The sequence below is a fragment of the Elaeis guineensis genome, chromosome 10 (assembly GCF_000442705.2).
Source record: "Elaeis guineensis isolate ETL-2024a chromosome 10, EG11, whole genome shotgun sequence".
In the NCBI taxonomy this organism is placed as follows: domain Eukaryota; kingdom Viridiplantae; phylum Streptophyta; class Magnoliopsida; order Arecales; family Arecaceae; genus Elaeis; species Elaeis guineensis.
Genome location: NC_026002.2, coordinates 36,098,735 through 36,170,823, shown reverse-complemented (window position 1 = coordinate 36,170,823; position 72,089 = coordinate 36,098,735). Strand labels below are relative to the sequence as shown.

At 37.5% G+C, this 72,089-nt stretch overlaps 5 protein-coding genes and 1 long non-coding RNA gene across 9 annotated transcripts; 1 reads left to right on the top strand and 5 right to left on the bottom strand.

The window, feature by feature from the left end:
* Positions 1-528: 528 nt before the first annotated feature.
* Positions 529-2,790, bottom strand: LOC105032088 (F-box protein At4g18380). Of its 2 annotated transcripts, XM_073244688.1 has the most exons (3): positions 2,423-2,790; positions 1,947-2,090; positions 529-1,871 (listed from the first exon to the last, which is right to left on the bottom strand). In XM_073244688.1, exon 3 carries the CDS (start codon positions 1,833-1,835, stop codon positions 771-773), a length of 1,065 nt encoding a protein of 354 aa, XP_073100789.1. In that variant the 5' UTR covers positions 1,836-1,871; positions 1,947-2,090; positions 2,423-2,790; the 3' UTR covers positions 529-770. The 2 variants fall into 2 exon arrangements, with proteins under 2 accessions (XP_073100789.1, XP_073100790.1); XM_073244689.1 differs by lacking the exon at positions 1,947-2,090.
* Positions 2,791-26,340: 23,550 nt separating this feature from the next.
* Positions 26,341-29,268, top strand: LOC105032084 (uncharacterized). The gene is made up of 2 exons (XR_829728.4): positions 26,341-26,511; positions 28,827-29,268. It is a non-coding gene; the product is annotated as an uncharacterized lncRNA (long non-coding RNA).
* Positions 29,269-31,950: 2,682 nt separating this feature from the next.
* On the bottom strand, positions 31,951-33,763 carry LOC105032085 (NDR1/HIN1-like protein 13). The gene is made up of 2 exons (XM_010906437.4): positions 33,415-33,763; positions 31,951-33,024 (listed from the first exon to the last, which is right to left on the bottom strand). The coding sequence occupies exon 2, from the start codon at positions 32,990-32,992 to the stop codon at positions 32,153-32,155; it is 840 nt and encodes a 279-aa protein (XP_010904739.1). The 5' UTR covers positions 32,993-33,024; positions 33,415-33,763; the 3' UTR covers positions 31,951-32,152.
* Positions 33,764-37,748: 3,985 nt separating this feature from the next.
* Positions 37,749-43,964, bottom strand: LOC105032086 (uncharacterized). 2 transcript variants are annotated; one of them, XM_010906438.4, is made up of 3 exons: positions 43,709-43,964; positions 40,205-42,413; positions 37,749-40,119 (listed from the first exon to the last, which is right to left on the bottom strand). In XM_010906438.4, the coding sequence occupies exons 2-3, from the start codon at positions 42,378-42,380 to the stop codon at positions 38,051-38,053; spliced, it is 4,245 nt and encodes a 1,414-aa protein (XP_010904740.1). In that variant the 5' UTR covers positions 42,381-42,413; positions 43,709-43,964; the 3' UTR covers positions 37,749-38,050. The 2 variants fall into 2 exon arrangements, with proteins under 2 accessions (XP_010904740.1, XP_010904741.1); XM_010906439.4 differs by having other exon boundaries at positions 43,774-43,964.
* A 7,011-nt stretch (positions 43,965-50,975) lies between these two features.
* On the bottom strand, positions 50,976-54,723 carry LOC105032096 (uncharacterized). The gene is made up of 3 exons (XM_029260886.2): positions 54,396-54,723; positions 51,554-53,666; positions 50,976-51,463 (listed from the first exon to the last, which is right to left on the bottom strand). The coding sequence occupies exons 2-3, from the start codon at positions 53,625-53,627 to the stop codon at positions 51,072-51,074; spliced, it is 2,466 nt and encodes an 821-aa protein (XP_029116719.2). The 5' UTR covers positions 53,628-53,666; positions 54,396-54,723; the 3' UTR covers positions 50,976-51,071.
* A 1,527-nt stretch (positions 54,724-56,250) lies between these two features.
* On the bottom strand, positions 56,251-66,934 carry LOC105032083 (SUN domain-containing protein 2). Of its 2 annotated transcripts, none has more exons than XM_010906436.4 (3): positions 66,641-66,934; positions 64,803-65,957; positions 56,251-57,108 (listed from the first exon to the last, which is right to left on the bottom strand). In XM_010906436.4, the coding sequence occupies exons 2-3, from the start codon at positions 65,907-65,909 to the stop codon at positions 56,818-56,820; spliced, it is 1,398 nt and encodes a 465-aa protein (XP_010904738.1). In that variant the 5' UTR covers positions 65,910-65,957; positions 66,641-66,934; the 3' UTR covers positions 56,251-56,817. The 2 variants fall into 2 exon arrangements, with proteins under 2 accessions (XP_010904738.1, XP_010904737.1); XM_010906435.4 differs by having other exon boundaries at positions 64,803-65,982; positions 66,641-66,933.
* Between the last annotated feature and the right edge of the window lie 5,155 nt (positions 66,935-72,089).

The window sequence follows — 72,089 nt, the reverse complement described above, 5'->3', positions numbered from 1 at the left end:
TTAATGTTACCATACCATCCTAAAATAAAACATACTGTCCAGAGTGTGACAGGTAAAAACATTAACCTTATGACAAATCATTGACATAAAACTGAACATCAGCTTCCAGACATCTTTCCTGAGGAGTGAAGACTAAAACAAAAAGCTTCACCTATTGACACAAGTCATCAATAGAAAATTGAGCATCTTGGACCACCAGACACATCTTTCTTGAAGACAAATAGAGTCGTGTAAAACTGTAGCCACAGTTTTCTGCATGTCCAGTGGGACAAGAATTTGACTGTGTCATGACACTAACTTGGACATAACCAATAATGTGTATCTAGATAAATCTGTTGTCAATGCTTCACTACCATGTAGCTGCCCCATCATGGTGATGTGTTCCCTCAGATATTTCTACTTCCACAAGGGAAAGCAGGAAATGAAAACTAATCAGTTAAGAATGAAGTAGTGAACAAACTGCGAGATGCCAAAATCAAACCTAACAAATAGCAGAAGTTGACAGAGCGAAGCCAACAACATTGCTCATCCAAAAGGAACAGGAACTTACAGAGATAAAATTACATTCATAAATCGTGACATAAATATAACCAGCTGATATTCCTGTACAGATACAAGAAGAAATGAAACCAAACAACAGATAGCTACTACAATCAACCAAGCAGAGATGGAAGCTTTCACCTTTAATAGAAAGTAAAAGCCCTCTCAGTTCCGGGAAAGCAGAAAAATTGAACCATGGTAAGCAGCAAAAAGAAAGCAAATCCACTAATCTAGAAACCATTCATTTCCAAAAGGTAAGTCCGACGCTTCATCAATGCCTTCGCAGCAGCCTTGAATGGCCCGTCAAATGCTCCACAACTGAAGGCATCAGTTTCCTTCCTAAAGCTGTTGCTACCACAGCTTCCCTCGGAAGTGGGCTTGATTGTAACCAACGTGGCTCCTTGCAATCCCATTCCACTGGGAAGCTCCAAGTATGGAGCATATCTCAACTTCATGTTGGATGCCGGGACCTGTGTCCTATTTGAAGATGCTGAGGCTGCCAGTGGCTTCTCTCTGAACTCCTTCAGCTGCTCTACCCCCATACTCAATGTCCCCTGTCCATCAGCATCAGTCAAGACCAAGCTCTTCAGTGTCGGGTGGTCCTTGATAATTGGCCGCAGGAGATAATGTCTTGTTGAAGCAGCGATCAAGGAACTGATTGTCCAGACCACACGAAGTTTCAGCCCTCCATTTGTGTAGAAAGATTCGGGTATGCTGCCATTGTCTTCCAATGCTGTTTCCTGCTCAGCAGAAGCGGGCTTTCGGTCCACCCGGGTACCTCCCAAAATCATGCAATTCTGGAGGGTACTCCCAAACTCTGCCCTCCACCTCAAAAGAACCCCTTCTTCTGTTCCGACATCTCCAGCAGGGAGTTCAATCCTGAGGTTACGGATGTGGGTGAAATTCTTCAAGACTTGTGCAGGCGAGTGATGAGAGAGCTGAGGGAAGAGGGGTTTGTTCCCACCATTGGTGTTGTGAAGGTGGTGGAAGGGTTTGAGAATGGTGAACATCATGAGCTTTAGAAAGTGAGAGAAAAAGTTTCGAGGTTTCAGCGAAGATGGGTTTAAGGCATCATCAGAATCACCATCAACCGTGACGACACGGTCGATCTTAACATAGACATCATGAACCAGAGGAACCAGGAAATTGAATCGCTTCGACACCGCAGAGCAGCGGCCAAGGGACCGGACATCAGCAATCTTGTTGAGGATGAGGAGGACCAGGGAGTCTGGTATGCGGTCAAACTGATCTTGGTCAAGAGATGGGTCAGCATGGATTCTAGTTTTGTTCTGCATTTTCCCAGACACTGAAAGTTTCTCTTCTCTAATTAGCTGTAAAGAAGTAACAATTATGTCTTTTTCTTGCAGTTATGAAATTTTGAACTTAAAAAAAGCCCAGTTTTGAGCCTTGGAGTTCCTGAATCATACGCCCAGTAATAAAAAGACACGAGCTTTCAGTCTAAGATATGAAATGGTAACTCTAGTTAGCTTATGGGGACTCTGCCACTAAGAAATGAGAAGCCGCAAGCCAAACTGAATCATCTGAATAACCTAATGAAAAAGAAACAGTGATAATTAGAACAAATTTTACATCTATAAAGCTCAAAACACAGTTTAATTACTGGCGACTTTCAGAATTCCAAGCTTTAAGCAAACAAAAATGGCCTTTTTCTCGAATAAGAAGAGTAAGAAAAGTGCAGAGATCTGGGATTTGGATCCATGCATTAATAGAACGCAAAAATAGAACGCTGAAAGCCACAACTCTTCCAAAATGACGCATTTCATAATAAATACTACCATACACAATCAAAGGAACGACCTTTTTTTTTCATCAACGACCCATGACATGACAAGATGAAGGCGCTAAGGGAACAGAAAAATACCTAGGGGTCTGCTGTTCCGGTACAAGACTCCAGGACCCCCGGATAGCCCATTTCCAGTCAGAACCCGACCAGCCACTTCAAAATCGAACCTTTCTCCGGCGTTCCCACCGATCGGAGGACCTTGAGCTCCAATTCAAAAAAGAAAACCCAGGAATTAGGGATTCTGGAGGTACACAATATGATTTTTCCACTCGAATCCCACCCGATGCGAAGCCAGCAATAGATCGCGGCGCACAGGGAGATCTACCAGGAGAAAGACACCGAGTCCTGGAGGAGAATTACGGATGCCGAGAAGAAATTCTGCAGAAAATTAGTGTTTTGAAAAGGTTCGAGCGCTCTCTCTCTCTCTCTCTCTCTCTCTCGGGAGAAATGGTGCGGAGCTCTCTCTCTGATATACTCCTCTCTCTAACGTGAGCGAAAAGGCGGAGTCAACGGCGCCGTTAACTAGACGTCAAATGATGTCGATGAAGGGAAATGGTGGAGCGGTGCGTAACGGCGTCGGTTTGTAAAAGACGGCGACGCTCGACAAGTGGCTAATTCGGGGTGAAGCGAGCGTGAGAAAGTAAAATTCGATATTTCCATTCCTGATTCTTGTAATTATACGTCATAGCGTCATCCGACAACGAAAAAAAAATCAAATCCATAAGATTTTTGAATTTGTGGAGGAAAAAGATGGGTGATAATTAGGAACATGGGGTGAAGATATCGGCTCTTGGAAAATGTCAGGTTTTGAGATGTCATGTGAGTCGGTTACATGAATGAATTTTGTATGAATAATCCATCAAGTATTGATGATGCTATGGGCAAAAAAGTATCAAATTACGCAACTTGTTCATTATCAAATTAAAAAAGAGTATTTATAAGATAGATTGATGCTTTGTTTATCTATAAGTTTCATTATTGCTTTCATGCAGACGTAATAAGGTTAGGGGCATGTTCATGAATTTGAGTTTTAAGGCAGCCTATGGATTCTATAGGCTCTATAAGAGCCTATGAGAAAAAAAAAGTGAAGAAGAGGCTCTTCTTCAGTTTTAATAACAACAATTTGCACTGTATTAAAGGTTGTTTTTGTTTCTTTTTAATTTTTTAATTTAGTCTTTGTGTTCTCTCTCTTAAACTTTTTTTTTTGTTTTAGCCAAAGGAGATGTACTTATAATAAAAGAAATATATATTCATTAATCTATTGGCAAAATCATAAACATCCTAATGGATGGGCTGCAACTGGAAGGGGGAAGATGGTGGAAGCCTTTTTTAATGATATATGATCCTGCGTTTGGGTCTTTGTGTCCATCTTCATCTAGTCATTGACATGGTGTATAAACAAAGATTGCATTTGTCAAAATTAGAAATTTTCAAAAATAACATTAGAAATCGTCCATACCAAGATAGCAATCATGGATCTATCAATGGCGTGACCTAGCAATGACATTATGTTGTACAATGGTCTTGTCCCTTGATAATTAGAGCTGTTACAATCTTAAAATTATTTTCTCATTCAATACAATAGTCCTTGTTATTTGCTATAGTGACATGTTGTGGATTGTACTAATGAAAGCAAAATAACAACATTATGAAAATTATATATTTAAATAATTCTATTTTATTTATATAAATATTAATGATGTATAAAATAATAAACATATAAATGGTCACATTGGATGGTTGGATGAGAATAGAATGCACAAAAATACATGAGGCAAAAAGAGAATTTTTTTTTATATAAAAAAAGCATCAAGAGAATACAAACCAAGAATGATTTTTTTTATTATGTTTTTTTGTAAAAAAAATTATTAGATGGACCAGATCCATCATAAACCTCCGATGAAATCATTTCGATGCTTGTTACCATTACACATAAAAAATAAGGAGGACAGAAAAAGAATTCATTCTATGTTAGGTCCACAATAGATTTGATCCACCTAATAATTTCTCATCTTGCGCTGTTGTTTTATCTTAAGACATTCTTATTACAATAATGCTTTGACATAGGTTTAGAAACATGACTAACTGAAGTTTGAGATTGTTATAACTTGATCAGCAAATGATCGTTAAATGATTGTACCATCTTGTCTCCTTAGGAGGGCCATAAGAAACCACACAGACCACATCTTTCACATGCTCATTTAAGTTGGGCATTAAAAGCTTATTTGATCGGTGTTTAAAGAACTATTAGCGGTGAAATGGATGAAGAGGCATTAAATTTATGAATTTGCTTCTAATAATGACCATTGTATAGCCGGTCATTAATTTCATGTAGTTGGTAATAATTTATTTATACATTATTGTCGAACAACTTTGTACAAGTTGAATTGCTAATAATGTCTACATTTTTATTTTTCATATAGTATGCTCATGACATATCTAAATAAATAATTTATATATGTTTTGTGCTGAGATTATGATCTTGATACAAAAAAAAAAAAAAAAAAATCCTCAACCCATTTCAGCCCAACTTGCTTGCAACCTTACATGTTGAATCAGTGGATTATTACAGTGAGTGGAGAGGCATGTCTAAAATAAGGTCTGTTGATGTCTCAAAAGTCTTTATACTGCCATAGAAGTTACTTGGTAATGACTAATTATAAATATACGGGTACCTACTCTTAGATGCCCGTATTGAATAGCCCACACCAGGTTTAATTTGGGGACCCTAAACAACAGGAGGTCCACGTTTGGTGGACGTACGTGTCTAGATGAAATATTCTCTGTTACTTAGAAGCCCGTGATCTTTTGCAACAACCAAACCTACCGAGTTTTGATCTGATGGTGATGATCTGAAAACAAACATGATAAATGCCATCAAGAAAAGATTAAACATAGAGCTATGTGGGTGTGTTTGGGGTCCAAAAGTCTGACCTTATTAAACTTATAGATCAGGCGACCAATATTTATTGCTTCAAAATTCTTTCAAAAACCTTGCCTTAGCATTATGCGTTCAGAATAATTAGAGCCTGAGTGAGAAGAAGATTCTTTTCTTGTCAGGCATGATATTTGTTGCGGCCAATCCCCTCGTTGTATGAGAGCCTCAATCTCGTCTTTGAGCTGGATGCACTGCTCCGTATTGTGGCCGTGGCCCCGATGAAATCGACAGTACTTTCGTCGGTCGAGGCCCTTTGCCTTCAAAGACAGAGGCCGCCGCAGATATTCTTCTCTTTCGATCTCCATCAAGATCTGCGCGCGAGGAGCAGAAAGAGGAGTATAGGAGTCATATCTGCGATGCATCGGTCTCGGACTCCGCCGTCGGGGGGATCTCGGGCTCCGCCGTCGGGACGAGGCCCGTTTGTCGGTCGGAGGCCCGCTAGGCTTGGCAGGGGCCCGGCCTTTCCCTTGCTTCTCCTACGGGCCTTTAGTCTCGGTCAGGCGCCGGTCGGAAGCTCCTTCGTCTGCGCACATGTATTTGTACACGCGCTCCAGCAGTTCGGCATATGTCCGGAGGAGGATCTTGTCCAAAGAGTATGTGAATCGGGATGCCCTCAACCCCCGCTTCATGGCCGAGATGGCCATGTCTTCATTGAGGTCCCGGACCTCAAGCATGGCCGCGTTAAATCGCGCCATGAAGTGTCGGAGCGTCTCGTTTTCTCCCTGTTTGAGGAAGAAAAGGCTGTCCGAGGTTCGTGGTGGCTTCCGGCTGGTGCTGAAGTGGGCCACGAAAGAGTACTCGAGCTGCCCAAAGGAGTGGATACTTCCTGATCGAAGATTGGAGTACCAGGCCCTGGCAGCTTTGCGAAGCATGGCGGGGAACCCGATGCAAAGAAGAGCATCGGTCGCCCCTTGAATCGTCATGAGAGCCTTGTAGCTCTCCAAGTGGTCGACTGGGTCGGTGGAGCCGTCGTAAGGCTCCACATGTGGCATCTTGAACCGACTGGGGATCGGTTCGTCGAGGATGAGTCGGGAGAGAGGTTGGGCGGTCTGGAAGTCAATGTCGTTCGAGGACTTCTGTCCGTCCACCTGCAGCTGGGCAAGCCGACAGTCGATTTTTTTGAACCTGCGTTCGTAGTCGTCGACCCGTCGGTGCTGAGAGACCCCGGGGGTGGAGTCTCCTGATGAATCCGAGAGGGAGGCGGACGGTGTTCGCGGTCGCTTCTCCTTCCTTGCTCGTTCCAGCTGGGAAGGAGATGGTCATCAGGACTGGCGGGCATCATGCCGTGGCCGCTTCTCCTCCTCTCGGTGGGAGCGCTGTGACAGGTGCTCCCGAGGAGGCGACGGAGACCGACGCGGGCGCCGGTGGCTGCTTCTGGAGGGCATCGGGTGTACCGCCGGTTGCCCCACCGGCGAGGGCGGCAATCGGATCGGTTGTTGTTGAAGGCCCTTGACCGCGTCTGTCAACACGGTCATCTGCCGCACGATCGCCGCGATCTGTGCCTCCGTGGTCACCGCGGGATGTGGAGAGCTAGGTTCTGCCATGGAGAGTGGAGGAGAGGCCTCTTCCCGGCGGGAAGAGCGCCTCGCTGATCCGGTGGCTCTCGACCGCTGAGCCCTGGTTCTTGTCATCTCGGAGAGATTCTTCAAATTCTGTGGAGGTTGCGTGCCCCCCTACCTAGCACGCCAAACCTGTTGCGGCCAATCCCCTCGTCGCCTGGTCGTCGGGAACTAGCACCTGCAAAGAAAAGTCCACACTGACTGGAGGTGACTCCGGCGGGGACCCTCCGACGGTCAAGTCAGAGAGGAGACTAGGCAACAGTAGAAAAGAATCAAGGAGACTCAGCGATGGAGAGAGGAAGAGAAGTTTTTCCCGTCCTTACCGTAAGCTGTTGCCTTACCTCATTTTATAGTAGGAGGCGGTATGGTCCCGCCGTTGGTGATGTAGATAACTGAGGAGTTGTCAGATCGCCGGAGATTGTCATGTCGTTGACGGGCTGACAGGTCCTTGAAGTTAATTCATGTCCTTGGCAGGACAATGCCCCATGCCCTTGGCAGATCAGCGCCCCCCTGGCGGTCGTACAGTACGTCCTTGGCAGGTCAACTGCTCACTCGGCTGTACGTCTTTTGGACGAGTTAGCCGACTATGTGTCGGTACTCGATCGTCGAGGCGTTGGGCGATGATCCGGAAGCACCGTCAGCTGATCGGGTGCCTTACGGAAGTCGGGCGTCGGCTGCCACCCTCGTCATAGAATCAGTAGTATAGGTACAGCCGTTCGGTCGGTCGGGAATAGTGTTGGACTGTTCGGTCGACATAGCTTCGACCAAGCATTGTCGGTAATTATCGTCGGGGTCGTCTGTCCATCGGTCGGGTCGGTCGTCGTTGGTCAGACCGTCCCGAGGATGAGTCGGCGTCGGTGGTTAGTCGGTGAGTCGGTGTCGGTCGGATCGGTCGGTATATCCCAACAATATTAATAATGCTCACGGGAGTTTATCTAACGAGGATAGGGTGTCCAAAAATTATATCCTGCACCATATAAATTAAATTATTTTATTTCTATAGGCTCCGTTCATCGTATGTTTATTTCGATTATCGATCATAGGAACGAGACGATTTGATCAGCATGGTCGTGTTGGTACATGCGTTGCAAGATATAATTTATCTAAGATGCCCTTAGATTCCAAATATTGGTGTTCAAGAATTGCTTCATTCAAATTATTTAATCATCAGCTCAATTCCGAGCACACCAACACCATGCCGACATGGATCCAACTAGGTCAGCATCAGCCAGGATAGGACCAATCAATTTGTTCACACAACATCAATCAGCATCATTCAAACATCTAGCTTTCATACCAGAAACACACACATATCTTTACATTTTCTTTTTTACTTTTTGTTTTCTTAGTATGATTTTAATAATCGCATCAAATATTACTTCTAGAGCTAGAGCTAGTCACAATGTTCGAATTAATTATGTAATTCGGCTGGTTCATATGGATAGAAGGGAAAGAGAATGTGGATGATTCTATCAAGCAAATCTCAATGTCCATTTGATGATTTCTTAGGCATTCTAGCTTTATCTTATTGGAGTACTAACTGATGTATTCATCTCACTTGTATCCATCACATTATTCTGGGTTGGCCATGGACCACTGGCACCACCATCCATCCAGTATACTTTATCGAACCTGTTAACTTCCAAGAGTGGCAGTCCTTTTCCAAAAAACCTTTCTTCTTTTTTCTGAGCCTTTTCACATGAGAGCTGTCACCAAAGAGAGCTCTTTTCTGAGAAGCTACATATGAGGTCCTCATGCTTCAAAGCATAGGTCCATTCACTAAATGATAGCAATGGTACAGTTGGTGAAAGGGAATTTGTTCATGTTCTTATCAGCATCCTTACATTCCCTGTGCATCTAGAAGAGCAATTCCTTGGTTATCCTAACTTTCGGTGCTCTGATTGCTAGGAAACAAGAATTCCGTATCTAACAATTGATATCTTATCAATGTTTTCTTGCTTAACAATGCCAGCCTGTTTAGATGCCTAAGTAGATGGATATTAATGGGATTAGTCCATCATAGCTGGAGGTATGAAGGGAGAAATGATCTTGTGAATGAGAAGTTTTGATGTTCACCGAAAAAAGAAGAAAGAAGTTTTGATGGGTCAAAAGAAAATGTCATTTAATTTTCATCATCTTGAAAAATTGATATAATGGAATGGATAAATTTTTCATCTTCGAATTTTTATCATTATAATTTGTTTTTTGCAAATAATTTTTCGGTGGATGGTGTTCATGTATTAGTTTTTTGGGCATCAGAATAACCTTAATGCACGGTCGATAGCATAAAAATCAATGTTATGTTGCTTCCTACAAGAAGTAAGGGAAACAATCCCTCCTTGTTCTTATGTTAAATTCTAACTCTCATGTAAATTAAACTAACAATTGTTCACCCACAAGTTACATTTATCTGTAAAATTTCCTTCCCTTTTTTTTTTTTTTCTGTCCTTTCCTTAACCTCACTTGCATATATGGCTGCACCCTTTAGTGCCATTCTTCCTCCTCCATGAGATAAGATCTTTATGGTTTACATGTTAGGGCTCCATTGGCTTGTCAGGTTTATAGGTTATGTTAGTTAGATGTGTTGTAAAAAAAAAAAAAAATAGAAATCCAATAGAAATCCAAAACAATAGAAATCCAAAACATCATCATCTTGAGTCTTGCAAAACATACGGCATGAGGTGTGACCCGAGTCTTGCAACCAATAGAAATCCAAAACATCAGCTAAGTCACTGAGTTTAGTGCCCTTGTTATTCCAATCTCTTTTTTCACAACCTCTCCACCATCATCTTCCATTCTGATGCCGTTAGTTGTTCCTTTTTCTTGAGCCTGCAAACAAGAAATTTAGTAGTTAAACCAATGGCATCCAACTGTATTTGGTGGGTCAGACTTTGATAATCAAATTATTCGATGGTTATGATTGCACTTAACAACTTTTTCACTACTCAAAATTCAAAAAACAACAAAAAAAAAAAAAGGGAAGAAAAACTGAGTTCTCTTTCCACCCTAATTGCGTGAATCTCAGCATGTGAGCATGTTCCTTGCAGCACAACCATCATCCCTACTTCTCCAATTCATAAGGAAAGCAGGCAGGGTTTGTTAAGAGAAATGAACTTGCCCGTTGTGCTAGCATTGGGCAAAGAACTCGTGGAACTTCTCACCAAAACCAATTACCAAGCTCATCAAGTCTGATTCCAGCGCAAATTACTGCAGTGCTCTTGTGATAGTGCCTAGTTTCAGCTCAGGCTACATATTTGAGAAAAACTTTATGACTAATAAACTAATAATTGTTGGCTCCATCAGGCTTTGGTGGATGCCAATCACCGTTTCTTTTTTTTCCTTCTATTCTTCACTTTTCAGAGTATGTTAACTTTGTTGAAATCTAAATAATTATGCAAAAATGTCTACCTAACATATAAATCGATAAGAATCGCCAATTTGGCTGTGGAAGGAGCCATCCTAGATTCGACAATAATCATAAGATGCAAACTTGGGGACCCAAGTGGTTGATTGGCTTCTTGTATGCTACAACGTAGTTTCAAAAGGAGCCTCCACTATAAATTGCAAGTTGCAAAGGAGGGATCAAAGGTTTTGGTGGCAAATTTGGATCTTCCCACCCATTCCAAAATCTTTTCTTTTTCTTTGGAGGTTCAACTACGTGGGCCAAGAGGCCACCAAACCATGCAAACCTCAACCAAGGCCTTCAAAAGCGGACACCATTAGCATTTGGACTTATGTGTAGGCTAGAGAAACATGAGCTCCAATGAATCATGGCCACTTTTGAATTATTTCCACTTTCTAGGTCATCACCTTTTGGGTCAAGTGATGTGCCATTCATGGGAAGAAGAAGCTGTAATGGATGATGAGGTGGTGTACATGGCTTATAGTTGGAGAAAGTGTCAATTGGACTTTGGATGGAACAAAGATGCTGAATAGGGGTGTGGTTAGAACAGAATGACCCAATAGTTTCAAATGATCCAATAGAGCAGCAGTTTCGAAACTTTCTGTGGGGCACTCATTAGGGGGGTTGTGGGCTTTACTTGCTTTCTTGAGAGGTGATATGCCAGTTGGTGCGTGAGGGCCATAGGATCCAATCTTTGCTGGTCAGGAGGGAGGCAATGATAGCTAGACATGCAGCTAGATTCCTCACCCAGCCTAATTGTTTGTGGAACATGGTGATGAGGGTCTGTTATGGAGCTTGGAGTTAGAGACCTCATGCTCTGACTGTTTGCAGCTGCTCTTTCATTTGGAGGGAGATCTATGGCTGTGTCTCTAAAGTGGTGGTCCAAATTAGATGGCTAATTGGAGATGGGACTTCAGTTGATATGAGCTAGGATACTTGAATTTTCAGCTTGTCCCTCTCTCGTTGGCCAACCTACGTCAGCATTGATGGGTTTGTGACTTAGATCACTGCTGACGGTAGGGGTTGGAGGGCCTAAGAGGTCACCCGCCTATTTGGTAGGCAGCTTGCTGACAAGATTCTTGCCATCCTGATTCCTATCCATCAGAACCAGGATTTGAGGGGTAGGGGCGGTCTTACTATCCTAAGGCTCTGGCCAGGGACCTTATTGATATGAGCAAACCTGTGCCAGACAGAAGGATCGATGCAGCATGGATTTGGTGAGTTGCTACCCATCTCAGAATTTGGCTCTTCTTCTAAAAGGTTGCTTGGGACCAACTCCTGACTCGGATACTTCTCAAAGATAGAGGTATGAAGATTCCAACTTCTTGCCCAGTCTACAGGCTAGGGGAGGAGTCAACGGAGCATGTTCTCCTTCGCTGTCTGAGGGCGAGTCTAATTTGGAGGATGGTGGGTGGCCAGTAGTGGAAGGCACCCAGTGGCCCTTAGCTTCCTTCATTCCTGGATGCAATCCACCATAGTATGATCAAGGATTTGATCAAAGGCAGTAGGATGGCGTATGTTATCTATCAGATTTGGCAGTTTAGGAATAGCCTTACACTACAAGAAAATAAAATTTTAACAAAATTTTTTACGACGTAAATATTTTCATCATAAATAACTCTATTTACGATGTAAAAATATTTTTATCATAAATAATATATTATTTACAATGAAAAAAAATTTTCATCGTAAATAAAAAGTATTTACAATACAACATTGACTTTGCATTGCAAATATTAATTATTTATGATAGAAAATTTGTATCACAAATAACCAACGAAAATAATTTTTTTTTTAAAAAAATAGTAGATCATTTACGACGTACACATTTTGCATCATAAATAATAATTATTTGTAATGAAAAATTAATTTTTTCATAAATATTTGATTATTTATTATGCAAAAATTTCATTGCAAATAACCAATAAAAATAAAATTTTTTTAAAAATAAATAGTAGATCATTTGCAATGAATTATTTTGTGTCGTAAATAATTATTATTTATGACGCACAATTGATTTTGCATTGCAAATATTCTGTTATTTACGATGCAAAGTTCCATCATAAATAACCAATGAAAATAAAAAATTTAAAAAAATAAATAGTAGATTATTTATGATGAAAATATTGTATCATAAATAATTTAATATTTATGATACAAAATAAATTTTTTGATGCAAATATTTGGTTATTTGCAATACAAATTTTCATCATAAATAATCATTAAAAAATTAAAATTTTAAAAAATAAATAGTAAAAGATTTATGATGAAAATATTTTATAAATTAAAAAAGTAATTTAAATATTTTATAATTGAAAAATCAGTCACAAATATATTTTGCAATCGAATACATTTTTTTTTCTCTGAATATAGTATAATTTTAAAATTTAAAGCTCATCTTCACTATTTATTATCTAAATAATTATCATTGAAGTATCATCATAAAAGACTGCCTCGATGCAGTAGCCTTAGCTATATCCATCAATAAAATTTGATTTCGATGATCATGAATGATCGTACGATGATCTGATCAATAGAAACTATCAATAGATCTGAAAATTTACAACGATAATTTTGATGATATTTATAGCATACGATCAAAATTTTACTTCAATTGGACATCATTATCATAGTCAATTTAATATAAAATGATTTGAATCGTTAAATAAAAAATGAGTGATCAAAAAATCAAATGATGTCTGATTATAAGATGATTTTTTAGATAAATGATCTTTACTACTACTTTAATCATTTATATGATAGTGATCATAAAATTCAAACAGCGCATATATGAACCATCCATATTAAGTAAATTTTAGAAAAGCAGAAGTATAATTATTTAAAGACTTTAAGAATGAGTATCAAGAGACATATAGTTTTGAATGATTTATATACATATGGTTTAAATTTTATGATCACCACCATACGGATGATCAAAATAGTAGCAAAGATCATTTATGTAAAAAAATCACCTTATAATCGAACGCCATTTAGCCTTTTGATTATTCATTTTTTATTTAACGGCTTAAATCATTCCATGCTAAATTGATCATGATAATGATATCTGATTGAAGTAAAATTTTGATCATATACTATAAATATCATTGAGATCATCGTTGTAAATTTTTAAACTCAATCAGTGGTCTCTATCTATCAGATCATCGTACGATTGTTCGTGACCGTTGAAATCAAATTTTATTGATTGATATAGCTAGGGCTATCAGATTGAGACAATCTTTTGTGACGATATTCTAATGATAATTATTTAGATAATGAATGATAAAAATAAATTTTAAATTTTAAAATTATATCATATTCAAAAAAAATAAAAAAAATATTATATGTGATTGTAAAATATATTTATGATTGATTTTTTGGTTGTAAAATATTAAAAAATTATGATTGAAAAATTAATTATAAAATATTTAAATTATTTATTTAATTTATAAAATATTTTCATTGCATATCTTCTGTTATTTATTTTTTTTAGATTTTAGATTTTTTAATAATTATTTACGATGGAAATTTACATCGTAAATAATCGAATATTTATGATAAAAAATTTATTGTGCATCATAAATATTGAATTATTTACAATATAAATTATTTTCATTATAAATAATCTACTATTTATTTTTTAAAAATTTTTTATTTTATCGATTATTTGCAATAAAAATTTTGTGTCACAGATAATTAATTATTTATGATGTAAATTCAATTTTCATCACAAATAATATTATTTATAACATAAAATATTTACATCATAAATAATCTACTATTTATTTTTTTAAAAAAAATTAATTTTTCATCGATTATTTACGATAAAAATTTTGCATCGCAAATAGTTTTTTAATAAATTTTTTTTGGTTAAATTCTTTTAGAGAAAAAAATTTTTAGAGAAAAAATTTGATGAAAATTATTTATGATGAAAATGTAAGTTCTATCGCAAATAATTGGTATTTGTGATGTAAATTTCATTTCCATCGCCAATACCTTTTTTATGAATATTTTTTGGTTAAATTTTTTTAAATGGAGAAATTTTTTAAAGAGAAAAATTATTTTTGGCAGGAAGTTTTAGTGATGGAAATAGGTTTTGCATCGCTAATAATATTATTAGCAATTGAAAATTTGCATCGTTAAAAGTACATTAAAATAAATATCGTCAGTCACTTTCGTTTGCCACTCACTCTCCCGTGAAATGTCAAAACCCTCTCCCTCTCACAAAACCCTCTTCCTCTCCTGTGAAACCCTCTCCATCGGTGAGCGACCCCCCCTCTGCTGCCGCCGATGATGCCGACACTGCCACCGCTGCTGCTGCCACCATCGGAAATGCCGCCGACTTTTAAGGTAAACCTTTTTTTTTGTTGGCTCCATCAGGAAGGGAGGGGCGGGGTGTGGGTGGGGGGGGAGTGGTTATGCCGGGGCCAGAGAGGGAGGAAGGATTTTTAGTAGGGGTGGGTCATGTCGGGGCCGGAGGGGGTGTTTCGTGAGGGCAGGGGGTCAGAGAGGGAGGGAGTTTTTGGCGGGGGCGGGTCATGCCGGGGCCGGAGGAGGGTGTTTGGTGGGGGTGGGTCACGTCGGGGCCAGAGGATGGGGGTTTCGTGAGGGCAAGGGGCTAGAGAGGGAGGGGGTTTTTGGCGAGAGTGGGTCATGCTTGGGCTGGAAGAGGGGGGGTTTCGTGAGGGCAGGGGGCCGGAGAGGGAGGGGGGTTTTTGGTGGGGATAGGTCACGTCGGGGCTGGAGGAGGGGGGTTTGGTGGGGTGGGTCACGCTGGGGCCGAAGGGGTGTTTGGCAGGGGTGGGTCATGCCGGGACATGGGTTGGGGAGGGAGGAGCCAGGGGGATGGGGGTTTTGGGCGAGGCTACAGTGGGTTGGGTGGGGCTGCAGGGTTTTTTTTTTTGTACTTAGGGCGGAGGTGGGCCAAGGGGCAGAGTGGACGGGGGCTGGTCGTGCGAAGGTGAGCCGAAGGCAGGGCGGAGGTGGGCCAAGGTTGGGGGTGACGTGGGGTAGGGTGAAGGACCGGGGAGGTGGGGGCCGCGGGGGGTGGGGGCGGTGGTGACAGGCCGAGGGGAGTAAAAATAATAATAATAATAATTTAATAATAATAATAATAATAATAACTATTAAAAAATAGTAATGATAAATCAAATCAAATAAAATATTATAAAATATTTAAAAATAAATTATTTTTTATAATAAAAATAGTTAGTTTTTTAAAATAATGATAAAATATTATTTTTAAAAAAATAATTTAATACTTTTGCTTGTTATAATTTAATATTTTTACTTATTTAGTCCCTGTATTTTATTGTTATCATAATTTAATGCTTCTACCTTTGCTTGTTTTGCTTTTGCTTGTTTAACTAGGATCCGATCTGGGATCCGATCTGAATCGACCTGGATCCGATCCGAGATTCGAGTCAGGATCTTAGTTGGGATCCAATCCGGATCTGGGTCAGATCTGATCAAGATCCAGATTGGGATCCAGTCAGGATCCGGATTGGGATCCGATCCAGATCCGGATCGAGTTTGGCTACATCTCTCTATTTCTATAGAGAGATGCATGGTAGTAATTTAATGTATGCATTGATGTAATCTTATACTTCCATTCAAGAGTCGGTCACAGGATCTCTAAAATGAACTCTATAAATGACTCTTGAATGCCCCGTTTGGACAGTTCAAAAATATATTAATTTTTTATTATTGTCATGATGTTCTTTATTCTATTATAAAAAATTTTATCATAGTTATCTTATTTGTTCTTCGGATATATATTAGATATAGTTAAAATATGATCTATCTATATTGTATACTTGGAGAACTGTAGGAAGATGCTACCAGATTTTCTCCGAATATGGAATAAAAAACAAAGCTGTGGCAATAATAAAAGTGATCCATTTTTGAAAGGGATAGGACCACTCCTATTAGGAAAGAGTTGGTGGAGTTAGGACTCATTAAGTATTATTCTTTGTTGTCAAATGGATATCGATAAAAGTTGGATGAATTATGTACATTGGTCAATTGATCATTTGGATTGAAAATCAAGTTGGGATCTGGTTCGAGATTCGGATCGAGATCCGGGTTGGGATCCGATTTGAGATCCGATTCGAGATCCTATCTGGGATCTGATAGGGATCCGATTCAAATGAACGTCTAGGGTATTTTCTTGCCTGAAAACTAAGTGGATGTTTAAAATTTTATTAAGTTTGCATGACGTAAGGCTGACAGTACCAGTAGGATAAAGTATCCATGCAAGAGATATATCAATATGATATATCATCATATATCATTTGTTGAGGAGTGTCTGCTACGTTATGGTATGGACAAGAAGTATACTCGCTAAATATGATGGAGAAGGTGATCCGAATAAAATTATGCATGATGATGACAATATTGAAAATGATAGTGATACTGCTGAATCTGTCGAACATGATGGTATAGGTTCACTATTGGATGATTTACATCATGATGTTCGCTCAAATGTACCCATGAATACTAGTACATCTGAAGGCAGTTCTAATCATGAACATGATATTAATGAGATAGAAGGGACTTTTGAATAATTTGCAAAGCTTGTAAGGGATGCACGAGAGCCACTCTATCTAAATTCTGTAAAATTTTTCAAGTTAGAGTTTTTGATCAAATTACTTCATCTTAAAATCGTGAACCGATGGAGTCAGAAGTCATTTGATCAAAATTTGATATTGATTAAAGCAGCTCTTCCTGATGGAGAGAGACTTCCGAAATCATATTTTGAAGCAAAAATATATATGCAAAAATTGAGACTTGACTATATTTCTATACATGCCTGCAAAAATGACTATATATTATTTTATAAGGAGAACGAACAAGTAAGTGAATATCCGAAGTGCGGTGAGCCTAGATACAAAATTGATAATAAGAAAGAAAAAAAGATACCTCACAAGCTTTTAAGATATTTTCTATTGATTTTAAGACTTCAAAGATTGTATATATCCACAAAGACAGTTGAAGAAATGAGATGGTATCATGAGCAGCGGGTTTCGAAGAAAAAATACTTAGCCATCTAGTTGACTCTATAGTGTAAAAAGATTTCAATGCAAAGCATCCATACTTTGCCAGTGACTCGCACAATATCCAACTTGGTCTAGCAATAGATAGATTTAATCTCTTTAATAATTTGAGTACTTTTTATAGCATATGACCTGTGATGCTGATATCATATAATGTGTCACTTTAAAAGTTCATGAAAGAACCATTTATTGTTGATTCTGGATCTGAAAGCACCACGTAATGAAATTGATGTATATCTACGATCCTTAATCGATGATCTGAATGAGCTATGAAAAAATAAAGTACAGACATATGATTCTGTCAGTCGAAAGAATTTTAAGTTGTATACTTTGATTTTATGGATCATTAATGATTTTTCTGTATATGAAAACTTATCTGAATGGAGTACCAAAGGATATTTGGCATGTCCAATGTGTAACAAGGATACATCCTCCTTATATTTAAAGCATGAAAGAACAATCTACTTTATAGATTATCAGTGGTTTCTATATGCTAATCACTCTTGGAGGATCTGTTATAACCAATACTTTAATAATAAGTCCGACTGATGTCTGCGACCTAAGGAGCTAAGTAGGTGGCAGTTTTAGAATAACTTAAAGTCATTGAAAATGTAAAATTTGAAAAAATATCAAGTACTCATAAGCAAAAGTATACTGAAGTAGAGCTGAATTGGACAAAACGAAGCATATTCTTTGAATTACCATATTGAAAGCAGCTACTACTTCGTCATAACCTAGATGTAATGTACATTAAGAAGAATATTTGTTATAATATCATCGATATAGTATTAAACATCGTAAAAAAAATAAAAGATAATTCGAAAGCTCGTCTTGATTTGCAAGAAATAAAAATCTAACTGGAGTTGCATTTAGTTTACTGAGGTGATAAATTTTTTATGCCACCTACATGTTATTCATTATTTAGTAAGGAGAAGAAGAGTTTATATGAATGGTTCAAAGCCGTAAAGTTTTCTGATGCTTATACTTCAAATATGTCATGGTGTGTTGGCAACAACGATGACAATATCTCTGATATGAAAAGTCATGACTCCCATATGATGATGCAATGCTTGCTTCCTGTGGTCATGTGTGGCTACCTAATTGATGATGTTCAAGCTGCATTGATTGAGTTGGGAGTATTCTTTTGAGAACTGTGTTGTCAAAAATTAAAAATTAACTTACTTGAGAAGTTTGAGAAAGATATTGTACTCCTTCTTTGTAAGTTAAAAAAAAAATTTTCATCATTATTTTTTGATGTTATGGTGCATCTGGCTGTTCATCTCTCAAATGAAGCTCTTTTGGCCGAATCGATATATTATCAATGCATGTATCCTATTGAAAGGTAAAAAAATCATAATCTATTTGTCATATCAGTTATAAGATATCAATGTATTAGTTAAATTTAAATTTATTTTTATTTGTAGAATCTTGTGTATCCTAAAAAAGTATGTGTGCAATCAAGCATGATCTGAAAGATCTATAGCAGAAGCATACATAGCTATGGAGTATGTCACATTCTGCTCGATGTATTTTAATGATATCGAAATAAGATTCAATCATACAGATCGTAATGCAGATCGTGAATGGGATGATGATGAGCTGACACTGTCCATATTCAAATAAATAGTTTGACCCATCGGTGGAAGGAGATATGAGTTTATGGACATGAATGAGCTATCCAAGGTATACTTCTATGTACTAAATAATTGTGAAGAAATTGAAAATTTCATTGAGTAAGTACTATCTTAGCATATTTTTTAGTATTCTAACTAATTTTTTTATATCGATGTAAAAATCATGACTTATTGCAGTGAGCACAAGAGGATACTATCCAGGGAGAATAATATAGATGATGATAGATATAGAAAAAAATTTACAAAATGATTTGGAGACCATATAAGTTCCACTAGTATTACGTTATATTTTAATAATTATAAAATTAATTATTTGAACCAACATAATTTTTTATGTTATGTTGTAGATGAAATCTAAGCATTTCAATAAAGAAGAGGGTGCGATCGATGAGTTGTATGATTTAGCATGTAGTCCCAATCGAAGGATTAACCATTACATATGTTGTATCATTGGAGGAATGAGATTTCATATAAGAGAGCTTGAGATGTAAAGATGGATCCAAAATAGTGAGATTGCTACGATAGGATATGAAAGAGAAGAGGAGATTGAATATCTTGGTGTATTGATAGATATCATAGAACTGAAGTATGGATCTAATAATTCGGTATTCTTATTTCAGTATCAATAGTGAGATATTAGCAATAAGAAGATCGGTATTCATATCGATTCATACTTTGTCAGTATAAATTTTGCATGAACAAGGTACCAAAATGAGCCGTATATATTAGCAACTCAAACGAAACAAATAATATATTTGAAAGATCCGAAGTATCGAGGTGATTGGCATGTCACACAAAGAATAATACCTAGAAGCATATATGATATTGTTGGGAATAGTGTCCCAAAGCCAATCGTCAGCTTGTTGATGGTTGTGCTCCTTTTGTATTAGTACATAAATTATAAATAAATAAAAGTTATTTTAATATTTTTTCATCACAAATATTTCATCTTCTAATGAACTCCTGTATTGTGGTGAAGTCCTTAGGACTATTTAGACTCGACAAAGGAGGATTTGTCACTTAGTCCTTAAACATGTTCGCGACCAAATGATACGTTGCTACCAAGGACGACAACATTTATCGAGCATAGGTCGTTGTGTGCCATATGGGTTGGTTGTCTTCATAACCAAAGAGTGTGGAGACACTGGTATGGCATATAGGTGAGATGTAATGGTACATCTGCACTGAACGTGACCAACTCCGGAGCTATTTCTGCTGTCAAGATTTGCTCCGATGGGATATGGGTATAAATGTCCCTCCGACCTGAGACCGCCACGGTGACTTGCAAGCAACTCACTGCACTTAGGCACTGGACTACCTGAATTTCTAATTCAATGACGGAAGGCTGCTGGGTGTAGTCAAGTACTTGACTTGTCGGTGCGTGTGTCAAGATGGGATTGACCACTCCAATTTAAGAGCTGTGTACAGTCGTGTTTCAATTTAGCAAAACCTTGGCCAGGGTAGTCCTAGTGAGGAGTCACAGGACTAATTGAGTTGAGCACGATTCGGATGATATCATCAGGGTTGACAGTTTAACCCTGAGTCGTCCTAAACACAGGGGTTAAAAGGGATGAATTATATGGTAACCATATTCACGTAGGTTCTGAATGTTGCGATTGCGATTATTCGACCTATCCGGTCGTCGGGTACCATTGCTAGATGGTCACTTCGATTAGTACAGGAATTGATTCCTGTGCTACCGGCTTAGGTTCGAACCTGCGGGGTCACACACATTAGTGGTTCCTTTCTGATCAGATGGCTGATTATGAGTCTTATATGTCTGAGACTCTATGATTGAGAATTAATATTCTCTGATCATGAGTTCCACATATTTTGGGTACCGGGGTCAAAATTTTGTATTTTAAATTTTGAATTTGAAATTTGAACTCTTTGATCAGGGTTTCATATAGATGGTCTCTGATGCCTGATTGCCCATCGGATTTGGACTCAATATTTATAAGAGGTTTAATTAGTGATTTGATCGCTAATTAACTCAATTTGATTGAGTAATTATTTTTGGATCAAATCCAATTGAATTGGATTCAGTTTGGATTGATCCGATTAGGTTAAATGTTGACCTAATCGCTAAGGTGGTTTAGTCCCTGATTTGATCAAGGGTTAGGTTTAGTTAATTCCTGATTTGATTAGAATTTTATTGAGCCTAATTAAGCCTAATTAAGTTAGATTTAATTTATTCTAATTGTGCTTAACCTATTTAGATTAGGTTGGCTCAATTAGGTTCAAACCACCTTGACTTTTCTCCCTGCGCCACCTCACTTCTTCTGTGCATATTTAAATTCACGAGAAGCAACTTCTCATGAATTTTCTCCACGCAGAAGCCATCCCACGTCCACCCTTGTGTGCCAAATATCTGGATAAAAATAAGTTGGTTGGCCATTCAAATTCAAAAGAAAGTTTGAATTTGAATGAGCAACCAACTAATCCATGCGCCATGGTCTTATCTTGTGCGCCCCATATTTTACACGAGAAAATATTTTTTGTGTAAACTCTCTACACACAAATCAACTCACGCCCCTTCTCTTCTCAGCACAAGTGGATAGGGATGAGTTGGTTTTGCATTTGAATTCAAATTTGATTTGAATTCAAATGTGCAACCACTTATCTTTATCCTCTCATGCGGATAAGACACGTTCGACGTTGTTTTAAAAAGAGGATAAAAGTGGGACGTGCGTAGAAATTTTAGGAGAGAAATTTTGGGGCGTGAGGAAAGTTTGTGCGCAAGGTGAAGGTCCAAAACCTTTCGAGAGAAAAAGAAAGAAAAGAAAGAAAATTGAGCGCAGGGTTTCTAGTGTGTACCCTAGGGTTTCTACCTAGGGTTTGGGAAGTGAGATTGGTGTGCCACGAGTGTCGTAAGTCCATCAAATTTCAGGAAGAGATCCATCAACCTCTCAAGCAATCATACAAATGATCCAGAGCATCCGAGGAGTCGGCACACATTGATCGAAGGAGTTCGATCAACATCTGCCATCAAAAGGGTGAAATCACGAACTAGCATTCGTGAGGAGCTGATCAGATGGGAGCTTCGTGTGGATGATCCGCAGAGGCTAGATATTTGTGTGACTGCGATGTGATGATCAGAGTCCCCCGACGGTGATCAGATTGCGGTGATCGACTACCCGCAAAAGGTGATGTGTTCTGAACACAGTACTGTAAAAGGTTTACTGATTCAAATTTGAATTTCAAATTTAAATGCATGCTGTTGTATCATATTTAGATCCTAGTGTAGGATTAATTAGTATTAATTAATGAGATTAATTAATAATTTCACTGTAAAATAGTAATTTTGAAAAAAATTTAAAATTACCATTTTGCCCCTGCACTAAATTTTCGCTACAGATATACCAACCCGACTAGAGATGGACGAAAATTCAGATCTATATAAAGAGAAAACTTTTCAAGAGGAAGAACAAACATTGACCGAGCTCCTTGTTGATGAAGAACTTGTAACAACTCCTTTGAATAGGGTTGATCTGCTGTCCAACGAAGTTGAAGCTAATTTTGTATTTATTCTTGATGATTCGGAAGGTGATGATTAGTTCATAAATGATGATGAGATAGAAGATGATATATTAGTCAATTATTGTGATTCGGAGGAGGACCTACAAATCGAGGATATGGATATTGATAAGTATATCTATATTCTTTGTTGAATCTTTTCTTGCAATAATGGTATGTAATATAATTCTATTCATTAACATTTATATATTTTTCACTATTATTATTCATTATTACATTCATTTATATGTCAAGTTAGTTATATGCATGATTTAAGCATTGCAGATATGGCATTAGGAGGGAGATGACAACGTTCAAGTTCCTAGCCTCCCCCTAAGGAGCCTTCCCCCATTTCCACTACCGCACCATCGGAGCCGTCAGAGGATGCTGCAGAGGCGGATCCGAGTGGTATTTTAATATTTTTATATAATAAATTTTGATTTTAGTTATATCTGTTAAGTTTATAGATAGCTATCGTACTAATGATTTATTCATTATTGTTTCAGGCTATTCGGTGCAGGTGGTGAGGCAAGGGCGAGGTCCATCGAAGAACCTCACCCTGGAGTGTTGGAGATGCGAGCATGAAGAATAGCATCTCCGTATCGAGATTCTGTCTGACTACACCACGCCTATTATGCGATGGTGCGAACTACGGTGGATTGAGCTGGGCATCATATGCCATAGCTATGCCCCTGTGATACTCTCTGATTGACATCACGTTACATCGGCTCAGAGGAAGATCTTCTATAACCACTTATAGGTAAAATAATATTTAGTGAAATATTTAATTAGTACTGTATTCTTATAATATTTATTGTTGGCAGGCTATATTTGATATTATTGATTTTGAGCATGATTACGTGCGACAAGCTGTGGACGATCATCTATGCTCATGCTTCAAGGATTACCGGCATCGCATTCGTCACCATTGATATGCTATAGTACAAAACTAGAGGATGGAGGCGGTGTGGCAGTGGCCATATGATCGCATTAGAATCGAGGACTAGACTGTCATATGCCGCAGGTATGAGAAGCCGGTATATCGATTAAGCATCTATTTTTTTTTAAAGTTTAATAATTGAATCATTTATTCTTAAATTCAGTTAGCTACTTATCAATTTGATTGTTAACTGTACAAGATCGATGTGCCTAAAATGTTGCCAATCGAGCGAGACAGATTGTCGTGCACCGTGGAGGTTCGAGGCCGTTCGCTCGTCATATAGAGCAGATGATAAGTAATTTCTATTTAGCATATTTTAACTCTTTAACTATTTAAAAAAAAATTATTAATTATTCTCAACTTACAGAGAGATATAGAGAGTGACGAGTTTTCTAGTAGGATCAAGATCTACTAGCGAACCCATCAACAATGGTCAGAAGAGTGGACGGTGGGGAGTTAGGAGCTTGATGTAAGTTTTTCCAACTATTTTTTTCATTGATATTTTATTTTTCAGTACGAACTTAGAATAGCTATAATTTTAATTTTTAGAATCATATGATAGAGATTAGATCCCAGCCTACCCCTAAGGACTCGACTTCACCTACAAATGATGAGATCTATGATCAGGTGCCTGGTACGGGATCCTATTATGTTAGGAAGTTAGGATATGGGATCAAAGCTCTTCTATCCTCACACTCGTCTATGCTGTTTGCAAAGTCTGACTGTAGAGATACAGAGACTGGCTGTTGAGGATCGACAGCTGATGAGGCAGATGATAGAGCGGATGGCACAGATGGAGCTGATGAGACAGCAATAAGCCGGTTCGAGCTCCTCCATCTGTTCTCCTTCTCTAGATGCTGATGCTTGACAGCCAGCAGCTTATTTTTATATTTTTATTTTGGATCTATTGTAATTATTAAATTTATTTTTTTATAATTTATTTTAATATGATAAAATTATTAAATTTATTTATAGTTTTATTATATTAATTTTTTATTTTTATTTTATAAATTATAAATATAAAATATTAAAAATATAAATTAAAAAATATATATTTATAAATTATATTTTAAAAAAATTAAATTTTTATTAGCGTTGTAATTATTTACAACGTAATATGCATCATAAATAATTTTGTTTGCAATGAAAATATTATGTTATAAATAATTTATTTTTTAAAATTAAAAATATTTTTTAAAATTATTTGTGACAAAATATTATCATTGTAAATAATTTTTTTTGATGAAAATATTTATGATGAATCTTTTTGATGCAAAAAAGTAATTTATTTTATTTTTTAAAATTATTAAATTTATTTATTAAATTATTTGTGATGAAAAAAATTTTATCATAAATAATCTTATTTACGATGAAAATATGTTTCCATTGTAAAATAAATTATTTATGATGAAATATTTTTCATCATAAATAATTTAAAAAATAAAAAATTGTAATGTAGATATTTAGTCATAAATAATTAATTATTAGCGATGAAAATTTTACTTCCATCGTAAAATATTATCTGCGACCCCATTTTTAGTGACCAAATATTAGCGATGCAATTTTCATTGTAAATTAGTATTTACAATAAAAATTTAGTATTTATAATGCTTTTTGCATCACAAATAATCCTTTCTGTTATAGTGTTATGTTCGATGCTGAGACTGTGCCTACACAGCGTGTGCTAGAGAGAGCCTGCTGCTTATCTATAGAGTACTATCATTTCGATACTGCTAGTCCGAACCTTACCACTCTAAGTTCTTGAGATTTTCTTGCTGTGCCTGCAGTGATCCGGAGAGTTGTTTTCATTTTTTGAGAGCCCCCACCCTCGGGGTTTGGCAAGGTCAACTTTGATGATAGTATCAGAGATGGTTCAAACTTTGTCATTTGGGATTCGGATGTGAGGCTTTTGGCAATGGAGGGGTCTCAGATTTTTGATCCGATCGTTCTGATGCTAAGCTTCGTGCTGCTTAGGCGGACATCATCTGCACAAGACTGATGTTACAGGCTGAGAGGATCTCCATCGAGGGTGATTTTGCCACTATCATTGCCTGGATCCAATATAAGGTGAAATATCTAGATGTTCATCTACTTTTCTATGACATCTGGAGATCCTTTCGCCTTTCCATTGAAATGACTATTCGATATATTTATCGGAAGGCTAACAGTATTGTGGATTGGATGGTTTTCTTTATTGCCGAGCATTCTGTAGACTGAATTTGGCGCCAAGATGACATCTGTCCTCAAATCTTGAAAGATATTTTATATTTTAATTTTTGGATTATTTTCGTATTAGAATGGTATAACCGTTCGTTTGTATAAAAAAAAAAATTATTCTGCTCGTGCTCATTTAAGTTTTATTAAGAAAGACAATGATGAGATGGAAGATAACATACATGCAAGCCTTGTCCTAAGATAACTGATTTTTATATGAAAACATATATATATATATATATATATATATATATATATATATATATATATATATATATATATATATATATATATATATATATATATATTGGAGAAAAAAAAAAAAAAAGACAAAGTCGCCAAATTTATTCAAAAGAAAGAAAAGAATTGCATAGATAGGACAAGAAGGAAAAAGGTACACAGAGACGAAGGAAGAAATACACAAACTTTTGAACATAAAAAGAATGATAGAGAAAAAAAAGAAAAATCCATTGGTCTGGCATAGGTGGGACTAGGAAACACACTTAAAATTAGGTCTGAAATTTCACAAAACTATATTCAAGACCAGAGAAAGTTATTAAAAAAAAGGGTCAAATATCATGTTAATCCATTAAACTTTATACAATCCAAACTTAGACCTAATTCAACCCTGTCCAGCCACAAGAATAAGCCAGACCCAGGCCCAAGTCCACTCTCCTAACAACTTTAATTAGGCCCAATAAACTAAGGGCCGAAACAAAAATTTCCACATGAAAGTTTCCCAAGTTAGGATACTGACCCACGACACACAGAATAACCCTAACCCCAAGGAAGGGAGGAAAGAGTCGGCGCCGCTTGGAGGTGAATCCCACCTTCTTTTGGAAGCAAAACTGCATAACCCACTCAGATGAGTTTCCGGTGGCAGCTTTCCGGCATCATCACATGTGAAAATGGTGGGCTCCTTTTAACTCCCCTAGTCTATTTATGTTTGCTCTATGATGGATTGGCATAAGATAGGAGGCAGAGATAGGACTGTTAATATTCATCTGAGTGATTGGATTTCATAGAAAAGATGACATTAAAGAGATGCCTAATATGTAATTGATTGGACTGGTTGTTATTATGGTTGTAGTTGTTGGAATGGAAAGTTTCGGAAATAAAGCAATTCCTCAGTTTATAATGGTTGATGATTATTGATGTATTGGAATGGGAGGTTTTGGAAAGAAAGCTATTACTTAGATTGTTTATAATAATGATAATTGATCGAATATCTTTATTATTGATATAAACATACAAGTCTCGAGATCTTGGAGCTATTTTTTCTTATTGATTTGGGTATAAATATTTGACAAATTTGACATGATATAATGATCATCATTAGTGGGATGAGTTCCAATAGTTTGAGTGGAAAATGTTCAATTTTGAAGCGGTGTTTCACATACTACATTGATTGCCTTTGGATGCTAAAGTCTTCGATCTAATAATGTGGATGCTCAACTACCTCAGTTTAAAAAAAAATATTGTAATATATTCTCTTAGAGTATGGAGGAAATTTGCAAATTTGTCAAACAACAAATAAGTGAAAATAAGTGAAACACCAAGCAGATATTGTATCAGTTCATTAAAGTGGAGAGCTTATGTATGAAATAAGAAAGTTGCTTATGTATGAAATAAGAAAGTTTGCAATGTTGGCGGCAAAATGCTTCAGAAATCTCAAACATCTTCATATATTTCAGAAATCTCAAACATCTTCATATATCTACGCACTAGTAAGAAGGGTCAAGGAACGCTTGTTTGCTGTTGATACAAGTCTAGCCCTTAGATCTTTTGTAATATTCCAAACAAGAGAAAATGATGGAGAAGTAGTATACTTGAAAGGAAATTGGAATGAAGCCAAATGTTTTTAAGATTTTGAATAGAAGATTGGACATTTTGAAGATTCTAGGATTATTCATGAACCTTAATCGTGGTATGTTTGGCCTTCTCAGCAATTCAGACAGAACAATAAACAGTTTGGTGTTAATTCTCACATCTTTTACAATGACATCTTGAGACATCTCGAGAGTACGTGAATCAGCAAATGGTGGTGGAACCGTGCACTTCTTGCCAAGTTGAATGGCTGCTAACTTACAGTGTTGTCTTATTGTGTGTGGTGCTCTAGAGAAGACAACCTTAATATGAAGCTTAAATGGGCTGAGTTAATTCCATAATGTGCTCTCTGTTTAGCATTTTCAGAAGCTGAACCTAATTCAGTGTACAAGCTGCTGCTATATGTGAGATCGGCTTTGAAATGCTTCCCTTCATACACCCTAGCTAATTAAACTCTTCTACTAATTGCACAATCTCAAGCATGTTCTAGAAAGCTGCCATATGTATAAGAGCCAGAATGGCATGCCAATTGATCCTTAGCTTCTCCATTTGGTTGCATGGATTTTCTTTTTGGCTATCTTTTAGCGACATGTTGGATATGTAAACTGATTTTTTTTTTTTTCCTTATAATACTTTCAGTATGTTGTTGATGGTGCCATTCAGCTTTATGTACAATTTTTCCTTATGATACAAATATTTGAGTCAGATTGGATGTTGTTCTCTATTTTTGATGGTTCAAGCTATTTTATTTAGTAATAATTAGGGGTGCAAACGAGTCTAGCCGCTCGCTAGCTACTCGAACACGATTCGAGTCTAAACTCGACTCGATTCGGTCATTATCGAGCTCAAGTAGCAAACTACTCAACTCGAAAGCTCACGAATCTACACACACACACCACACACACACACACACACACACACACACATATATATACATACATACATATTATTAGTAGACTAAGGCTCAATTTCGAGCTCGAACTCGGGCTCGAATATGGTTTCGTTGATATTCGAGTCGAGTCGATCTCGAATTTTGTCTATTTTTTATCGAACCGAGCTCGAGCTTGGGATATTAAGGCATCGTTGATTTCGGATCGAGTTTCGAGACTGAGTATTTTGAGTTGAGTCGAGCTCGAGCTTTCGGATATTTGACTTGGTTCGGCTCGGCTCGATTGCACCCTTAGTAATAATGCAGAAACATCTTAGTCATACCATTCTCCACAGCAGATTTGCATCCACATTTTGCTGTTGTATGCTGTTATACCAGTAAAGCTGAAGACTTGTCATGTGTATTGTTCATTTGAAATCTTTTCTTAATTGATGCTTTCAACATTAACCATACCATAATCATGCTGATATATCTGGCATTGTGGGCTGCTTGGAGCCACTTCTCATCTAGCAATTCGAGCTGGGCTAGATGCCTTCTATGCCATTGCTTGTCAGGAATCTGTCCCTACAGGGAGATTGCCTCTCATCTAGCAATTCAGCAAATGGCTAGATGCCATTCCTTACCATTCCCTTCATGCTAATCCTCCAGGAGATGGATATTGAACTTTTAGAGAATGGTGGCAGCACCTTGCAGAGTTCTGATCCTCCAGGAGATCCAGATAGTGTTTAGGGATGGTAGTCCAGGCTATATACGGTATTTAGAACATGTATAAGAACAGATTAGGCTTTTCTTTCAGCAACTGCAGCAGCAGCGGCAATAACAGCAAATATTTTTTTGAAAAGAACAACAAATGCTTTTAATCTCTGAAATGCCTGGCCTACCTTGTATTGTGAATTGCAACCTGATTGTAATACATGCACATGGATAAAATTATGTAAATTCTATTGCTGTATTACTGTATTGACTTCAAATTCCTTAAAAGCCTTGCTGGCTTCTCTTCCTAGAGGGGTAGATATTGTTTCACTTGTTCTAATTGTGTTATAGCCTGATAAATCAGCCATAGTCACCTGATTTCCTAAATCATCAGTGAATTATGACTTGATATGAAGTTACTCAGTTTCCATAAGGTTGCACTGAGTAATACTTATTCACTACTCTAAGTCGGCCCAATTCTTTTTGGATGAGGACTTACAAACCAGGAGGCCAAGCTCAAACCTAATAAAGAAATGAATGTGAGATCCAAGGCATCCAAGTGTATGAGTGCATTATAACATGATGATTTGGCAATATACTCGTTTAAGAGAATGATGGTTTGACAATGAAATTTTATATAGGGACAGCCTCTTGGCTTCAAAACCTTCTGTATGGAAATTTATGATCGGATAGCTAACATAATGTCTCAGAGATAACCAAGTATAAGTTTGTTTTACCATTGTTGTTGACTTTTAAATTGGTAACAGAAAATTAAAAAACCAAAATTGATATATAATGCAGATGACAGTAAGACCTACAAAATGAACACCACACTATGACACAACACTAACATGAATAAGGGACCTTTCCCATCTCAGTTTAATCAGTATGTAATGCTCATGATAAAATTTGTAATCAAACCCTAGAAGATAGAATGCTAGATGTAGTATTGTGTAGAAGGGTATTTTCTATTATTTTGAAAAGAACCTAGAAGAACTTACATAGGGAGGTTAATAAATATTACCGCGAATAAAGGTTTTAGGAAAACTAAGTTGTATTTAGCAATGCTTTATCATGAGATGACATATAATACCTATACCCTAATGATAGGGGAAAGTGTCTGATGGATTGGTGGAATTTGGACTTCCAGGCAAGTGAAACCAACCTCTGATCTTGAACATGAGAAATCATGAGTCATCGAGCCATGAAATGCAAAACCATATTACATATATGGTGATTAAATTCAACCAGGCCCAATATTGACATTTTTCGCTAAAGCCGTGACATTATCAAGCATTCTTTCTAATTTGTCAGATAACTATAATAGAATTATCTAACAAACCCATCTATGATAATTTCAACTCCAAGCTTGCTTTAAAGCTGTGCAATAGAAGGACCCTGCTAAAAAAAAAGAAAAAGAAAAAAGAGTCAGAGCCTATCTTTCGTCTAAAAAATATCATAAACAAGATGATAGGCGAAGGGAGGTGTTTAGCAACTCCTTTTTTTGTTTTGCCCGGTTCTGGTTGACCAGGTGCTTAGACGCCAACAGTTCTGATTGCTGGTGTTGTCACTGTTATTCTCCACACACACACACACACACACACACACAAAGAGAGAGAAAGAGAGAGAGAGAGAGAGGTGCTAAATGATTCTATGTATCAGTGTTTACAGAATAAAAGGATTGCTTTCTGAATTTATATGAACATTTCCATCGAGAAAGAACTGCTTTTCCTGTAATATTACTGCAGTCACTGTCGGAGCCAAGGTGGGGGTGAAGGGGGCAAAATAATGAAATATATTGAAGTATCCTTGTGAATCACAGAACATGGCCCTTCAAAACTATTATAGTAGCTGGTATACGTATAGTGGCTGTAATATTAAACCAAGTGCATAACAGGTAAGTAATAGTTTAGATCTCAACTCGTGTGTAATCTCTCTTCTGGAATGACATGGTTTCATTTCCTGATGGAAGATAATATCATCGATCTTGCTTAACTACTCGTCTTACGATCTCATAGACTGACAGCTATCCCATTTCCTGATGATTTGGCAAATGGGTACAAGACAAATCAGTTTTCAACACGGTTCTATAAATCAAATCACTTTCAACACTGTTCTGTAGTATTCTAGCTCAAACTAAAGCCTTGGATGCACAAAGTTTCCTTGCCTATCACATTGTCAGCACTCAAGTGCATGTATTCTTCTTCTTTCTTATTTCTGACGCTACATATTTTGAAGAATCCAAAGTATCTAACAAGCAATCTAGTTCACAAAACAATCTAAACTGGTATCCTTTCTTTTGGTTTTACGACATTTCATCTGTAGTCCAAGAGAAAAAAGGAAGAATCAAAATCTTAACATTCAAGATCTTCTTTGTAGATAAAAACCTGAGTGGAGAATCATTGCTATTAGTAGGCAGACCAGTCTTGAGACTCGACTGTTTAAGCATAACTTGCTCATCTTATAGGGTTTCTAGCTTGGTTCAATCTCACGCTGAGCTACACTTTCTCCAGAGCCAATTAAAAGATCTAAGGGCAAAACTATAATGGTCTCGACGAGCACTCTAATATTTGATTTTGAGGTCAGCTAGTTAAGCAGTTTTGGATGCCTCTGTTAATTAGCAGGCCAATGCGTCCCTAACACAAGATATCCAGGCCGAATATAATGAAGGCTTATATCGATCATGGAGCCACATCTTTCCGTATTCAAATCACACGAATGGTTTATAGATTAACATTGCAGAGTGATGAGGCATGTAGGACGAGATCCAGCATTACTACGTACAGCACGATCCCTTAGGTGTGACTGATGCTATATATGGACAACGATATATTTAAGGTTGGCACCATACGTGAAAAGCATTCTATCCTAACCTTGTATCTTATGCAATTTGGCCAAGATATTCCAATTGCAAGATATTATTCTAAATGGCTAAACAATGTAAAGTGTAAACAGATCTGTTTATTTACTTCAATTCACTCATCCAAACTTGTACCCAAAAAAAAAAAAAAAATCAGTCATCCAAACAATGTTAATCACATAGATGGACTCGGCTTTCACTCGCTTAAACCAAACAATGTGAGCATCATTAGTATATCCTGAACACCACCAGTATATCCGCCATCAACGGAACCACAACGCCGTTAAAAAGGATCCACCTTAACGCTGCACGACTTCGAAACGATCCTCGAATCCACCGTCAACTTGTCCACCGTCACGTCGCACCGCACATTAACGGTGATCGTCCACGTCGTGACGGCGCCAAACTTAACCCTAACTGGGACTGCAAGATTGATCTCCAGCGGCACCTTCCGACGGCTCTGCGCCGTTACCAAGGCGTTCCGCATAGCGGCGGATAAACGGATCCCTGACCCCGTCAACGCCGTTTGGAACACCGTCACGTTCCGTTTGCCCTGGTAGAAGGTGGGCCAGACGCCGTGACAGAGGTTGACGCCGTCGTAGCTGATGGAGATGGAGCTGCCGGAGCGGTAGTAGATGCCGATCTTTTCGTTGGGGTTGTCCGCGCGGACGGTGGCGTCGAACTCCGGCGAGAGGGCGGCGAGGTTGGCAGCGGCGGTGGCGGCGGAGAGGTTGAAGCCCTTGACGGAGAGGCCGTCAACGGAGTACTTGGGGATCTTCGGCTGGAAGACGAGGTACAGTATCCCCGCGGCCGCAGCGGTGGCGACGAGGAGGAAGAGGAGGAGGGCGGCGGTCCAGGCGAGGCAGCAGCAGAAGCCGCAGCGGCGGCGGTGGGCGCGGCGGGTATAGGCCTGGAGGCGGCGGGCGTTCTCCGGCGGGGGGACGCGGTAAATCTGGTCCTTGGGGACCTGGATCACGTATGTCCCCGGCGGCGGCTTGAGCTTCTCGGCAAAGCTCTCCTGAGAGAGGGAGCTCTCCGACCGGGATGTCGGCGCCGGTTCTCCGGGCGCCGCCGTCTTCTCCTCGGCGCTGGTAGATCTGGCGGGGTGGACGCGGTCGGCCATAATCGCCGGAATCTGAAGCCTTTTAGAAAGATCTGCACAAGAAAAGATCAAAGCTACGATCTTTACTTTGCAAGAGAATGCCACTGATTCAATCCAAAAAACAAAGAAAAATCCAAACTTTAACTAGTTTTTTGAGCACCGAACTTGGTCTTCCGAGTGACAAAGTGGAAATGGAGGGCGATTTAAAAGAGAACGAGGAAGAAACGGAGAAAAATTAAGGAAACTTGGAAGACCGAATCTAAAGTTTAAGCGGATTCAATGGAAAGAAATGACAATTTCTACAAAAGACATTGCTATGGATTTCCATAAATGGAAGAAAAGAGAAAAGCTCTGGATTTCGATCAAAGAAATCTTCCATCAAAACGAAGTAAAACAAGCAAAATAAAAGAAGAAACAAACCAAAAAAAAAATCCTACACTAACCTTGCAAAAAGAGTGAAAAGAGCTCCTCCTCCTCCTCTATCCTTCTCTTCGCGCTTATAAAACTCGAACTCCAGAAGAAAACCAGATGAAAGGATGCATTTGGCTGAGTTGCAACGGTCGGGAGATCTAAAAAAGAGGGGACTTGAGAGAGAAGGAAGGGAAGGCGATAGGAAGCCTTCCAGCTCTAATGAAGCGGCGCCTCGGGAACAAACGAGCAAATTAATCCTTAATTATTAAAAGTTCTTGCATTAACTTCTCTATTTTACAGAACCGTTGTACATTCTTTTACGATGTATCTGCATGTATTTGGAGCTCCCTGGAATCATTGGTTAACGCTAGCCCACCACGATAGGGTCAGGTCCGGTTGGCTAGCTGGCTACCACGTTCAATTCATATCCTCTATTGGTATTTAACTTAACAGGGGCCACGATCAGAACACAGATATTAAAAAGTTTGAATATAAAAAATAAAAAGGTTGTGTGTCGGGATGACAGCCGTTGTTCTCGGAAGAAACCAATGCGTGGTGTAATGAATAAAAAAATAAATATATAAATAATTGGGGTATAGTTTAGGTTTATATTATGCTTTTTGTACCCACTTGGCTGCTCAAAGGACGCGGGAATGGTGTCTAGTTTAACATAGTATAAAATTTTATTGAAGTGTGCGTATTGATCGGGTGAGAATGTTCGGAGACGTGTTGCAACACCGAGCGTTTCGGAAATATCAAAACAAGTAGGTTGCGTTGTGCAGCGGACAATCTATTTAAATTATTGATAATTTAATATAATTATTTAAATTATTATATTTAATATATATATTTTTTTAAATGGTATGTTAAATTATTTTGACAACCTAGATTATTTCATAAAAGACAATTTAAATTATTGTGGGGAGGAATGGCTATTCATATTATTATTTTTTTGATAATACAGTAATTAAAATTTTTAATAAAATTATTTTTTAAAAAATTACATAAAATTCATTGTCCAATTTTCCTCCCTCTCTCCAACCTCTCTTCGCATGCGTCCTTGATCTGCGATTCCTTTGTATCTCTTTGTCTACTCGCAGCTCCTCCACTCTTATCCTCCACCATCCATTGTGGCTCTTCCATATTTGTCCCCATCACCTCCACGGCTCCACACGCATCCATTCCCTCCCCACCCCTCCAATGCCCACGGTTCCCCATCTCTTGATCCGCTATTTCTCTGCGCCACCATCAAATCTACATCACTTCCGTTACTTCTCGTTAGAAAAAAAGAAGAGCACTAGGATAAAATTATTGGAGATATTTTTAAATTTTGATTTCACGTTACCGATAATTTGATTGTCATATCAAAAATATCAATTAAAATTTTTAATAATTTTACTGTAATATTACTATGTATATCAAACATAATAATCAATATTATCAGTAATTTAATGGTGACAATCTATTCTGAAGGTAATCTATATTATTTTTCAAGATTGTCCAGTAATGCACCAAATGCAACTGTTAAGATTTTTCTATCCAACTTCACCTCATAGAAATTCTATGTGAATAAAGGGTGTGCCACTACTTGTTTCAAGGAAGTTTGGAGACACCTGTCAAATTTCGTTAGTCTCCCATGCGTGAAATTTACTTAACCGCCTCATGCAAATTTTTATGCAAACATGACTGTTATGGTTCTAAAAATATGGAGGACATCAATAGTTTCACATCGATTGCGAGTCAAGAAGAACTCGTGCTTATATAGAGAAAAAAATTCTTCTCACGTGAGGTACTTTTTAAAGAGCAAAACCGTAAGGCCCATGGACCAAAATGGATAATACCTCACGTGACGGACCGAGCTCTTATCTACAATAATGGTACATCAGGTAGGGGTCGAGATCCGTCTCGACTGATTGTGGGGTTCCTCGGACTGTACACATCGGAGTTTCTCTTGATTGGAGCTCTGATTTTAATAATGTGAAGGGTACCAATAGTCCCACATCGATTGTGCGTCAAGAGAGACTCACGTTTATATGGAGGAAAATTTTTTTTCCATATGAGGTGCTTTTTAAAGGGTAAAATCGTGAGGCTAATAGATCAAAGTAGATAATACCTCATGTGGCGGATCGAATTTTTATCTGACTAATTTATTTGCCTCATGGACGACACAAGCTGACATAAATTTATTAAAAAAAATAGTGACTCTAATATATTTTTAAATAACTTTTTTGATAATTTTTTTTAATAATTTTGACAAGTGATATCTTTTTAATTTTAGTCAAAATAGATACACTTTAGACAGCCATGGATCCCGGTGAGCCCAGCTGTAAACCGAAAAAGATCCGGTGTTTGCGAGAGGTTGCGGGGCCCACGCGGTCACGGTTGAGTACCAGCCGCGAAGGCACGAGAAATTTTTGGTTGCAACTCCAATAATTTCTCCGAAGGCACGCCACCAGGCTACAGGAAGTCCCGCGGTCTCCGCGTGGGACCACGTATTGTTTCTTTTCTAAACACACCCGCTTCATAAAAACACCCAAACCATGCCCCTAATTGAATGATGGACCACGTATGCTTTAGATGTCGCGTACGTTTGCGCTGTTCTATTAGTGTGCGGGGTTCCCTTGCCGAGACGCGGTGTGGAGAGGACTCGGCGTGCGTGACCGCGTCTACAGTGGGATCCAGCTGTGAGGGGTTAGCTGGACACTGCACGATGCCTACTAGTTACTATTCATGGGAATCCAACGTTCCTGGAGCAGCCAAATGAGAGGGATAATATCCTATGATGACACACAATAATAATAGCTGTTTATTTCTACAGACTACAGGGATACATAAAGATGAGTGTTCGATGAATGCTATCCATAAAGACGAGTAACTATATTACCGTCCATGCAATACAAAATTTCTAAGCCAAATAAGCCCAAAGAAGAAATTATATGTTTTATAGTTATCCATTTCAACAATGATGCATTGAGATGAGTATTTGATAAATAAAATTTATAGAAATAAATAATTATAATTGACGGCGTGCACAGGGTATAACGTGCATTCAGATTTGATTCTTTTGAGCAGGACCGGCAAACCCAGAACGGCCTAAAAATGCCCAGAGCCAAGTAATTACCCTCCACAATCCACATGCCAATGATTTGCAACTCAAAGGCTTGAGGGAAAAAAATGAAGGGGGAAAAGGGGGGGCAAAGCTGGCTATCAGTGGCTTGTTCGGACCAACGTGCACTCATAATCATAACATATCTAATAGCTACGATTTGTGTAATAACTAATATTTTTCACACTATCATCATCATCGTCATATGCTTAAGTTGCAACTTTGTCTGTTCTCTGTCGCCGGCCCTGTTGGTGAAGGATGCTCTTGTCAGCCGAAGGAACTTGTGTTAGCTAGTTGTTGGTACTTGACTGGAAACCAAAAGAGAATGTGCTCTATTCGGATCAGAATCTTGTTCTAAAAAAGCAAATTCTCAGAAAAGCAGTAACTAGAACATAATGTTCTTTATCTTTAGAGATTTAGGGACCATTCATTCTGAGACATGCAGAGAGAGCTATATATCCATCTGGTAAATAATTCATGAAGAACTGTCTATGATTTTGGGAGCATCCAAAGTATTTCTCAAGTTGATTTTCTAGTAGATGATGACTGTTGGTTTCTGAATCCTAATATGCTTGGCCACACGTAGTCTGTAGCTCAAAAATTTCCTGCTGGGTGTTCTTTATCGATAGAGATTCATCACTTTGTGCAGTTTGGGTCTGGTTTTGTGGATAAGAACATGTGGTTTCCTATCGAACCGGGTTGAAGGAAGTACATCTGGACAGATTTGTTCTGGAATTTGCTTGTAATTTATTACAAGTTCATTTATACCAGTTTGTTACTTGTTCAATTAATAATATAGAAACCATACACAAAGAATAATTAAGAGGAAAGCATATCAATTGAGAAAAATTTTAAGTGTAAATAGGAAGTGGTCTTCGCTCAAGTTCCTACATATCATTTCATAATTCACCTTCGTTTTTGGTGAAAGAACAATTCACCTTCTAATGAAGTAATTGAGTAACTATAATCGGACATGGTAATGCTGATGCAATGCTCTTAACACCACCAGAACAGAATAATAATTAAAAGAATCAATGTGTTTCCAGTATAACAACCAAGAGAAAGGACCCACATTACTTGTGAAAAATAACTTTCGCATTTCTTAATCTCACATGATGATCACTGCTTTTTATTTTGAACCTCACATGGTGATTATTACTTTGGAACACAAGATAAGTAACAAGAACAGGAACACCCGGTGAAGATAAGCGCAATAAATACGTGAAAATATTTATCATTCACGAATATCACCTCCTCAGCTTTTCAAGAATCATTACGTTGCAAGTTATAATTTACAAGAAGCCATCATCATCAAATTCTACTTCAACAACAAACTGTCACAACAAAAAACTATATTATAAAAGAAAAGCTGACCAAAACACTGCCCACAAAGCACTAGAATATATCGAAAAGCCCAAAAATCTTTCAAAGCCATATCCCAAAATCTACTTAAAATTTCAAATAACCAGAGAGGTAAAACAAATATCCCAACACCTCAAGCAAGAACAACCATGCAAGAAATAAACAAAAAAGCAAAACCTTTCTTAATATTTACCCTCAAATTAGTCGGAATCACTTGAGCTAGAACTTGAACTGGAACTTGATCCCGATTTAGCAGATTTGTTTTTCTTCTTTGTCTTCTTTGAGGTGGAAGCATTGGAGCTAGAATCATCATCCACCTTCTCAACTGCACCTGATTTTCCAGCATTTTGTTGCTTACTTGAGACAGCTTCCTTAGAGACAGCTTCCTTAAAAGCCAACTTGATCTCTTCAGAAGAACGCACTTCAAGAACATCAGGCTCCAGGTGTCTGTCACTAATCTCAACTTCTGTAGACCCAACATTGGGTTTAGTCACCTTTGGAGGGTTGTCATAGATGCCATCAGATGCTTGCTTGAAAGCTAAGTGTATGTCTTCGAAAGAATTTGCTTCAACAATCTGCAGGTCAGAATGAATCTCCATCGGTTCAAAATGCAGCCCTCCTGGTAAAATTTGAGATGGTCCGACTTCAGGGACAATAGATTTACCCAGACTTCCTTCGGTAATTTTGTTGAAAGCTGAATTGATATCCTCAACAGATTTTGCTTCAAGGATTAGCATTCCTGAATCAGCAATTGTTTGCTCAGTATCTCTTTCAGTGATAACCAATTCACTTGCACTAACTTCAGATGTCATTGTTTTAGACTTGCCAACAATGGGCTCTGAAGCAGAGGGCACCCCAGCTTCTTCATGGACTTGCTTGAAAACTAAATCAATTTCCATATAGCTTGCTTCTAGAAGATGCAGCCTAGGATTGTAAACCACCTGCTCAGGATTTACAAATGATGACCCACATGAAGACCCAACCTCTGATTCCACAGATTTTGGCTGGTCAATGACTGAATGCAATTCTTCAAATGGGTTCAAATTGGCTTCAGAGAATAGATTCAGAGAAATATCAGCATGCTCTGTGGATCTCACTTCAGAAACTAGCAGCTTGGAAGTGATTTCATGCATTTCAGAAGTTAAACAACTCGTGGTAATATCATCAGATTGGCCTAGTTCAGGTCCTTGTTGATCTGACCTCAATCCTTCTACATGGAAGTCGCCAACCACATCCAATTCTGACAGAAGGTTTTCATCAATCCCTCTGATATTTATGACATCAGGATGGATCTTATCAGACTCTTCATCTGAATCATTTATATTCTGCTGAGAATAGCCTTCTCGCTCTCTTGGGACAGCATTGACAATGTCATCTCTTAAATCAGTCAAAACAGTACTGGACTTCGTGTCAAGCTCAGACTTTGCCTCTGACAGAATTGAGAAGTCCATGCCTTCCTTTGGCTCAAGCAACTCTAATCCAGTAAAACTACCATCATGAATAGAAACTGGAGAAACAACTCTAGGATTCACATCCTCTGGCTCATGAGCAAGCCTACAATTCCCATCCATATCACTTTCCTCAGCTGACTTCCTCTGAAGTAGAGACAGCTCTTGTTCTATATCAGACAAAACAATTCTGGGTTCTTCAAGTATCTGCGATCCAGTTAAACCAACACATGACACAGGCTTTGTCAAATTTTCGTGCTCCTCTTCTGGTTTATCATCATCTAAGTTCTCCTCGGGAATTGGAGGCAAGTCCAAGATACTTATCTGGGATTCTTCAACACCAACTTCAGATGATGGCTCCATTCCAGATTTCTCTGTAGATTGTGCCCTTTCTAATGCAGATGAAATCAAATGATCAGACAACAGTAAACTGTCTGAATAAGAAGACATTGCAGTATCAAACATCTCATTTCCTTCAGTCTGATGACTCACATCCACATTAATTCTTGACTGATACATAATATCTGTAGCTGCTGGCTCTGATAATACAGGTGCAATCAGATCACTTGCATTTTTGTGGACTGGTTGTGATCCAATGTCGATAACTTCTGGCTCTCTAAGTTCAGTTATCTTCCCGGATCTCGATTCATATTCGGAAACTAATTTTGATGAAGCCACCCAAAGCCCTCTAGTGGAGGACGCCAACAACTCCTCCCCTGTGCTTCTAATTCCTGAGTCAACGTTTCTCTCAACAGGCCTTGGAGATGAACCCACGTGTTGTATTTCAAATTTCAATGAACTGGCATCAGGATCTCCTTTACCTGCATAAAAAAAAGGCTCATTACATGAAGCAATGATAAAAGGATTTCACATCTTTGATAATGGGTCGGTGCTAAGTGCCCTTACCACTGTCTGAGGAAGCTTCCGAAATGTTAGATAGGGATTTTTTGATTGCTTGTGGGCTGGAATCATAAATGGGACCAGCAACATGACTGTCATCGGCTCTCTCTGCCCCACTCAGACAATGAGAATCATCAGCTGCAAGCATGGCATCTCTAGTCTTCTCATCCCCTTCTGATGTGGAGGGACTTGACTGTTCATACTTCTCTTCGATCACTTCTAACTTCTCAGCAACTGAAATGGTTGGAATTGTGCCTGCTTCATCTCTGATTGCCTCTTCCACTGCTCCAAAAGATTCAGCAGCTTGGCGGGTTTCATCAAGGACAATGTTAGCATGTATTTGAGTTCCACGATCGCTAGCGATATTGATCTCACTCTTCTCTTGTTCAACCTTCATTGATTCAGCTTCCTTGGAGAACCGAGTTTTTTGTTCAACAGGTTCAGCATCATGTTCAGAAGGAGAGCCCTCTTGATACAGTTCTTGCTCAACAAGCTCTTTATGATATTCTTGATCAGTGACTGAAGAATCTGTGTCAGAATCTGGAACAGAACTCACCTTTGAATTACTCTTGTCACTGACTTGTCTCTGTAAGGCAGCAGAATCTGTCTCCTCCAAGTCCGTCCTCTCTACAGCAAAATAGGGTTTCAGCCTAGACTCCTGCTTTTCTTGTTTAACTTCGGTATCTCCCAAGTTAAAAGTCTCGTTCCTCCTGGAAAACATATCTCTTTGCGGATCTGAAACAAAATCTCGATGTCTCCAAGTCTCCACTGTGCGGCTGCTACTTACATCTACTGGATCATAAGGGAAATCAAATGGGTTCCTTCTGGGCAGCAGAACAGAAGGGGCTGAACCAGGAATTTGTGGCAAACCCATTGGTTCCTCTGAGTCATATGGAAGGTCAAATGGATTCCGTCTTGGTGCTGAAATGGGTGGAATTTGAACATGAAAGCATGACAGTTCCTTCATGCTGCCATCCAAGTCTATCAAATTTCTCTCTGTTTCAAACCTTAGATCCTTCTTTGCTCTTCGTTTTGCAATGAGGCTCTCCAATCTTTGATTTCTTTCCAGTTCAGAAGACCCAAGATCCATTACATTCTTCTGATCATCTTCTGTCCATGTCACCGCTGCATCTGCTCCATCATCTTTCTCTTCCTGTGCTTCTTCATCCTCTTCATCCTCCTGGTTTTCAGCTTCTTCCTCCACACCATCATCATTTGATTCATGATCGTGAGAGGAACCTTGGGAAGCACCATCCATGCTGCCTTTGGATAAAAGAGCAGGCTGAGTTTCAGAGACCAAAAGTGGGTGAAGCTCATCAAGCATCGGAATGATGTCAGCCATAGAAGCATCAGGAGAAGAACTTTCTGCCTCGTCGGATCCAGAATCTAAAGAAGCATCATGGATGTCAATATGCAGCCAAGGTGAACCGAGAGAAGAATCAAAGTAACCATCCAATGCTGGCTTATTAATCTCCACTTTGAGGCCCTCATTTTCTATTTGATCCATTGTAGTGAAACCATCAATATCTTTGCTCACTTTAAGCCCACGTTCAGCTACATTTTGTACAGAAAATTCTTTCTTCTTGGCTATTTCCTGCTTGTGGAGCTCTCTTTCTTCTGCCACTATCTCCTCACCATGAATGCCCTTCTCGTCTTCCTTAGCTGAAGAGCTTGCAGCCAAACTGTCATCCCTCTCATCTCCCTCATGGACCTCATCATGTATTGTGGCAAAAGGGATATTCTCCTCTACCTCACAACAAGGACTAACCCCTTTTTCACCCAAAACTGCCTCTTTGATGGCCATTTCCTCTATCTCTCTCTGAGTTTCCACATGGGTCTCAACCATGCAGCTCTCATCTTCCCTAACAACAAGATCACTGGCAGAAGAACCAACTTTCAGAGAAGAAATTTCCTGAGTCCTCTTATCCACTTCTTCAATTTTAGGGATATGTGGTTCACCAAAACTCAAAAGGGTTCCAAGAAGAAGAGCAGTGCAGATAAGGACGGGTGAGGAAGACACCAGAAAGGCAAATAGAGAAGGAAAAGATTTGTACAGTATAAGCATGAAACACACCACACTGAAAATAAATGGATGATCTTGAACAGATTTATAGCTAGTTCTGATGGAATATACTAGAACTTTTTTGATATGTAACATAACTTCCTTTCCCTCAATTGCCATATCTTCTTGTCTTTCTTTCCTCCAAAAAAAAAACTGGTGGCAACAAAGAAGGGCAACGATATTAGTTCTCCAGAAGAAACTTGACAAAATCAAATTTATGGAAGGTGATAATATAAAAGAGTTCAAGTTCAAGTGAAAGAAAGCAAAACCTGAAGTCCGGTTAAATATAACTTCCAAAAGAAATGAACATATCATCAAGAAAATATAATTCCATTTCTGAAACAATATTTAAATCCCAACCTGGGTGTGACCAGTCAGAATCATAGAAGACAAAACAAACAGATACATAGACAAGACGTGTTGCTCTAGAAATCTACCATCAATATCCTTTTTCATCTTTAGCTTCTATTTAGGGATCAGGGTTTAATGGCAGAGAAAAAAATATGCTGGATTTTAATTTATCTGAAAAGGAAAACCAATTTATGAAAAGAACAAACAATACATGCACTAATGAATTAGATTAAAGTATGGATAATGGAGCAGCACGATTCTGAAAACCAGCAAACCTTTGTTTGTCACATGATAATCGGCACAAGACTCCAGAAAATAGATTTATCGTTACTCATCTCTCTTAATACCATTTATAAGTAATGAAATCCATGGGCTATAAATTAGACCAGATATCAAAAGCAGTCTCAAACAAGGATTTTCTATTTATTCACTCGATCAGATAAACTTAAAGAAAGAAAAAGCAAAAAAAGCACTTTAGTATATCAATCTTCAGAAATCCACCTCAAATAACCAATCAATAAGAAATCTTTAGAAATGAGATCAACCGACAGGCAAATTAGGTTATTTTACTTCCGAAGGTTGTTATTGTATTCTCCCATTTTTTCCTTCTCTTCGTGATCAGATTTCAAGTGAGAGGCTGCACTTGAGGACTTAATGGAATACATTGGGAAATAGATGTAATACCAGATCAATCAGGAAAGTAAAGAAACAGAAGTCACACTGATAGAAACCGATTCCGATTTGAGAAGGAAGAACAAGGAGATGATGATCCAAGTAAAAATCCAGCAAACCAACACCCAAAATCAAATCTTGCGGTGGAATGATCAACAGAACAAGATCTCACCCCAAATCCACCAAAATACGTGGAAAAAAAAGAACTCTGAACCAGAACCAGTTTTTATTAGTAAAATGAATCAAGCTCACTTGAAAAAAGTGATCAAAATCGGATCTTTTTTATGCCAAAGAGTACACCCCACCCCACCAAACGAATGAATGGAAGATTTCACCACCAAAATCCCAACAACTCCAAAAACAAAAACCTAGAGAGGTGACTGTTAGAACCATAGTAAGATAAAGCAAGATAGCAGGATGCTTACAATGGATCAAAGAAGAAGGAAAGAATTATCACAGCGAACAGTCCAAATATCGCTCTTCTACTCACTAATTTCTTGTGCCTTTGTCGACGAATGAGGTGCTGCTTTGGTGTTTTGAACGGTGAAGCAAAGATCTAGCGAACCGAAAGGAAAGGGGGCGGTGAAAGAACAAAATCTAAACTAAAGAAGAGGAAAGTTGAAGGGGAATCGAGGCTGACGGGATCCAACCGGTGTCAAAAGAGTGCTTTTTTTTCTTTTTTTTTTAATACTTCTAATCCCGTCCTCGGTTCGTGGGATTTGCACAAATCCCCGGCATTTCACCGGTTGTGATAACTGGCCTCCCATTTTCAGGAAATACACACTAGTTATGCCACTCTCTCTCGACCAAACATCGAACAGAAACAATAAAAGTAGGGTATGTTTATCAACAGAGGAAATTATATGGTAACATAGAATAATAATGTACTTCTAGTAGTATAAAGGGTGAGCGTAGGTTCATTCCATTCTGAGGTTAGGGTAACTAAAACGGTATATGCCAGAGCTCTTATCAAAAGGAAATAAACCTAATTGAAAATTTGTTTATAATTTGGATATGAGCAAGATTACAATTAAACTATTTATAAGGCTAGTTGTTATAGTTGATAAATCTTTTACTTTTGACCTTTGTAAGTGTAAATTCTAATGTAACTCTAGCTCAAGAGAAGTTGTTCAAGTGTTACAATATGATCCGGAGGCAATACACCTATAGTTCAAATTGCATGAAAATAATCAAGGGCATTTATTGAAGTTAGATTTAAGTAATCATATTTATAATAGTTTTAATCATTAACATATTTAGCTACGAAGAATCAAACAGACTTATAATCTGATCCTTCTCTAAATAATAACTAGACGAAAGAAATTCTAAGAGAAGAAAATGGCAAATTGAGATAATTATTTTTTTTTAAATACAAAAAATAAGAGGTATAAAATTTGAGCAACTTTCTATCCTCTACCATATTCCTGGCCAATCAAAGAGTAGAGATTGCTGTAAGAGGCTCATCTTCGAAAAATCTATAGGTAATATTTTTGATTATCATGACATAAATATATTGTCCGATAATACTAAAGTAGCAATGACATAGCCACTCTTAGTTGTGCTTAATGAAAACTCTTCGTATAAATTTTTTTTTCCATCTTATATTAATATTGTGCCTTGTCAAGTCTATCAAATTCAAAATTTGACCCAATGAACATGACCAACAAATGGGTTGGATGTTGGCCCAAGTTCTTTAACAAAGAATCAAGTATATCTTCTAATCAAATTAATTGTGCATACACATTTATCCTAGAAAAAGTAATTTAAACAAGGTTCAACTATATGCAATAAGGGCTAGGTTTAAAACCACAAATGCACAATATAACGCCAATTGATTTGAGGTCTACCTTCTTGATCCAAACCTATGCTTTTGTCCAAGATTCATTGATTCCAATGCATGTCAAATTTGAGTTTATGGGTGATGTGAACTCTTTAATTATCCAAATCTTGTTCTCTAGAAAAAAAAGAAAAAATATTCGGACGATAACATTGCAGAAGAATCTTTTAGAGTACCTTAATTTATTATAAAACAATAATGTGAACTAATGAAGGCACACTGTCTGGTGTTGCGTTCCCTTGCCGCCTTCTATGAATCTATCTAGAGAAACATGGTGGAATGGCTGCATAATCGATGGAAAAAGGAGCGTAGTTTGCTGCTAAAAGAGAATGGAATAATTAGTTTCAATAATTTATGGCAAAATTTAAGGATTATAAACCGGCACCATCTTTTTCAACCATGATTTTTCCAAAGAAAATTCAAATATTTAAAAATTAAGAGGTAAAAGAAAAATATTTGTAAGTTTTGACACTTCATTGTTAACCCAAGCAAGTGTCCACCAGCTTTTACACGAGGGATAAAGCAACTTCTTTCTTTCAGTAAAGCCATAGGATCCGGGATCGAAGTTGTCTGAAACAAATTTTTTCCATTTTTTTATTCCAGTGTAAAGAACAAAAGCGAAAGAACTCCATTCTTTATGGTTCACGTACTTGTTTGATATCCCAACATTTGCTTTTTGAGCTGGGTAATTGTCCTACTTTATGTCATTGATAACACAATCCATTTTATATGCTAATCCAATTAATCATTCCAAGTTCAGCCTTTCATTGCAAAGCTTCCAATTTGGATCAAGGATCTGCCTTGAGTAGGTTGGAAATAGGTTTTGGTCCAAGCTTATTAGAATACAAACTAGGCTTGATTATAATGAGAGCCACCCTTCAACAAAAATCCTTTTGAACTTATTATTCCAGCAACTTGTTGGATGATTTTTCAGTACCCCACTCCTGTTGTGTTTTATAATGATCATTGTGGAGCAGAATGCTTGTATCCATCCCTGGACCTAAGAGATGTTTGCTGTTGACCATTGGAGGATAAGTTTGGAAAAATAAGAACAGCAACTTTTGTTTGTTAGGAGCTGGGGGAAAAGTGAAGTTGACCCTCTTTTAAGGGAAGATAAAAACGCTATGTTCACACTTTTAGTTTTAGAGAAGAAATACCATGTATTCAATCATTGTTTAGCTTGTAGAGTCTGATCCAATGATCCATACGAATCATGCTGCAGAATTGGGGTATTGATACCGATATGTGCCAGGCTATTTATTCACATTGCAGCTCATTTGTTGTAACAATGCATGACACTTACTTTCAAAGGTACCAAAAAAATTTAAAATATAAATATTATTCCATTCTTGGAGAGATGGCAGCCACAAGCATATGATGTATCTCCCAAATAAGAAAATATTCAAATTAATTTTCACAAAAATTCAGCATTTTCTCTCAAAGAAATTTTCAGCTAGTTGAGGAGGGATAGTGAATGCACCATAGAATCAAATGAACACCTAAACCTCAACATGTTTTAAAATAGATAAGCTGATTTCAGCTGTCTTGATCAATGTTGAAGTATGTGTTCTTGTTTCATCAATTTAGTTTTGATCTTAGGGTTGTCATTGAACCTAAGCATAGATCCTGCACTAATAGTCAAAGCTTTATCAAGTATTTAACCTTCATTCAAGACTAGAGATTTAATGCTAGAAACACCAACAAACATAGTTCTGTAGTTTAGTTTCACTGATGTAGCGAGAGAGTGGGATGATACATGGAATACTACTTTAGAGAGCACATTCAAAATGGTAGAAGCAGCTTGCACCAATAGAGGAGATTTCTCAAAGAAGTTGTTCTTTAATACTCCAATTATATCATGTAAAGAAGCATTAGACACATGATATTACTGCAAAGCAGTATTAAAATAGAGCTAATGAGTAAATGTATCTACAATTTGATATCCAAATAATGATATAATCTCGAAACACGATCAAAAGATGCAAGTATAAGCTTTAAAAACCTATTTTGATGTAAGGATTAGATTTTTTTTCTTTCTTTTTTTTTTTTTAAATGAGGGGATAGAGAGGAAGGTAAAATGTAGGAGTTTAATGATTGGATTTTAGGAGGTGACAAGGGCCTATCAACATCATATGCATACGACATAGATGATATTTTCTTTAAAAAAATAAAATAAAATCTTAATGTTCCTAAGATGGCATCAATAAAGTGCAAAATATAGAAACTTGAATCAAAATTTCTTAACATGTATGCTGATTGTATGATCCATCTTTAGAGATTGTCTTAAATGTAGTCGAAGGGTTAATTGAGATACCAAATAGGACTTGGATATAATTAATGAAAGGATTTCATAAGTTATCCCGTGACCTTAAAATGGAACCAATTCCCAAACTCTAGCGTCCTTACAAACCCAATTAAATAAATGGGGGGAGACTAATTATCCTTGTTTAATAAGATTAAATCATTCCATTAGCAAGTAGAAAACATGTAAAGAATAATGGTCGTGTGAGCAATTACAAGTAAAATGTCTGACCAAACAAAAAATTTGCATATTTTTGATCCTAGGTCTTGGTATGATCAGCTTCAATTTAACCAAGCCATTGAAACACTAAAATCTCATTTGGCTCACGCGTCGATGCAAGTTGTCTTTTTAAAATATATATATTTGAATTATCTACAGAGTATTTTCTTGACCTAATCATATATGATGGTTGGTGCCTAAATGATGTTTGGACAAAGTCAGGCCATGTATTTTTGGATTGGACTCAATCTAGAAGAGTATAACAAATCTAGGTAAGAGAATGATGACTCCTATTCTCTTTTCCCCCCTTGTTGCCAATCCCAATCTCCACTGCTATAGTTTATTCCAAAGGGAACGAGATGGGGTTATGAGAATCTGAAGCTTTTTAGTACATAGCAGATGGACAACATATTCGCTCCAGTCAGCTTTTTGCATCATCTTGTTACACTTTGGAAAAGAGAAGTACCAAATGGATACCTTTCTTTCCATCTAATCAAGCCGGCCAAAAAGAAACCAAGGTTCCCTCAGGCCCCAGGCTAAAAGAACTAAAAGATTAACAGATATAATTACAGGGAAGTTTCTTTTTTTGATTTCTTTTTAATTTAAGAAAATAGCTGTCCCACAGATATGAAAGAGCATATATAAATCTCAATAATGAAAATTAGGCAGAATGCAAGCTTAATTTGAATCCTTTCAACTATTCTAGTACTAAGCGGCCTCTTAGCAAATGAAGCCAAACTAGATGAAAGTGAATTAGGAGAGGCTAATGAATATTTCTATCTTATTATTTTCTTATTTGTTTATATTAAGAGGGGCTAATTTCCACCTTTCTATCTAATACGCATGCTGTCTCTGAGAGCTGACTCTAACTAGAATTAAACCCACTCCATTTCCTAAGTAGTAAGGAAGTATGATACGAGCAAGTGTAATGGAAATGTACATGAGCAAGTGTATGAGGAAAATCACAAATACAAGAGAAGTAACAAAAAAAAAAAAAAAAAAAATCATTGAGTGATTCTGAGATAATTGTATTTATAACCATCAAGCTTCACATTTATATGAAATTCTCATCGCTAAGCAAGTACCAATTCGGGATATGACAGCCCTCCATTCCCACGAATCAAATACACAAGCCAAGCTGTTTGTTTTAAATGCCTAGAATATATATTAAGGAGTATGTTCATTTTCTTATATTTTGAAACTATATGATTGCATCAGAATTCACTTTATAACTAGACCTTATGTTCCAAACAGGTAATCAACTTAATGCTTAATTATCATCTTTTCTTGGAATAATTCTTAGGACCGACATTAATAATGTCAACAAATGATATATGATATTGGAAATAGTAATAAGTCCATTGGCAGGTGGATTATACGAACAAAATTATGGATAATTCTACTAATCAAGAACTATAAATGATTTAAAATATTATAATGATTCAGAGAGTATTCTGACATAACTTGCTGTTTGGTGGCATGTGGCCAATCAGATTTGTATGATTTGGGCTAAGTAAGCCTCATTATCCATCATATGAGCATATAATGTTTGATCACAGAATTTTTTCATTGAATTTCACATCAAAGAGGAATTATAATAATTCTAAAATTTCATGACATTCTGACTAGCTGTTCTGTCTACATATTTTTTTGTAAAAGAAGAAGAAAAAGGGACAAGCTACTTTTTAAATTCAAATGATTTTGACTACAAATTTAAGCTGAAAGATAAAAATATAAAGGCATCTAGGCGTTTACCCTAGACTAGTAAGATTTATAAAGGCCTCAAAAAATTGCCACCATCTATAGTTCTTACATTGGTTGAGCGAGTTTCATTTGTTTCTTTCTATCTCACAAAGTGAGATTCATTTGAACCCACATGACTCATCCATGTTTCCTCTCCCTGGTTTATAAGTTCAATTTTTAGCATAAACAGAGACATGTGCCTTCATGAACCACAAAGAAACAGATATCTAGTTGAAGTTGTTGTCGCTAGTCTAAAAGCCAATAATGCATTGCATCCATGTCCAGTTGGTCACTACCATCTCTGGCTTCTTTATATATTTTAAGTTGCATTATTGTCAAGCTTAGGCCATGGGCCCATTCTAGGAATTCAGTACATGGAAGATTAGACCAGAATAATCATGGAAGTTCCAAGCTTTATTAAAGAGACAGCTATCCCTGCCTCTGCAAAAAGGATTCAGGACAGATTAGGTCAGTTAAGTAATAAAATCCTCAATGATTCCTATTGGACTGAGAGAGCACCAGAACATGGGTCAAGCGTTGTCAGCTCTCATCAGGTTATGATGGACAAGGATGTTACTAGACAATAACCATCTTGACTGCAGAGTAGTATTGTTTAATTTCTCCTTTATTAAAATTCATCTATTTATATCTTTGGGATTTGGATTTTGAGGCTCATTTTTGGGTTAGCTTTCCAGATAGGGTTCTGGAGTGAGATCAGTATCCTTCATAAAAGTTTGTAGGTCCACTAAGAAACCTCCTCTTTGTAAAAGGCCATTATGTAAATGTATCTCAGATCCATATGACCAATTTGATCTCATGCAATGGAGACCTTTACTCCATCACCACCCTTCCAGCAAAGCTTCTTTTTCTTCCATGCTAGAGGCAGCACTGGAGAACCCACAAGGAGCATTCCATTGGCAACAAAGCCATGAAAGTTGATCTGGTTGCTGATATGAAGGTGGACTGGAGCGGCGGAGGCCACACCGCCAAGCCTGCCAGAGGCAAAGAGGTGGTGAAGGTATACCTGCTAAATGCCAGAAGAGCAGAAGGAGAGGAAGGCAAGGTTAAACTCAAGCAACAGGCAAAGCAGAGGCTATCGGAGCTTTGTCTATGCTCAGGGCTGAACATGCTTCAACAATGCTGGGTAGCTTCCACCCAGGCATGGATGACGGCATAGATGGAGGGGGTCTGGGATCCGGTGGAAGAAAGGGCAGCATCTCAGTTAGGGTTTCCATTGGTGTAACCTTAGAATTCTTGTTCCTTTTCTGCTTCTTTAGTTACTTTCCCCATCTATATATGATGCATGGAGTGACACAGTGGGGGAGCCTATAGTGTCCATAGCAGTGACCTAGTATTTTATGTTCAACCCCAGCACCACTTGTCAAAATGTGAATGATATTGAGGAGATCGAATAATAAGCTGCTAATCAAAAGGTAAAATATACCAGAATTTTAGGCTATAAAGAAGCACACAATGGTATATACTTTAGTCTAAAACTTAAATCAGTGAAAATGAGTTCCACTATCTCAATGAAGGAAGATCTCTCATGTCCAACAAAACTTGAAGGATAAGAATCAAACTCACATCGGCCAAAAAAAAATGACATGGATCAGTCATAGATCAATTTTATAAACAACTGTTCCCATGGACATCCAACAGGACATGAAGTAAATATAGCAGTTCTGAATTAATTTAGACTACCTTCGCTAGATTCAGTCCCCACTGAAGATAAACTTGAGCGGCGCGAAAACAAACTTAAGCGATGCAACCGCCGCTCACTTGTTGCCTTTGGCAATATGGGCAAACTTGGGTGAACCAAGTCATCATGGACTCCATATAGTTCATCTCCGATAACATCACACTCCCTGATTTCAGATATCTCCCTTGATCTTGATTCATTCTCCTCAATAGAAGCTAAACTTGATGCAACCCAAAACACTTGGCCAGAAAATGCCAGCTCTTCTCCTGCGCTTTCTCCAAAGGAAGCATTCCTCGCAGTCCTTGGAGGAGAACCCACTAGTGAGACATCTGCTTGCATATCAGACATCAAAGAGTCATGGGAATTGGAACCTTCTTTACCTGCATAATACAACGTTTTGATAAAGGAGGCGATATCAAAAGGATTTTACAGCTGTTAAGGGTTCAGAACTGTAACTAGCTTGCCCTTACCTGCACCAGATAGAGCTTCATCAAGTGCTGAAACATTAGATTGGGTTTTTCCAATTGCTGATGGGCTAGAGTCATAAACAGGCTCTGCAACTTGATTGTCATCAACTCGCTCTGCTTCCCTACTCTGAATATCAGAATCTTCAGTAACTGATTTGATGGAGTCAACAGAACCTGTGGGGGAATCGCCCCTTGTTTTCTCCATACTAGCTGCTTGTTCATGAAACCTTGCTTTGGTACTCTTCTCATTCTCTTCTGATGAAGTGGAGGAGCCTGACTCATACTTCACATCAATTATTTCAGCTTTTTCAGCATCTGAAGCAATGGCATATGGTTCCAACTCTTCACTGGTTTCCTCTCCAACTTCTCCAAATGCTTCAGCAGCTTGATGAGCTTCTTCCATGACCATGCCGTGATCATCACTTGGACTAACCCCGCTTAGTACTTGGGCGACATCCACTGAATCAGCTTCATCAGAGGATTGACTTTCTGCCTCACTAGATTCAGCATCATGGTAAGCAATAGAATCACTCTGTTCATGCAATTCTCGTTCTGGTATCTCTTTATGAGATTCCTGCTTGGTGGCTGAAGATATTGCACCAGATTTTGAACTTGCTTTCGAGTCACTCTCCACACTTGATTCTCTCTGATCAGCAAATCCAGTCTCCTCTGTATCAGTCGTCTCTGCAACAAAATAGGGCTTGAACCTAAAGGTGCGTCTCTCTTGTGTAAGATCCCCAAGAAATAATGCTCCTGAAGTGAAGCTCTCATGCCTTCTAAATAACATATCTTGCTGTGGATTTGTCACAAACTCTTGCTGGCTCAAATTCTCCACCATGGAACTCGCCGTTTCATCCGGTTGTTCATAAGGAAGATCCAAAGGATTTTGCCTCGGCAGCAGTCTAGAAGGAGCCGAACCAGGAATTTCATCTGCATCATAAGGAAGATCGAAGGGATTCCTTCTTGGAGCAAAAACAGGTGGAATCTGAACCTGAAAGCGAGACAGCTCTTCTATGCTTGGCAATGAGTCATTACTATCCAAGTCTATTAAATTTTTCTCCATTAATTTTCTTGCTCTTCGCTTTGCAATTACATTCTCCAACCTCCTATTCCTTTCTAGTTCAGATTTTCTGAGTTCCACGAGATTCTTCTGATCATCTGCTGTCCAAGTTACCATAGTTTTAGTTTCATCATCTTTTTCCTGTCCTTCTTCATCATCTTCATCATCCTGGTTTTCAGCTTCTTCCTCTGCACTACCATCATCTGATAACCCCACAGAGGCAGCATCTGATTTGTATTTGGATAGAAGAACAGGCTGAGGAGCTTCTGAGTCTAATAAAAGCGGGTGAAGCTCATCAAGCATTGGCATAATGTCAGACATGGAAGCAGCATCAGGAGATGAACTTTCTGCTTTGTCTGATTCAGAACATGAAGAAGCATTCTGATGATCAACATCATGCCAAGGTGAACCCAAAGATGAATCAAGGCCATTGTCTGAAGTAGGCTTATCAACTCCCTTCTTAGGATCCTTGGCTTTCTTTTGATTCAAGGTGCTTGCACCGCCAATATCCTCACCTGCTTTTGGTCCACTTGCAGCTAGCTTTTCTGAATAAGATTCTTTCTTCTTAGCAATCCCATGACCATGAATTTTCGTAACTTCACTCACCTTCTTCCCATAATTCACTTTCTTGTCTTCATCAACCAAAGAGGTTTCAGCCATAGAACCATCCCCCCTGCCATATCTCTCATTCTGTGCCACTGCCTTTTCCCTAGTTTCTCTTCTACCTTCCACATTGGCTACAGCCCCAACCTTATGAGGACTAAGTCTCGGAGCCTTCCTATCCTTCTCTTCGACTTCAGGTATGTTTGGTTCACCATAAACGAGAATAGTTCCAAGAAGAACGGCAGTGCAGACAATGACGGGAGAGGAAGAGACCAGGAAAACAAATAAAGAAGGAAAACATCTGTACAGTATAAGAAGAAAAAATACCATGCCAATAATAAAGGGATGCCCGCAAACAAATATGTAACTAGTTCTTGTGATATATACAATTATTTCTTTGGCCCCAAATGCCATATCTTCTTTTTACTTTGTAATTGCTCCTTTAATAATGTGCTGGCAATAGAAAGAACAAGAAGATTAGAACCCCACTAGAAGGGAGGAAACGAGAAGTACCACTTCAGCTAAATCTCTGCGAGTAAATAAAATCCGGTACTAATGGCTTGAGTAAAAGTAAATTCACCAAAAAGATGTACTAGGAAAACATGTTATACTGTCATGAAACATATAAGCAGAAACAAACTCCTGGTAATCTAACAAACATTTGGAAGGCAAACCTAAATCAACAAATATGTATGGACTTCATCAGGGAATAATCAAACAAAGAGATAATAACACAAGTATTTTCACTTCAGAAACCCAAAGTTACAGTTTTCTCCTTCTTGATATCATTTTTTACCACCAATGTTCAAATGCAATAAATGAGACATTTGTCACAGAAAACCATCATCAGTAACAAAAGAAATAAATAAATTTTCTAAACACGATTAAAATATGAGTACTAGCAGCCTCATTATGAGTCTAATAGCAAGAGGATTTTCCGAACTATTTTTTGTCTGTGAATATTAGTGCATACGGATCGTCAAACCATCTTCAAAAATCTTTAAGGTCCATGACAGAAACCCAACCAAAATCGAATCATTTTGTGGAAAACTACTTCCATATACTAAACAGATCATGAAATGGCCACAAAAAGTTGGATCTTTTGATATCAAACACGCCCAGATCATCAAATAAATCAAATGGGAGAAGACAAGCAAATAAGGTGAGCATAATAAGACTCACATGGATCAATATTCACAGAAAACAAACATAATCTCGCTTTTCTTCTGTCCGATTTCTTATGGTTTCCTCCGCTTGGAGAATCGAAACGAAGAAAAGAGGAATAATATTTAAATCAGAGATAAATGAAGAGAGGGGGGCGGGGTGTGGGATGTGGAGGGGAGATGTGGCAGGGGAGCGCATCTCCGTGCGCGTGGAGACGAAACCAGCCTACACGGCGCGCGAACCGCGGCCCAGGAGCGCTCCCGCCCTCTTGATAAGTATACCTCCTCGTTTCTCCCTTTCCGGCCTTTCATAAAACGCCCCCCACTATTTCTCACGCTCTAAAACTCCGTCCTACTACGTTCGGTGCACGTAGGCTATCGGTGGGAGGATTACATCTGGTCCGCTCAGTATATCTGGCTTTCACTCGCGATAACGAAATGTTCTTTTTGATGTGAAGTTCAAAAAAATACAATTTGATGTGAAGAACGACAACGAAATGTCACTTTGAAATTTACCTACCCCATGAAGTATTAAAAATAAATAAAAGTAATTTTTTTTTTAATTTTTTTTTTTATGAAATTGGAGACTATCAGACACAACCCATTAGTCACCGGCAATTTTATTGATAATAAAAAAAATTATAGAAGGTAAGTAGGTAAATTAGATAAAAGAATGTAGAAGATACAAAAGGAAACGTATGCTTAAAAAAAAAAACAGCAAAAAAAAGTAAGGTAAAGTCATCCTCCTTCCAGAGAGAACGATGGAGCAGAAGACCATGTTATTGGATAATATTTGAAACCGTTTCATGGACATTTGGTAAAAGAGAGGTCCCCCTTGTTACGGTCTTGCTGCTACAACTCTGGCTCTATCAGCTACCATGAAGTAACGAAATTATGTCTTTTGATCCCGACCATAGAGCCGTTTGAACAGGTGTCACATTTATCAGACATAAAGTTACATCTTTCGATCCCAATTGCAGAGCTTCGCACTGCTTGAACAGGTGTCATTTTTATTAGACAGTAATTTCACACGAACAAGATGATGTCATCTCGTAGATTCAGAATGATGCCAAACAATTCAAAAATCATCCGCTTATCTGAAATGTTAGAACCTTTCTTTGCCTATCTATTGCAATGAATCCGACATATCTATAAAAGACGAACACTGCAGTAGATTGGATGGCGATTTTTATTTCTGAACAGTCCAACGACTGATTGTGAAGATCGGACGAGGTATGTCCGTAAATGTTGCGAGATTTTATATATCTTAACTTTTTAACCTGTTCTCGCACTAGATTGATATGATCATCTGTTTGTATCAAAAAAAAAAAAATTTAAATTATACATAGATATCAAAACTCTAACAGTTAGGACCATTTTGACTCCCATAAAAACAAGATAATATCCAACTTCCCAAACCTTTAGATTTTTATAGAATTCCATGATTTCTAGACCTTTAGGTTCCTTTTAATAGAAAAGGTGTGCACCAAGTATTCGACCAAACTGCATGAAATGCCCAATCCGTGACCCCATTCAGCTCCAAACATTTAATATACAAATATATATGTGTGATCTCAACTAAATCATCTGGAACACAAAATCATAATGAGATGACAAACAAAATGATTATTGTCTAACACAGCAAGCTAGATGGCAGTCCCTTCAAATTCCCCCTTGCTCGTGTCCTCTGTGTGGGCCAACTAATTTTTCACAAAGTTACGGTCTCCGTCAAGTCTGATGCCTCTGCATGATAAATCCATTAAAAATACTTGAGCTTTTAAAATAACCATCGATCGAATCAGCAAACAAAGCCAACTAGGAAACAAGCTCATCAGACACAAGAACATCCACCCGCTAGAAATATTGCACGACTATGAAGTAAGATTTAATGTATCTTGATTTTAAATAGAAAAACATCTACTCACTAGAGGTATACTTGCTGGCCTTCATACAATTCATCTGTCAAACATTCAGATCAAAATACAAGAGCTTGCACTTACAAATAACAACATGTGGACCATCAAAGAATGTACTTGGTCCATGAGCCAGATTTGGTCAACAGCTTCAACTCCAAGATGTATCATTTCTGAACAGCTAAAGGCCCGCTCGGATGCCGAGCAGAGACTAGAGGATGCTCAAAAACTTTGAAATCATCCCTCCAAAACCACAGACTAAACAACAGGCAAATAGAAGATCTAACATCGCGCTCATATTACATGCACAGTTCCAATTCTGTGTACGTGTGGCATCTATTTGCCTGGTGAGGACTGAGGAGTTAGGCACGGGAGAGAGCCACATAATTAGAAGATTTACAATGTCAGAGCAAGATATGATCAACAAAACAAAGCAAGAAGAAATTCCATATAGACAGGAGAATGTAATGATACAGATTTGGTAGTGAACAAAACACCCCCAAGCCTGTACTCATCCTTAGGGTTGCATCATCGTTTTGTGGAGGAGCTGGGCTCATAACCATGCACTCTAAACCGGTAGATGCATGTCACAGAAGAGCTCCCATGGTTGGAGAAGAAATCAAGCCGGACCATATTGACGACAGCTGAATTGGTTGTCTCGACATTAAAGGTCTGAGCATTGCTTTTCTCGAGGTCATAAGTGAACTCTGTCAAAACAAACATCTTCTTGGATCGGTCAGATGGGTTATCATCAGGCCCTTCAAACCATGCAGAAACCCGACATTCCTTTGGAGCACTAGACCTGTCAAAAGCCACACTCTGCACATCATAGATCCAGACAGATGTTAGTGATTGCTCAAACAAAAAGTAGGTTCCAAATAGAATTAAAGATAACGAACAACGATATTTAACTTCATGCAGCTAAATAAAGTGTTTATTCATCTGTATTGTTTTACATGATCTGGATGGTATAGGTGAATATAGGTTTTCTTCAGACAAATTATGGAAATAATTTGAAGGTCATTGTTGAAAGAACTTGTGTAAAAGCTAGCCTTACTCTCCAGACTTATATTCTCTAATTATTCCCTTTTCACCTCTCAAAATTCTCACTCAAACAAATATAAATGATCTCAAAATATCTGTCCGTACCCATATTCTTATGTCAACCTAATAGATTTCAAAATGCAAAAGTAAATGTCTGCCTTTAATTTCAGTCTTAATAAAGGTAACTTAAAGTACAACTGAAGTATAATGCAGTAGCTGTCACGTGATGAAGTTCAATAAGTAGACACATAAAAAGTAAGTCTGGCGGACGAACCCAAATCTTTATCTGATGCTTTTGCAGCATATGTGGAGTCTGCAGTACATTTAAGAATTTTAAACAACTTCAGCTTTCAACCGAGATCAAATTGATGTGACCTAGAACAACTCATTGCCGAAGTTGGCAGCTTCTGACTTCTAGGAATTCACACCAAAAGAAGAAAATGACATGATGATCCTATGTGATGTTTCTATCAAAGTCCAAATCAACATTCATGAAATAAAATAGAAAACTGGAAAAAGATTTAGCCACTTTAGGAGGGAATGTTAGGATAAGGAGATGAAGGAAAAGATAATAGGGTGTTCTGGTGTTCGGCCAAACAGCCTGGCTTATTTCTTCTTCCTCATTATTGGAATCAAGCACTGAGCATAAACCTGGATGCTATATAACTGCCCTCCTGAGAGAGGAAGACAGTAACAAAAGAACAATCAGCTGAAAGGAGATAATACTTAATTCAATTAATTCAGCAATACAAATAAAAATAAAAATAAAAACTTTCTTCTATAAAGATCACAAAACCACCCCATAAACCCCATCAAAGGAACCCCACTACTTCCTAATCTAACCTACAAGCTAAATGAGATTTTTGTAATCAACACAGAAGGCAAGCCTTCTCAAGAAACTAAAACTACAATCTTCTAAGCCTTAGAAACTAAAGTCCTTTATACAAGGACTACCAAACAAACACAATTTTCTAAGATTTTTTTTTTTTTGATCTCTTTTTTGATGACCTTTATCATACAAAAAACATGAGGGAAAATATATAATCGATACAACATGCCTTATAGCACCAATATAAGACAAAATCTATAGTCAAAAGATTTAATGAGGTGATGCCTTAAGCCACCCTACAAGCCCTAACAGCAATGAAATCCGTGCTAGAGTCAGAAAGGATACAATTATGGTTCAAATGATACTGCAGATGCATTCCACTGAAAGAGATATCACAACCGCAACAAATAATTGAGATGATCACGATAAAAACACAACTTGGAAAGAGATATATTAGTGTTTGACAAGGATAAATAATAGAACACATTATAGCCATCAAGTGTAGAAGGGCATGATTACAACCAAGGGTGGAGTGAAACTTGATAGTTCCAGATATCCTTCTTAACATAAGAATTACACCAAGTATGCACACACAAACAATTTGAAAAGACAGGACCAAAAAAAAAAGAACACCAGATTTTCCATGGCAAATAGGTCAGTCCATTTATCATAAACAAAACAAGCATAAGATGACTCGATTGCTTTAAGTATCAACCAGTCCTCGAATGTTCTGGGATACTATAGCATACTTCAGTCTTAGCTGATGGCATAAGGTTAAACAGCAGAACCAATACCCTCAAACTTGCCTTGTACTAAGGAGCACAAAACATACAAAGATGGAAAAATAAAAAAAACAAAATGCGTATCTCAAAAATTTTCAAATAAAATTAGAGCTCTACAAACTAGATTATTTACTTCAAAATGAAACACTAGCATGTCCATCCACACCATCATAATTTACAATGATCACAAACAAACAACAATTCTCCAAATTCCATATTTCCTATCACATACCAAGACCTTCCACTGTTCTTTACCAAATCTCTGATGCTTACAAGTTGGGCGGGTGAAGAATAGTGAAAAACAGACACTAAATAGTGAGAATAATGAGATAGGATACTCTGTAACACCACACCCCCCCCCCTCCAAAGAGAGAGAGAGAGAGGATACTCTTTTGATGTAGCTGTTCATAAGTGGCAGGGAACATAAGCTAGTGCATTTATGCCAGGTCACAACTTTAGCTGGTCGACCTAGAAGAATGAACATTCCTGTCCCTTTCGCCTTCTCTCTCTCTCTCTCTCATTTCTCTGTCCTTCATTTTTTTTTTCCTTTTTCAATTTAAATCATGGTCCTTGGAATATTATGCTTCTTGTACTCTTGTTAATAATCCCTTAAGGCCTCCTTTTTGTTGCAGATTTTCTGGCAGTAGCAAATGCAACTAATCCTATGTAATATTAGGTCCAATTTCATCAAAATTGTGCAAGGACAGAGTTTTTACATTTTTGCACTTAATTATGTATGAGAATGCTGTTAATATTATATCAATAAAATAAACAATGTTAGTCATATTTGATAATATATAAAGAGAAGCAACAAAGTGTCATCTAAACCCTCGTCGCCAACCCTACCAACATCACTAACATATGCTGCATGGTTGACAGCATCGCTGCTCTTGGCCTTCCCTTCTCCCTTGTCATCTCCTTTTCGAATCCTATTTCCATTATAAGCCTCACCCTTCATTAGGACCTCTTCCACGCCAACTCGCCGCTCCTCCTAAACCACTTCCTGATGCCCTAACCTCCAACTCCGTCAAATAGACTACCAACCTAACTGTTTACTTCTACATCCCCCACCTCATCTTCCATAGCCAGCGCATTCTACTCTTAAAGAGGCAACAGAAGAATATTACTTGATTTCTTTTTTAATCTTAAATGAGTATTTGTTTGACAAACTTTGAATGAGGCCACTAGGAGAAAAAACATCGGAAGGGCCTAAACCATTTTCATGCCCTACCACAAAGTGATCGACCACTTAAGATAAAACTACATAATCTACAGAGCTTGGAAGAAACTAGAACCATCAACATTTTTCCACATAAATTCAGTAATTCACTAAAGCTAGGGTATCTAGATAGCACATCAACAAACATCTCAAGAACCTCCTTCTTGATCTTACTCTCTTGGAAGTAGTGCCCCACCTCCACCTTGGTCTGATCCTTGAGCACCCCGTATTCGTTCTTGGACACCAGCTTCTCCATCATCTCCTTTGGTCTCCACGAATGCCCTCTTGTGTTTTTGGCCATTATATAATGTATACCCTAGTACTTATACTGACTTGCCTCATAAAAAAATCCCTCTTCTTTGAAGTCCTCACTAATGGAGGTGCATAGTTGTCTGGCTTTAGGGCCTCTGCCATCCTAGTGATGGCAGAGACAGAGGTGGAGAAAGAGACAAGGCATTGACGAGAAGGCATATCAAGGATACTTATGGTTTCCTAGAGAAGTCAAGTGTTTAAGGGGAATTAAGCAGTACTCTTGTCCTATTAAACATTATTAGCCAAAGAATATCGCATAATAGGCTTGTATTCTCCCATCACCACTTCTAGAAACTGGCCCCAATTGCATGGCTTGACCACAAGGCGTGGAAGGCTAGGTGTGGCACCCTATCCTTTATTTCTTATAATAAAGTTCACTTACCAAAATTCAGTGGTTTTTTTTAGACATAAATTTTGGATGATAGAATCTTTTTGAATATTCAACTCTTATTTGTTTAATAATTTCAATGATACATCCATATAACCATACTTAATCGGGTAATATATATGTATTTGCATTTGGAAGTATATGAGCTAGCATCACTCCTATGGTCCTTGTTCAACTGAGAGCTAACTTGAGCTTAAACAAACATTGATATCATGATAACTAAAAAAGCGATAGGACTACCACAAGCCACCTTATGGTCATCTGATGCATAGACATGGACAATACACCAAACACGGTAAATTTTTAAAATGTGGAATACTGATACAACAGAGATATGATAATAAATAATTATTTTTTAAGCATATATAGCTGCAGTGCTAGTACATGTAGCAAGCAAAAGCTATAATAAATTCCATTATTCTAGATCTTCTCCACTCTCCTTCCATGGACTTTGCTTATCTCTCAGTTAGGGACATCATAGTAAAGAACTAAGGAGGTCTTAATTGTGATAACAAAACAAACCTGAAACCTATAATCTGACAGCCTCCAAATTTATCTTACACATGCCATGGGAACATCTAGAGTCGAGTGAAGTGTTGCATGGAAATAGACACAAGAATCAGATTTTGACTTGTCCAACTGTCTGACTTGGCAAGAGGAAAAGAAGGAACTACAGCGATACATAGAAAAAAAAAACTTTAACCTATTTTATACTAAATATTGTATAGAAGAATACATTAGAATATATTTTTTGTTAAAGCCTTCCAACATGCATGTTCGTCATCCAAACTTCTTAAGTAACTTCAAAAAATTGACATTAAAAAAAAAAAAAAACAATTTGAAACATTATCTATAGTAGACTAAACTCATTATAGGAAAATTCCAACCTTTTGCCAGTTTTTAAACAGTGTCATTAGAAGAATTGAAGTATGCATGTTTATTTCAGGCATGCATAGACATAAATTCTAAAAGTTGTGCACAAGTGCCTCGGCAAAATATTCCTGCCATATCCAATACCCCTTTTTTAAGAATAAATGGGCATGTAATGCATTTTTTGCAAGGTATATCAACAACCGATCTTAGCAAAAATGACCATGAAGAATTCATTTTTCATAGATGATCATCTACACAAGCATAGGTCATGGCAAGGTCAATTTTTTTTAAAAGGGTCCCCTCCTATTAAATCTCAAAAGTAAAAGGTTAATGTAGTTACTTTTGTTGCCTTAGGAACATAATCTACAATCAACAACGATTGCCTCTTCAAAAGGTTGTTCCTTGTCAAATTTTACCCAAACATATGTCCAATCAACTCTTGTTGAAGTGCACCAGGTACATCAACCTATGATTTGGACATGAAGGACCTTACCACATCCCAAGGATATAAGCATTCCAATGTAACATATACGTTGACTAAGACCAAATGGTGATGACAATCTTGATGATTTGATGACTCTGAGATCAGATGGTGATGACAATCTTGATGAATCTATCCTTCTTTGATCTTATTTGATGATTATTACTTTCATCCGGTTTACATTCTAAGTATTCTTCTAGCAACATCATGCAACTCCATAGAAACATATATTACTTCAATTACTTCATGGAACAAGTGTCCGGATAGGGGGAAAAAATTACTTACTGCACTTTCATAACTTCTTTATGCAATTTCCTCCCTTAAGTGCATCGATTCATCAACCACCGGCACAACCCTATCCTTGACTAATGATTCTTGTATTTTCCCTTTTAAATCCTTGGTATTCCTTGTGCATAGTTAGAACAGCAATATAAAGAACCCCATTTCAGGTCTAAATAAAATGTTTCTTATATTTTCCTGTACAGACTTGATTTCTTAAATTCCAATTTCGAAGTACATATAATAATTAACCCTAATCAACATACAAGAAATCTTTCCTGCATTAAACAACATAAACTATCTCCAATGTCAATGTTTAAGTTACATTTAAAATTTATGGCCCTGAAAGAAGAATATACGAATTGATAATTAACCAATACCACCAATTGATCATTAACCAATCTCACAATACTTCATGGCATGAAGATTTATTAGGTCATCAAAAAACCATCTGACCAAGTGTCTTTTCACCTCAAGTAAAGATGCGCTTCTTTCAAGTTCCAGCTCCAATGGTCAAGTATCACTGAAAGAATTAAACACAATGCTTACGCTTAAAAGCTCCAGCACCTCTTTTACTTTTATGAAGATAAAAACGTTTAGAGATTCCAATAATTTCCTTTCCCATCATTCATTTGAACTCTACCTTTTGGGCTCAAACTCATTATAATTGTTGCATACACTTCTATGACTAGTCAATGTATAAAAAAATGTGTTTTTAAATTCTAAATTCTTCATTCAACAAACTATTCTAGACCCTTGTATAGAAGCCAATTGCCCTTTCCCATTCTATTCTCTGCATCATCTTATCAATTTCAATCCTCTCTATTCTTATATATCCCTAAATCTTCTACCAAGAATTTCAGATTCAAGCAAGGTTCTCTCCCACAACCCCAACCAGAGAACTTCTACTTCTGAATTTTAAGTGTTCCTTTTGCATATTTTGTATAGTCCACAAAAACTATGTTCCCAATGTGATTATCACCAACCTAATTTGGTGCCCAAATCCTTGCTTCCTCAAGTTTCAATGTTCTCTTTTTCCACCTCCTTTTTAAGTAAACCACATTAGACCTCTGTCTTGAATCCAATTGCCCTTTCTCACTCCATTCCCTGGATCATATCAACTACAATCCTCTCTCTCTCTATCCTTATATCTCCTTAACTCTTCCACAAAGAATTTCAGATTTAAGCAAGGTGCTTCTTTACAACCCAGAACACTTCCATCTTCTCTCCTTTTTTTATTTTTCTGATTGCATAGGTTATATGTTTTACAAACAAAGTTTGCAATGTCACCACCAACTCACTTTTGTGCCCAGAATTCTTCGATTGTCTCTTCAAGTTACCCATATTTGAGCACACTAGTTAAAATCTAAAAATAATTTTGGATCTGAACGGGAAGGAGGTGAGATAGATGAAATATCTTGGTAAATCTTTCTAAAGTGAAAAAGAGACTTCCATTTATGTAAACTTTTCACAATGCAATCATATTAAAATCAAATAAATCTTCATGCTTTGCCCAATGTGCTGTTGCCTTTTTCCAACTCTCCAATCAGATCAAAGCACCCCCTATGCAACATGAAACAATTAAAATTTTCAATCAGATCCTGGGCTCTTGATTCTGCGATATTATTTGGTTCCATAAATAAATGATTCTTTCCAGTCAACAATGAAGTTATAAAAATCTCTCTCTCTTAACAATCAACTTTTTAACTACCAACTAAAAGATGATATAGTCAAAGGAACCTGTCTCTGTTGTTGGTACTATGATCACTGGTGATGTTAAAGATTTCTTAGTTATTAGAAGAGCAATCCCTATGAGGCTGATATTTAATGCAGTAATACACTTCTAGTGCATAATATTATAAATAATAATCAAAAACCTTCTCATTATTCTTATTCCCAAGTGTTTGTCATATACCACTGTACCCGTACTAATAGCAGTAAGCATTTACCGTCATAGACATGGACAGACTCCCACACTATCAAGTTTATTTTCTGACATAACAACCACAGTGTTGGAATGCGACCCATACTAGTAATGATAGGCTGCTTAATTGTGAATTCAGATATAACAAGGTGATAGGCTGATAGAACCCTAACTACGAAATAAACATACATGCTCCAACTATTCTGAAGGTCCTAATTTAGTAAGCAAACCCAAACAGCCGGCGTAATTATCTACTTCAACCTCATTTCAACTGAAAATGTTCATCTTGTAGAATGCCATAGAAATAGGTATAGGGATATTAAAAGAAAAAATGACAAAAAGTATGTAATTGCAATAAGCATATTAGGATCAAAAAAATCACCTTAGAGACATGCTCTAATGTAACAGCCTCAGGGATTATCCCTGTTCTTAGCCTGATCTCAACAAACCCACTGCTTCCTTGCAAGGCAAAACACTGGCCAGGCTCTCCAAAACTTGGCTCTAGCATTTTTTGAGCCTTAGGATGAACTCCATCTCGACCTTTGCCAATGGCAAGCCAGTTGCTAGATTTCGCCAAAATATAGGGCTCTGAATGTCTAACCACCCTTGCCCCACCAGAAGCCAATGCATAATCCACCCTTCCTAACCCATCAGCTGCATGCTTTTCAATCTCCTTCTCAACAATCTCCTTTGCAACATTCATAATATCATCCAAACTCAGATCCCGATCGCTACCATTAAAACTTCTTCTCTTGTTCAGTTCATTTAAGAAACCCTCAAATTCTTCCTTTGACAAGAAGCTTGTGTCCCTCAACTCTCTCAAAGACTTATCTAAGTTGTCTGTTCTGCGCTCCAGCCTCTTCAATTCCTTCTCCAATAGTGCATGTTTCTCTTCTATTGTCTTCTTCAAATCCCTTGTCAGGGTCCCTGCCTCACTCCCTATCTTTCTATCCACAACTTCCACCTGAACCTGCAACATCTTTGCTGTTTTTTTCAAAGATGCTTCCACTTCTGATAACCTGCCCTCATAATCTAAAGCAGCAAATGGGGAATCCCTATTATATGCAAGCATGTCATACCATTTCCAAATCAACAGCCCCAGCCACAAAAGAGCCCCAATAAGAAGACAGGTCTTCATCAGGATTCCAAGGAGAAGTTGCGGCTTGGGTTTCTCTGCTCTTGATATGCCTTTCTTGCGCCGTGAAGCAATGCTGGAAGAAACTAATCCCTTCTTCACCTCTAACAAGTCTTTTGGTCTCTCAAGTACAGACTCCCCCCTTATGGTATGGCTCAAATCCTTCTCACCCACAGTCACCTTATCATTGCTGACCCCATTAATTCCTCCTCCTACAGTCATTTCAGTGCTTGATTTCTTATTTGTGACAGCAACTGCTCTTCTCCTTATGTCTTGTTTGGAGTTGGAATCCAAGGTCAAAGAAGTTTTGGTATTGGCTGCTGAACTCGGATTTGCAGCAGTTGATGCAGACATTCTTGAAGCTTGTGCTTTAAATGCTTCTGATCTTCCCACGCAAATGGCCTAATCCAAGACCGAAATAAAGTACCTAGAGATTATACAAACAAGAACCTATTTGATACTCCAGATAAGAGGTATAGAAACCTAATTAAAAAGTAGTAAAAAATTACCAAGTAGAAGTAAAAGAAAAGATTTGAAGGCTAGGCAACAAAGAAATTACTTATAGAACAAAAAATCGAAACAAAAAAATTGTCAAATAGAACCAAAAAAAAAGAAAAGGAAAAGAAATTGAATGCTCGCAAAAGAGAAAGTCCTTACAGTGTTCAACAAAGAAGAGTCTTCTAAACAATGCCTTACAAGAATATAATCAAAAATAATTCAAGAATTACCCGAATGATTGCAAAGATAAACTCCAAATAGATTTGCAGCAGCGAACACGGCTAGAAGCAAAAAATTTCAAGAATGCACTTAGTTTTAAAACCCTAATCCCAGAAAAGCCCAACAAATTCAAAGAAGCAGCAAGAATCAGCACAAGAAAAACTACGCGAATTTTCACAACAACACGAGAAACACATTAACCAAGCTCAATGGCGAAAGAACTACTGAAAGACCTTCAGTGACTACAATGAAGAAAAGAATACGAAATCGAAACCCTAAAGTTCGAAAAAAAGAACGAAAAATCGACCAAACTGGATCGGCAAAAAAGCCGGAACCGATCCTTTAAAGAGACGGTAGGAGAGGCATACCGTATGCAGTTCGTATACGCCGTACGCCGTCTTCGATTCCGTGCGCCGTCGAGAAGCCGCTTGAGCGCCAACGAAGATTTTTGGTATTCTCTTTTTTTTTTGAGAAAAAAAAAAAAAAAAAAGAAAGACGAGAAAGGGGCCAGCCGGCCGGATCCGGAGGGCTAGAGACTCTTTTCTCTCTCTCTTTTTGTTTTTGTAAACTTTTACGGCTTTATTTTTTGATTTAAAGGTTGGTCGTGAGCAAGGTTGAGCGACGGGCGGTGGGGAGGTGGGGGCTGAAAAGCAGGACGGCGTGTGAGAGTTGCAGGGAGGGCGATCCGTTGACGCCGTTACCCTTGTCTTCCATGTGTCAGATAACGGCCGTCACGTGCTCAAACGCCATATCTTATTAAATATATATATAACAATTACTGTCTGTATGTATTTGTTGAGGTGGTTAATAGCTAGTATTTTCGATTTTTTGAATTAAAAAAATATTATTGTTAATTTTATTACTCGTTGTAGTGAAAGTTAATATTGTTATTTGATAAAAATAAAATTTACAAATTATGATCCGAAAAAATGGATCAGATGGTCAGTGGCAAAATAAGAAGAGAAAAATTATTATGCAGGATGTATTAAATCTTATGACCTCGAAAAATCAAAAACAATATAATTTAATTGAGAGGTATTTTGTATTAATTATAGAAATGGATAACTACCAAGCATGATATATTGTATTACATATCAAATATATTGTATTGGATGCTAAACAGCAATCTGTTCATTTGATCAAATGACGTGGATATGATAGAAATATGTACATCACTTTGTGGTGCAATAAATATATCATAAAAAATTGAAATTCTTTGCAATATATATATGCTTTACCTCTCCAACCAACCAACCTGTTACCTTTTGCCACTACATGCACTGCTTTACCTAGTTGTGGGCCTGATTCAATCTTTTTATTTTTTTGATAGAAGATTCCCTCAAACCTTTGATAGAGAAGAACATGGAGCAAAAGAACAAATTAGTAGATGAGGAAAGTGAGCAAGAAACCAAAGAGAGATGGATTACAGTAGTGAGATTCCTATGCACGTTTTGTTTAAAAAAGTCTCCCACTTCGTATGATTAAAAGCACAAGTATTGGAGAAGCAAAAAAAAAAAAAAAATCATCTATACGGAGAAAGGTCTCATCCTTTTATATATATATATATATATATATATATATATATATATATTAGCTTAGATATATTAGATTTTTATTATATTATTTTGAATAAATATAGTCATAAAAATTAGCTTGTCAATATTAAAAAATTGGTTGGCTGATCATCTCTTATAAAAGACTTAAGGAGCCAATGTATAATTAAGATTTAAAAGTACCTTCAAATAAATTTTTTTCTCACTGATCTATCGTCATATCGGCATTGCATTTCCCGAAAAGAATCCGTAGGGCTTTTCTATCTCACGAGCCTCGTTCCTTCTTCCTCCTCTCCTCCTATCAATATCAAATATTAGCTCACCTTCTTTGCAAAGAGCATATAACTAATCAGTTAGTTCTCAGAGACACTGCAAAATACACATCGCAAAAAGAGCTTTTTTAAAGCATCGCTAAAAACAAAAAAGATGTCTCAAAATAACCTAAGAAATTCAATAGAGCGATTGATGGGTCTCTAATTTCCATCTAAGACTCATCTAACCCTTATGAAAGAAATTAGAACAATGATATCTATATCAACTAGAGGACGACGACAATGATAATAGAGATGGACCACCTCCAAAGCCCTTCCTCTCCCTGTCACTCATTATCATCATCTTGAACTCCTCAAAGTTCACACTTTCATCACCGTCCAAATTGACAGATCGGATCATCATGGAGCAGTCATGGATGGAGCACTTCTCCTCCAATCTTTTCAGTACCAGATGGAGCTCCTTCACTGAGATCTGCCCATCCCAATCCAGATTATACATCACGAATGCATCCCTCAGCTCTCCTTTGCACCCAACCCACGGTGGAACACGATGGACTCCTTCAGATCCATGAAGCCATTGCCGTCGAAGTCCAGCTCAATCGCCATCATGGCTTTTGGCTCCTTAGCGGACCTCAATGACGACTCTCGATTTGGCAGCACATTGAGTGCAAGGCCATTGATCACTCACCTCGAAGATCGGCTGGCTATCTGCTCACACACCGCTTCTTCCATTTTTGTCACGTGTCAAATGGAGGCTCGTAAAAACTTCTGTTTTAATATATATATATTAGATTTTTAATATATTATTATAATATATTATGGTATAATATACTATAATATTATGATACTATTAAAATACCTTAATATGTTTATTTGCTATGAAACAGTCCAAGAACTGTAATTTGCAAGATTAAATTCATCCATCTCCTCAAAAATTATTTTCACTTCTTCATCTCAAATAACATTTTCCAGCAAGGCCAAGGTAACAAAACCATAGTCATTATTTAGAAATAATAAAATTCACCCTAAAAAAATTTAGCTCTTGTTAGTTACCATTTATAGTAATTCTTTGTGCACCACATACGATGTAGTAGAATTTACATGGAGTGGACCGCTTAATCATATTGGACCATATTCTGTAATTATTAATGGGATAGATATTTAATACTGCTCAGCTTTTTTCTTATCAGATTTTTAGTGACGAAAATATCATTTCTCTTCATAGAATAAAGAAAGAATAATATTATTATTCTCTGATACCTTATATGACTTTATGAGTATATATGACATCCTAAACAATATATATAACTTTCTATGTTTTTATATGATATCTTGTTGGTTATTATGATTTTCTGATGTGTTACATGACTTTCTATGTCTTTATATGATATCTTGTATATAGGGTTGCAGTGTCCCAGCGAAAGGTTGGTGTTCAAAATTTTTCCTAAATGTACACCATAATAATCGAACCCTAGAACCCAGAAATCCCTTGACAATTCCCAATCAAAGAAGAATTTAAATAATTTGTTCAGAAGCATACCTATGTTGGTCGACCGATTTCCACGAGGCATCCAAGTATTTGCTCTCCAATCATGATCCACATAGCACTTGATCAAGGACACTTCTTCAAGGAACCTTTGATGCTGAATTCTTCCTCTAAGAATTCCTTTAGCCTCATTATGATCAAACATTCCTAAGTATTTCCTATGACACTCTTCCTCCTCAATCAATTTTTCCTTACCTTTATCTAATCCTCTTCCTATTCTCTTCCCTATACTTGTCTTAACTAGAGAAGACTTGTCTTAACAAAAGAACGAAGAGAATTGGAATTATTTTTGATGATTAGGACTCTCAGATGAATCCTGTTTATAATTAAAGAGGGGGCGCTACTTAATCAACGTATCCCAAGTCCTTGCACCTCAAAATCTGAATCTAAAGTATTCAGATAAGTTCCTTCACATAGAAAGACACCACCAAGGGTCAAGGGGTGCATTTGTTTCTTCCGAAGAAACAAATATATATTGTTCAGGAGATTGGTTGCAGTAGAAGGACATATATACATCTTTATCTTGCTGATAAGTATTCCAAGCCTTGACATGTGGCATTTCACCAAGTCAAAAGCCCATCAAATGGGCGTGAGAGGACACGAAGGGGTGCCAAGCCTTTCTGCCCAAGGTAGAAGAACTCTTAGCATCAACCATCAGTAGAAAAAGACTTCTGCTCATGTCTCTTCATAGTAAATCCTGCTCCACGCCACCCAAGGGGCATGGACTTGGTCAAAACAAATCTTTAGGTGTGGAAGGGAGAGAGAGAGAGCTTAGAATATGCCATGTAGATCTGAGACCCAAAGCAGAAGGACTCCAATCATTCTCCATGTGAAAACAAAAACTTGCACCCATAAAATATTGCGCCAACTATGGATAAGACACACTAGCTTATTAGAGTGTGGATTAATGTAAGGAGGCACCACATGCGTCGTAAACCGATGTCAGAAGGACTCTATTCCTTCTCCACATCAAAAAGAAATTGGCACCCCAAAAATATGGCGCCTAATACTATATAGAGTCCCAACTCTTTGGGACTCAATCATTTGAGCGTGGATGAGGCTTGGAGGCACCAATATTTGGCTGCCCCTCCATGGCATGGTCTAATCCAAATCCTACTTAATTAGGTTAACCACGTAAATAAGGTTTTAAATCAAATCCAATTTGATTTAGGAGTTAGGGTTACTACATGTGCTAGCATGCCAATTAGTAACCCAATTAAGATCCAACGATCCATAATCCATTTCAAATAGATACTTGATCAAATACATTACGTGTGTGACCCATTGGGGTCCACATCTAGTCAGTAGTAGATTTAAGTGCATGTTAACCTAATTTAATTGGAATCTTTCCAATCAATTTAGGTTCAATTCATGTCAACCCAAGTTAATCAATTAGAACTTTTTTTAATTTATTCATGAATTAAATTTTTTAATTCATAAGAATCTATAAATTAAGATTGACATCTAGCAATATGTTATGACTACTCAGAAGATAAACAATTTGATAGAAATATCAAATATATTCTTTAGTAGCAAGTTACTGTGTAATTCAATCCTTCGATCATATCTTATCTTGAATATACAATGAGCATGAAAATATGTCAAACCTAAACATATATTCATATATTTCTTGTCTTTTGGTGAAGACACGATTGATGACATATTAGAAATAGTTTCTAATTTTCATCCTACTTTGATCAAAGGCTTCCTGAGTCATCACTAAATGAAATCATATAGGATGTTTTCTCTTCTTATTAGGAGTGATCGATTTTTTGTTGATCTACTCACAACCTCCATGCATACTTCACTATATCTAAAATATTCCATGCATATCTTAGAAAGTCATGCTAGGGTATGAACTAAAATATAGATCCATATGCATAAGGTATCATGATGGTCTCAGATCTAATGATCACTTGTACTATTTTCACTGAAGAACCATCTTTTGATATGTAAGCAAAACTCCATAAGATATTCTTCCTATGGATCAATTCAGTAAACTTATTTTTTAATGAGCACCCATATCCTTATATTAATATCTCCATATAAATAATTATGAGATCAATCATCCTCTCCATTGCATATACATAAGATGTGCCAGTCTTATCGAAATCATTGATTTTCGACTTAATGATCCAACGACTGAAAATATTTTAGATTAAAATTTTAAAATTTTAGATCTCACTAGCATGATTTCATCATGATCCTAAAATCAGTCTTAATCTGTGAGGTTCATCATAATCTTTACGATAAATAAGATACAACAAATAATGAAATAAAATATCTCATTTTGTTCATAAATAAATAATATCAAATACATGAGTTAGAAGATATTACAAAAAAATTTCATCATGTCAACTATATGATTGACTTGTAGGGTACTAATCTTTCAATCTTTCACTTGCACTAAAGTCAATTATCATTATATTTAATACTCATACAATCA

What these genes read in the sequence shown, in the direction of transcription:
- LOC105032088 (XM_073244688.1), bottom strand. Translation starts at nt 1,835, where the DNA reads ATGCAGAACAAAACTAGAATCCATGCTGACCCATCTCTTGACCAAGAT.
- LOC105032085 (XM_010906437.4), bottom strand. Translation starts at nt 32,992, where the DNA reads ATGGCCGACCGCGTCCACCCCGCCAGATCTACCAGCGCCGAGGAGAAG.
- LOC105032086 (XM_010906438.4), bottom strand. Translation starts at nt 42,380, where the DNA reads ATGGCAATTGAGGGAAAGGAAGTTATGTTACATATCAAAAAAGTTCTA. An exon ending in GGAAGCTTCCTCAGACAGTG is followed by an intron (nt 40,120 to 40,204) that starts GTAAGGGCACTT and finishes TTTTTTATGCAG; the next exon opens with GTAAAGGAGATCCTGATGCC.
- LOC105032096 (XM_029260886.2), bottom strand. Translation starts at nt 53,627, where the DNA reads ATGGCATTTGGGGCCAAAGAAATAATTGTATATATCACAAGAACTAGT. An exon ending in TGAAGCTCTATCTGGTGCAG is followed by an intron (nt 51,464 to 51,553) that starts GTAAGGGCAAGC and finishes TGTATTATGCAG; the next exon opens with GTAAAGAAGGTTCCAATTCC.
- LOC105032083 (XM_010906436.4), bottom strand. Translation starts at nt 65,909, where the DNA reads ATGTCTGCATCAACTGCTGCAAATCCGAGTTCAGCAGCCAATACCAAA. An exon ending in CATTAGAGCATGTCTCTAAG is followed by an intron (nt 57,109 to 64,802) that starts GTGATTTTTTTG and finishes TATGATGTGCAG; the next exon opens with AGTGTGGCTTTTGACAGGTC.